Source organism: Cicer arietinum, chromosome 1 (genome assembly GCF_000331145.2).
Source record: "Cicer arietinum cultivar CDC Frontier isolate Library 1 chromosome 1, Cicar.CDCFrontier_v2.0, whole genome shotgun sequence".
NCBI lineage: Eukaryota > Viridiplantae > Streptophyta > Magnoliopsida > Fabales > Fabaceae > Cicer > Cicer arietinum.
In genome coordinates, this window is record NC_021160.2 from 32,624,460 (window position 1) to 32,678,067 (window position 53,608).

The window sequence follows — 53,608 nt, forward strand, 5'->3', positions numbered from 1 at the left end:
AACTCCACCTGGATGAGTATTAAACTTCACAAAGAGATGAGGTTTAAACTCCACATGGATGAGTATTAAACTTCACAAAGAGATGAGGTTTAAACTCCACATGGATGAGTATTAAACTTCACAAAGAGATGAGGTTTAAACTCCACATGGATGAGTATTAAACTTCACAAAGAGATGAGGTTTAAACTCCTAATGGAGGGGTCTTGGACCCCACATATTGATGGGTTTTAAACTTCACAAAGAGATGAGGTTTAAACTCCCCATGGATGGGTCTTGGACCCCACATATTGATGGGTTTTAAACTTCACAAAGAGATGAGGTTTAAACTCCACACAGATGGGTCTTGTACCCAACACTGGATGAGCTGGTGCTCCACATGATTAGATAATACTCACTTTGCATAAGTAGTATATCTCCATCATTGAATTGATTGATTATTTTCTGCATAATAAATGTGTATATTGGAATTATCTGATTATGATAGATGTGGATTATCGTTAGTTTAACTGATGAGTTTTTATTAATTATTGGAAGTAGTTGGTTATTATAGAGAAATCTTAGTAATATCATTAATAGTTCTAAAGAATATTTTTGGATGAAGGCGGGTGCCATGATCGACTTTTTCCGGTTACCGCTCCGGCTGAGAACAATACTTGTTTTAAAATTGTGTGTATTATTCACTGGGATTTAGTATCTCATTAAAGTGTTGTTTTCAGATACTGAGATCGTTGGGGATGTCGAGAGTCGAGAAGTCCTACCTCCCTTGAGAAGAGTGACTTCCTTCAATTAGGTTGGTAGATCAAGAATAAGTAAACATAGTGTCTACACCGTACCTTATTTTGGGATTAGATATTAATTGCCCAGTTTTGGATATTTTAAATATTAAAGAATTTTCAGTTGTAAGGATTTATTTTGAGATTTCATAACATTACTTCTTTCGAACAATTCATTATTTATTACAGTACCTTATTCTCTTATATAATTTTGAAAATTTTTTCCATTATTACCTCAGTTTTTATACCCACGTAACTAGGCATTACACAACATATTGTGAAGATCCTGATTCACAACCATCTCAATCATCAAAGAAGAGGCATTCTCATTTATCAAAGAAATAACTCTCTCAGTCATCTCAATCCTCGACGCATTAGAGAAATCAGAGATTCTTTGAAGATAACAAGTTTTTGTATCCAGCCCCTAGATAAATGGATGTCCATACGTGATATGAGTTATGTGATAGCGATAACATATAATATTATTCTAGTCACATTTGGTCAGATATTTTCCATGACTTTATTTCCTATGAGAGGTTCACATTCAGGATCGACAACAAATTATCGTATTTTATGTATTGGTTTTGTTGAAGCAAGTCATTAGATTTCGGTAAAATTATATTACTTTTTTAAATAATACTTCTATTTTTTGAATAGTAAAATTAAAGATGGAAGATGAATTTTGAATAAATAATATCTTCAATCTATTTTACAGTTAAAGATGAAAGATGAATTTTCAATTCAGACATTGCACCAGGTTGAAAGCAATATCGCACCGAGGAGGCAACTTCTTGGGCAATAGCATACACTTAACGTCTACATCAATGGAGGTATTTATTAGGTCATATGACACGTGTTACACAAAATGCACAACTCGTAGATGCCATGCCATTAGACGATGATTGATTTTGTATGGACTACAATATTTTAAAACTTATATAAAATACACTTGCTATTAATTCATTTTAGTTACTACTTTCGTTATATTTCATAAAAAATAAAAGTAAAGTTAATGATATAACAATAATGTAATATAATATAATATAATAAAATAAAATTAAAATAACATTAACGATGTTCATGATAAATAAAAGTAGAATTAATGATATGACAGTATTACAAAAATGTTGTTCATTCTAAATAAAAGAAAATAACTACTAACTAGTGTTATGACACGTTAAATATAAAACTCTAAAACACTAAATATACATGTCATCATTTAGATCAGCATTATATGCATCCAACCCCCACTATATAAGATCACCCACATGCTGCAAAATAGGTGGTTCTTCACTAGAAGCTTCTGCAACGGTGCAAATATTAAAAATGTGGAACTTGGGGTACACCATTTGATCGAACTAAAAGTGGATGAGATACTCTGTAGAACCACTTCAAATATCCATCTTGACACTTAGATGGATATGTAGCTAGACGTATCCTGTGATGAATTTCGGTGATATGGCTCAAATATACCATCCATTCGACATCTACATCGGATAATCTAGAAAAAAACTAGAGGTGGGGGTGGTGGAATATGTTGAATGTATCCAAATTATCTCAGACACTTCTCAGGAAAATACGTTAGTAAAGTGTTGTGTACTTGGAGGTAGCCAGTGTATAATATTATATCATTAAAGGAATGACATCCCTAGGATTCTCCCACGGTCTTCATATGACATCAGTAGGTGTCAGTGCATCAATCATCTCTCTGTACTCAAGGATTTTTTGATTGCCTTGTTTATAACTTCATCTGTTTATTTTGGCAACGCACTCAACATCAGAACCCTGATCACCTCTTTTACAAATATGTGGAAAAATATTTGTATTTCCAACATTGTTCCAAATAAAAATAAATAAATTACTGATAAACATAAAAATTAATAAATGAAAATCATTACAATTAATAATAATCATAAATATTTAATACCTGCAACAATGATATATATCCACCTAACTGTTTGGTGTCATAACATCTAGCATAAAGAACTATGAGTGCAACACTACCTCAGGCATATCTATTTGTATCTTCCAAATCTATGAATAAGAGGAGGTATTTTGCATCAATTAAAGTATGACTTTTATCCGCAAAAATAGTACTCCTTACCAAATTCAGCAGATACGCCCTAGCATCACAACCAAATTGCTCTGCTGCACACTGTCATTTGAAGACCTCGTTCAACCAACATAATATGTAGTGCGCACCCCTTGCTTTTTTTTTTCTTCTGTTTCCTCCCATATCTCTTCAGGTGGCACCCATAATAAAGTTATGGTAAGATTACATGGCATTACTCTATCTAGGTTAGGTGGTGAACTGTAGAACTCACCCCTAATATGAACGCAACAGATTGGCAACAATATCCAAAGTAATTGTCATTTCACCAAATGACATGTGAAATGACAAGGCTTCTGAGAGTCATCTTTCCATAAATGCAGAAATTAGGTTGTTGTCAATCAACTTCAGACTACCCCGTTGTAGTGGGGTTAATCTAGACAAATTCATCCACGTCTATATAATTCGCGAGAGAACTTGTGGAGTAAATTGTTGCAATTTCTTTCTATGAGCAACTATTTTCAACATTGGTCGCTTCTACATACTAATAAAATATATGACATTAAAATTAAATATAGAACAAAATAATAATTAGTTTAAATATTTTTAATGCACCTTAAATAATAATTAATTTAAATATTTTTAATGCATCATAAATAAAAATTTGGTTTTGACTTATGAAGAATTCAAGCAAGTTCAAGAAGCTAAGGCCAACCTCCTAGTTATAGCATATGTGTTGTTTAAGAGGGAAGAAGATGAAGACATTGAAACAATGTTCTCTAGATTCCAAACTCTAGTATTAGGATTAAAGGTATTTGAGAAGAGTTTTACTATTGCTGACCAAATATTACAACCATTCAAGAAGCTAAGGATCTCAATACTCTTAAATTGGAAAAATTGATTAGCTCATTGATATCACATGAAATTGAGCTTGCAAGGGATGATCCGGAGAAGAAGCAACCAACTTTGGTCTTGAAATCCAAGCAGATGAAGGTTTTGAAGGCAACAACAAAATTAGAGGATAGTGATTCAGATTATCAAAATCTGAATTCAAATGATGAAGATCAAGCATATTTGGCTCTTATGGCTCACACCAACTCTATCTCTAGATCCAACACAGACATTGATTCAGACTCTAGAAGTGAATCAGTTGATGAAGAAATTGAGATATTTTTGACTTAATGCGACTTGATTTAGTTAATATCAATAATGATTTCTTAAATAAAAATCACAAGTTGTATCTAAAATTTAAAGGACTTAGGAATGTAAATGCAAACTTAACTAAAGAATTCAATGCCTTAAAAATTTAAAGTGTTGAGATTAAATATGAGGATAGAACCTTGAAAAATACTCTTATTTCAAAATCTTTAGAAAATGTCAAATGTAATTCTGATAAATATGAAGAAGTATTCCAAGAATTTCTAACTAATAGAATGGAAAGAAGCAAGTATGCTTATATGATTTATGGAGTTAGTAGAAATTGTAAAAGAGGTCTAGGATTTGAAGAAACAATAACTAAACATAAACTTATTACTTCTGATACTTTGTGTATTATTTGCTCTAAGAAAGGTCACTCTAAATTATCTTATCCCATATTAAATACAAGAAAAGACAAGAAACCTTTCAAGACTAACATACCATAACCCAACCAAATTTGGGTACCTAAGAACAAAATTTCCTATATTGCAAATGTTCTCAGCAGCCAAGTTAAAACATCAATCATGGTACCTGGACAGTGGATACTCGTGACATATGACAAGAGAAAATTCTCTGTTTCTAGACCTAACATTGACTAAGTGAGGCACACTAACTTTTGGAGGAAAGTAGAAAGGCCAGATCATGAGGCAAGGCACAATTACTAATGTCACTTCTCCTTCTATTAAAGATGTTTTGTCTTTTAAAGGTCTTAAACATAATTTATTAAGTATTAGTCAATTAAATGATAATAATTATGATATTATATTTAATCAAAAAAACATTCAAGACAATTAGCCAAAAGGATGGATCTGGACTCTTTACAGGTCATAGGAAAAATAACACAAAAGTAAATGAAGAAAAATTAATTTGGCACAAAAGGTTAGGTCATGCAAACCTTAGATTGATCTTAAAACTAAATAAACTTCAACTAGTTAGTGATCCACCTAAGCTTAGCAACAAAATTGAAAATAACTCATTTACCCCTAAGACTTTAGTCTCTACCCCAAAAGAAGATGATAAATCATCAAACATTGAATATGACCAAGTCAAAAGAAGTTAAGATAAGTCATAAGGGAGATCTTGATAGAAATACAAGTCATCCCATCCTAAAACTGTAATCAATGGAAATGCAAACAAATCATTTGAAGACCAAATCATCACTAAACGAAACCACTTTGTTTGGTCTACTATCATCAATTGAACCTACATTTGTTGATGAAACACTGGCAGATGACTGATGGATCTTTGCAATGTAAGAAGAGTTAAATGATTTTAAAAGGAATGATGTTTGAGATCTAGTACCTAGGCCAAAGAGAAGTGGTCATAAACAAGGCAACACTTGTTGCACATGGCTATACTAAGCAAGAATGCATTGATTACACTGAGACATTTTCTTTAGTTGCTAGGTTAGAAGCTATTCGTATCCAACTCTCATTTTCTTTTTATAATAACATCACATTATTTCAAATGGATGTTAAAAGTGCGTTTCTAAATGGGTATATAAGTGAAGAATTCTATGTTAAGCAACCCCTAGATTTTGAAATTTCTGAGTTTTCAAACCATGTATTTAAACTTAGAAAATCATTGTATGGTCTAAAAACAAACACCTAGGGCATGGTATGATAGAGTAAGTAACTTCTTGTTTAAAAACAATTTTGAAAGAAGACAAGTAGACAACACCCTGTTTAGAATATCAATAGGAGATGACATTCTTATCATTCAAATTTATGTTGATGACGTTATTTTTGGATCTCCTAATGGCACTATTTGTCAAGAATTTGCTAAGTTGATGCAACTTGAATTTCAAATGAGTATGATAGAAGAGCTTAAGTTTTTCTTAGGGATACAAATTCAGCAAAGTCAAAAAGGTATATACATTCATCAAACCAAATATACAAAAGAGCTTCTCAAGGATAAATCAGACGAGAAGGTTGACTAGAAAACATATAGAGGAATTATTGGATCACTACTTATTGGATCACTACTTAATGTGTGTGTGTGCAATATTTTAGGTTGATCTAAGGGAATCTCATTTAACTGCTGTTAAGAGGATCTTTAGATACTTAAAAAGTACTACCAACCTTAGTTTGTTCTACAAGAAATCTACTAAGTACAAATTAAGTGGCTATTGTGAAGATTATGCTGGAAACAAATTTGGGAGAAAAAAACACAAGTAGAAACCGCACATTTCTTGGTGAAAACCTAATCTCATGGTCAGGTAAGATACAAAACACAATTGCAATGTCAATAGTAGAGGTCGAGTACATTTCAACAGTTGGTTGCAGTTCTCAATTTCTATGGATGAGACATCAATTGGAAGATTACAGGATTCTTGAGAATAACATTCCTATATTTTGTGACAAAACTTCTGCCATTTTCCTAACCAAGAACCCAATCCTACATTCTAGAGCCAAACACATAGAAATCAAACATCATTTTATTAGGGACTTTGTTCAAAAAGGAGTACTAAATATCCAATTTTAGACACTAAACACCAATAGGCTAACATATTGACCAAACCACTAGCTGGAGATAGATTTGACTTCGTAGGAAAAATAAACCTTACCTTTATACCTGAATGATGTTGTGCCCAACTTAGAGTACTTTATATTCATACTAGGATCAAATTTATGTTCTATTCATATTATGCTATGTTTTATGTTCTATTCATTCTATTTAAAAAATAGGGCAAATACAAAAAAAAAAAAGTTTAACTTATAAGTCTTTTTGTTTGGTGACTAAAAGGGGAGAAATATATTTGAGAACAATAATGTGGGGAGATAATGAAATAATTATTTGGACTTAAGGGGAGTCTTAAGTTAGGGGGAGTCAAGTAACAAAAGAAAAATTGTTATAAAAAATACAATTTTGTCATCATAAAAAAGGGAAGACTTTTTGAACCAAGTTGATTTTCCACTAATAGTTTTGATGTTAACAAAAGTATTTTATGAAAACAATAAATTTGGATTAATGGCTTTATTAAGTATGCAAAAATTGGAAGAAGAACATAAAAGGAAGATACCAGAGGAAGAGACTACAGGATGAGATAGAGGAACACAAAGTATATGTTTCAGCCTCTAAAGACTACTTCTAAAGAATGGCTCTGAAACTAAGTCTATAGACTGCATTTGAACCATGCCTCTAAAGCCCTTGCATGTCTCTGATGTATAGAAACTTTGCATGCCTCTTAAGGGGTCATATCAAGCCTCTAACGTTTCACTGACTCTGAAATTTCAACAAGGTGATTTGCCCAACGACACTAACTCTAAGTCATGCAATTCTGCCTATGACTATCATTTTTCAATAAACACATCATCTCACTCCAACAAGAAAGTCAATGCCTTTGATGAAAAGTCAACGACTGAAATTGAAAGAATTAAGTATGAAAAGAAGACTTAGCCGAATCAAAAACTTTTGAAGATCCAAGAACAACCTGAATCCATTCTTGCTCAAGTCAAGCAAGAGTATGAAAAAAGATTTGTGTTTTCAAAGACAATCTACAATAAAATTTTATTCAGATTTATAATTGAAGAAAATCTTTGACCAAGTTGAAAAGAAGATATGATCAAGATTTGAAGAAGATACGATCAAGATCGTATCAACAAGATTGTATCAATAGTAATTTTAGTGTTCCTTTGAACTGATGAACGTGATTTTAGCAAGCCTCTGATGAGAAATAACTTTAACATGCCCCTGAAGTTTGAAGTTATTGTTTAAGCCTACATTTGAAGCATATATTCCATTGACTCTGATGACTGCAACACGTTCCAGAGTTTTGCCTCTAACACGCAACACACTCTGAACTTGCACTAACTATAATAATGCATCAAATGTAATTTTCCCAAGCCACTAATTCTAAGTCATGTAGTTTGCCTTTTGACGGAATTGTTGAAGCAATACAACACCTGACTCCAACAATCAAGTCAATCGTTCTGAGGGAGAAAAGTCAACGACTTTGATAGAAAGTCAAAGGCTCTGATAGATTGAGCAAAATAATGAATTGAACTTAGTTGAATCAGAATTCCTAGAAGTCCAAGCTCATGCCCGAATCTATTCTCACTCCAATCAATCAAACGTATGAATGAATATTCGCATGAAGAGTTTTCTAACAAAATCCAGATTTGATACGATAGCAACATTTGAAAATATCTATTTTGGAAAGAAAAGATTGCCTAACAGTCACATTATTAAAACATATCTTTCATAATTAAAATTGAAGGAAATCTTTGTTGACCAAGGTGAATTTGAGATACGATTCCGAAACTCAACAGAAAAATCACAAACCCTAATTTCATCTAAAAATAGTGGATCAACGCTAAAGAATAAAGTAGAACAACAAACTTATAAATCCGAAGAAAAAAAAATTTAATTTAGAAAATCCTCAAGAGATCAAATTTTTCTAAGAATTCAGAGTTTAAGGTTTTAAGTTCTAACAAACCACTAGTTCAAAGTAAAATATTCTTAGTGTTGTAGTGTGGTAAAATCATTGCATCAAATATACTTAGCAAAATCAAAATCAAAATAGTTTCCAACTCATTGTAACCCAGCCAGATAATGGCTTTAGTGGGTCATAAGCAATTTGTATATATCAACCCATTTCCTGTGTTTATGCACCTCTATGAACTTGATAATGAGGCCTAACAGAGTGTTTGATACTTCACCGTCTGAGTTTGCATCGACGAACCTCTAAAACTCTTTAACTAGAATGTCCTAAACGACCTCTAATTCTAGGTTGAAATTGAAGGTGTAAACACGAGAAAGTGGGTTGAATTTTGTTTTCCTAAGTTGGGCTCTTTTGAATGATTTATTCAACAATTGGTTCGGGTTTGGTGATTTTATATAAAATAAAGGCAGTAGTAATCAAGCATAAGTAATCAGGGGCAATAGTAAAGTAAAGAGTTCATGAGTAAAGTGACACAAGCATATTTATCTTGGTTCACCACCAACTTAATAGCTACATCCAATAACTTCACTTAGAAGGATTAAACCACTAATTCAAATGCTTGATTTACATAACACCTAACCCTACAAGTTAGTCTTCTGAAAACAACCTGACGCCTATATACTTTTTGAGGCAAAGAAACACCTTGACCTTACAATTCAAGTCTTCTCCACACAACCTAAAAACCACATATTGTTGAAGGCAACTACACATTGACCCTCTAAGTCAAGTCTTCTCAACACAACCTGAAAATCACAGATTGCTTGAGAAACACTCAGGCTTAGAATAATTTAGATTTAACAAGTATGTGTTTCAACGTTTTTGTGTCTTTTTTATTTCCTCTAAAAATACAATCTACAGAATTAGTGCTGACTCTCTAGTCAATTACAAATTCGAATTTCAATTCTTTTTGTCTGATGACAAAAGAGGGAGAAAGAGATTTTGAGAACCATTTGAATTTGAACTTTTGCTATTTGAATATAATCTGATTTGTTTCATGTTTACAAGTATGTGTTTCCTGTTTTTGTGTCTTGTTTATTTCCTCTAAAAATACAATCTACAGAATTAGTGTTGACTCTCTAGTCAATTACAAATTCGAATTCCAATTCTTTTTGTCTGATGACAAAAGAGGGAGAAAGAGATTTTGAGAACCATTTGAATTTGAACTGTTGCTATTTGAATATAATCTGATTTGTTTCATGTTTACAAATTTGTGGGAGGTATAATATACAAGTGAAGAGAAAATGTTTTTGTCATCAAAAAGCCTTGTTAAAATGAAAATAAAGATTAAAAAAATACAGCCTAGATATCACTTATGTTTCTACTTCAGTTTGAAAACACTCTTAGTCATGTTATAGTTCCTTCTTACCGGTTTTCAGATTCTGAAATTGTCTTGCATGATTTTTTTATTGTAATTTGTTACATATGCATGTGTGTTTGTTGTTTTTACTTTATTTAAATAAATTGTTATAAAAAATAGAGTTTTGTCATATCATCTAAAAGAGAAAGATTGTTGGAACCATGTTGGTCCCTCGAATAATTCCTTGTATAGTTTTGATGTTAACCAAGGTATTTTACGAGAACAATTGTTTAGACTAATGGCTTCATTAAGTGTGCAACAATAAGAATAAGAAAATTTGAGGAAACGACTAGAAGAAATGACCAGAAAAAGTGACAACATGAATTGACTAGAGGAAGTACAAATCAGACGAAGCAAAATCAAACCTAGTGAACGAACGTGGTGTTGTGTGCGCACATCTACCTTTGAAGAGTTGCCTCTGAAGATTATGTGTGTCTGTCTCTAAAGATTGTGCTTGTTAGCATGCCTCTGATGAGTCTGCATGTCTGCCTTTGAAGGTCCAGTATGCCTATGAAGATTCAACGTCCCTCTAAAGTTTACGTGCTTATGATAAACAATAATTTTAGCATGCCTCTAATAAACAGTAATTTTAGCATGTCTTTGAAGTCTACTTTCAGCATGCCTCTAAAGTTCAAAGCTACTGTTCAAGCATGCATTTGAAGCATATCTCTCGATGACTCTAAAGATTGCATGTTTTTCTATAGTATTGTCTTTGATACGCAACACACTCTGACGTGGCACTAACTTTGATAATGCAATAAATGTGATTTGCCCAAGCCACTAATTCTAAGTCACGAGTGTCTGCCTTTGACTACCAAGAAGTCAAAGTATACAACATCTGACTCGAACAATCAAGTCAATGATTCTAATGGATAAAATTCAATGAATCTGATGGAAAGTCAGATGCTCTGATAGATTGCGCAAAATACTTTGGACTTAGCCATATCATTATTTCTAAAGGTCCAAGAACAAGCCTGAATTAATTCCCACTCTTATCAATCGAGTGTATAAAGAAAGATTTGCATGAAGAGTTTTCAAAAAAAAATCAAGATTTGATACGATAGCGACATTTGAAAAGATCCAATTCTTGAAAAAAAAGATTGCCTAACAATCACATTATCAAAACAAATATTTCAAAATTAAAATTGAATGAAGTCATTGTTGACATAGGTGAATTTGAGATACGATTCAGAAACTTAGCAACAAAGTTGAAACCCTAATTTTTCCTATAAATAACAATCAAAGTTGAAGAACGAAAAGCACAACAATATACATAAAACCTAACAAACTCAAATGGCTATGAGGCTCCAAAAGATTTTAACTCCAACCAATGTCAAATGTTTCTAAGTATTCAGGGTTTAAGGTTTTAAGTTCTAGCAAAGCACTCGTTCAAAGTAAAATATTCTAAGTGTTGTAGTGTTGGAAAATCATTGTATCAAATCTACTTAGTAGAAGCAAAACAAAATCAGTTTCCAACTTATTTTAACCCAACCCGATAATGGCTTTAGTGTTCCTCAAGAAATCAGTGGATCTTAGGTTGTGTTGAGAAGACTTGACTTGTAGGGTCATGTGATTAGTTTTCCTCTAACAATCTGTAGGTTTCAGGTTTTGTAGAGAATATTTGACTTGTAGGGTCAAAGTGTTGTTTGCTTCAAAAAGTTTGGAGGTTCAGCTTGTTTTGAGAAGACTGACTTGTAAAGTTAGGGGTTGTTGTAATTCAAGGTTTTGAATTAGTGGATAAATCCTTATGTGTGAAGGGAATGGATGCAACTATCAAGTTAGTGGTGAACTAGGATAAAATCAAATGTGTTATTTTTACTTCTGCTTTGTAAGTTTATTACTGCCTCAGATTAGTCTAAACAATTAAGTTACCAAACCAGTATCATTTGAAAGCTCAAGTGAAGAATTCGTAGAACAGTTAGAATCTAGACGTCAAGCTTCAATTTACTTGAGAAATTCTTATCTCCTAAACATTGATTTTCCAAACACCACCAAAATCTTAACCATGAAAGCACAACTCCAACTTAACTATGAAACTCCTAACACTTAATCGAACTCACCTCACACTCCTCGTCTATTTCTTATCCAAATTCACCCATTTATATGGAACCCATCCACACTACCTCTGGAATAGCATATTAGGTTATCAAGAATCTAAACTCTAAATTATCTTCTAATGATACATCTATTACTCCCCAACCATCTTTTCCTTCCCCCTATACCCCATAACCTAATTGAACCTCTCGTATTCCCTCTGATGTAAACCTTTTTATAGCATCTTTAACCTCTGGTTTTCCTAGCCTGAATTTTTTTTATTACTTCATTTATTATCGAAGTTAATAGGATTAGGAATAATAACTTAAATTGTTTGGATCCTATTGATTTTTCTGCTTAGTTGGATGAATGTCTCATCTTTGTAGCAAATTGGATTAGAAACAACATGGAGTATGGGAAACACTTAGGACTGCATATCACTATGGATTTTCAAAATAATACAGAGATCTTCTACCTTTGGGTTCTACATTTAAAGAAAGCATAAAAGGTAAGATTGTTAAATGCAACAATTGAAGGAACAACGAGAGAGACTACATCTTCCTATAGATCTGGTCCTTTGGAAATCCCAATGGATGTCTTATAAACACCATTGCAATTTCCTTTGATAATTCATCAGGTTGAAATACTTCTTTAGGAAGTCCCTACAACAACTAGTGCATCAAGATCTATAACTTCTGGTGTACCTAATGCTTCTATTGTGATTTCTTCTGCTCTTGTTCAATTTGTACAATTTCTCACCAAGGAATAATTTGACAAATTGGAAGCTAACACAAAGGCTTTCATTGAGAATTCAACAAAAAATTAGAACCAAATCCAAGACACCTTATATCTTATCCTTGCAAAATTAGCCAACCCTAACATAGAGGATCCCTTTATTTTTACTTGCATTTATTACTTTTGTTTAACTTTGTAACTTTTTAAACTTTGATCAGTGAGTAACAATTCAGTTTATCAATGTGCTTGTTATATTTGAATGTTTTCTTTTGCTTGTCATATTTGATAATCAGTTTTTGTCTATGCATCATTATTATGATAGTTACTTGCAATTCACCCTTGTTTTGAAAGTCTTAACATCTTTGAAAAAAATTGGTTGTTCCATTGGATTTAACATCCTAAGAGGGACAAGAATCCAAAGGCTTAACATTATAAGGAGCTGTAAAACCCTCAAGTTAACTCTTAAACTCTTACGAGTCTACGATTCTAAGTCATGAAAACGAGTCAACTCGCATGTAAACTCTATTTTCGATAAACTTTTACAAGTTTTAGGAAATTTTGATAAAATTAGTAGACCCTCGACTTTACTAGTGCTTTACGAGTTTACGATTCTATATTAATTTATCTTAAAATGTAAAATTTGGTCCAATTTTGAACAGTATTCGATTTAATTTTGTATGTGTTGCAATATATATTGGTTTTGAAAAGTAAACTTATGTTCTTTGTGTTGTTTTTAGGGACAAATATTATGTCTCGATATGAATTTTTTATTTTTCTACTATTTTATTTTGGTCTATCATAAATATTTTTCTATTTAAAAATATTTATTTATTTATTATGGAGATGAAATGTTGAATTATTATTATTTTAATGATATTATATCATCTATATATGTCATATATATGTTATTTTAATATTGGGTAAACTCTTACAAGTTTATGACTCAAGTCTACGTGTCAATTTTACATAAGCTACACAAATTCACCTAAACTCTCGAGTTTGACCAAATTGATCCAAAGGCTTAACATCCTAAGGATCTATGAATCTATTGAAAATATCATACGATGAATGCAAGTTTTTAGATACGTACCTTTCACAAGAAGAAAACTTTTCTTTGCAAGTATGTTGAGTCTTTTCTCACTCATGTGACCAAGGCACATATGCCATAAATCAAAAAAGGGTCTTCAGTTGCATTCACTTCTTCCTTGCATAGCTTCATAGGTATCCTATAGAGAGAAGATGAATTTTGCTCATTTGAAGCCACTAGAGATCCTTTGGTGATTTTACATATACCACTATCACCAAAGTAAGTGTGATAACCCTCAATATCCAAGACTTTCATCGAAATCAAATTGAGACGAATATCAGAAACATGTCTTAACATTCTTCAATTGAAGCTTACAACCGATCTCAATTTCAACACAAACATCCCACATACCAATAATTTTACATACTCATTTATCTCCCATTTTTACCATGCCAAAATCACCAACACTATAAGATGAGAAGAAATCACGCCTAAGAGTAACATGATATGAGGCACCTGAATAAATAATCCAAGTTGAATCCTAACATGCAAGGTTTATGGAATTATCATCACAAACAATGTAGACATCACTAACAGATGCAACAATTATTGTATCTCTTTGTCTTTGTCTTTGTCTTCATCTCTTTTCTTCTCTTTGTCTTCATCTCTTTTTTTTGATTGATTTTTCTTAAAGAACCTGCAATTTCTTTTATGTGGCATTTTTTCCCACAATTGTAGCATATCACTTTTTTTCTAGTCATCGACTTGCTTCTTGATTTGCTACAACTTTCAGAGTTATTGCGTCTATGGAAGTGTCTAGATTGACTTATTCCCCGTGACTTTATAACTAGTGCTTCTGACTTTGAGGAAGAACCGATCAAACCATGTTGCTTTCTTCGAGTTTCTTCATTCAACACGCTCTCTTTAACTATTGACATTTTCAACTTTCCACATGGAGCTGAATTGATCAATGTCACAACAAGGATTTCCCAATTATCATGCAATGAACTTAACAATAACAACTCTTGCAACTCAACATTTTATTTAATATATGTCGCTATTAACTGATTCATTGTATTTTGCAAAATACTCATATGCTCTGCCATTGAATCCTCATCCTTGTATTTCATATTCACCAGCTTTCGAATCAAGAATACTTTATTTTGCACATTCTTTTGTTCATCCAACTATTTTAATTTCTCCCACATTTTGTTATCATCTATTTTAATTTCAACATGTAGATATACACTCAGATCCAACCACTGTGTGATCAAGGCCACTGCTTATTTGTTCATCTTCTTCCAATCAGCGTTAGATTTATCTTTGGATTTAACAGTGTCACTCTCAATAGGATCATAAAAATCTTTACTATATAGCATATTTTCCATGGGAGTCTTCCAAAGTGTGTAATTAGAAGAGTTGAGCTTAATCATATTTGAAACTTTCTTTTCCTCCTCCATTTAAATGCACAAACCAAACCAACCGAGCCCTAGGCACCACTTTGTTGGGAAAAAACAAATATAACTATATCAATAATGCGAAATATTTTTTCCCACCTGTGCAGATAAATCACCAAATAGAAAATATAACTCCACAAAGCAACAATAGTTGACAAAAAATTAAATACAAGACAAACACAATTTTTAATGTGAAAAACTTCCCTTGAATTGAGAAAATAAAAATATGGGACTTAATCCAGTAAAACCTTCCACTATAATGATTAATAGGTACACCAGAGTCTTACTAATAATACTATGGAACATCAATCAACAATAGTCATCACCAAATGGTGGAAACCAAACAAATAAAAAAATAACAAACAATTTTTCACTAAAATGGATATTCCAAACTAATTCTCAAAGAAAGTAAAACTACTAAAAGAAAAAATTTAGTGGTAGAAACAATATACTAAAATATAGATCAAACAAAAATAGTTTACTACAAATTCGCACTTGAACCAAGCTTTTTTGTTTCCTCTCCCGATTTTCTTTTCCTTCTTCGCTACCTCCCTGTTTCTATGTGCACCACTAATACTTTCCAATTAAGGGGTTTCAAATCTTTTTTCTTCTTTTTGGTTTCTCAAGATGGGCCTAGTCCAATTAAAACACAATTTTTTTTCCTTTAGTAGTAGTAATAATAATAATAATAATAATAATAATAATAATAATAATAATAATAAAATTAGTTGTTTCACTTGGAGAATGAATCCATCCAACAAAATGTTACCTTAGTTGGGTGGCTACTAGAAATTGAACTTTTCTATTTTGTGAGCCTCAAATGTTATCTTTGTTGAGCCTACTAGCAATGTGAACTTTTTTACTCTGTGAGACTCAAATGTGAAATTTTTAAAGACTGTTTTGAGACAAAAAATTCTTGAAGATTTTAAAAGAATTCGTAGGAATATGTAGATTTAAAAAGTTGTTTATAAGATATTAAAAGACTTTTTAATGAAGTTGTAACACAAGATTTCAAAATATTTAATGAATTTATAATATTGAATGACAAAATATAATAAATATATTATAAAATTTGAATAAATAAAAACATAATTGATACGGTTTTTAAAATCTTTCAACAACAAAATAGTTTCTAATTTTATGTCCTCCTAAATAACATTTATCCACATATTTGTAGCTATAGTACTCCTCTATAAATTAGCATATTCGCGTTCCTGTTCTTGAGTTTGAACATTAGGTTCATAATTATGATCTTTGTTAATTGGTAATATCATAGACATAGGCGGAGCTTTTTGTTGGGGCATAGGATGGCCGCGACCATCCCAATGTCCCCAATAATTTTTTTTTTTTAATAAAGATAACCTAAAAACTAATTATAAAAAATATTAATAAAAAGATACAGTACATCTTTTAGTTTAAGTTTCAATTGTAAGTGTTTTAAGTTTCGTCTAGAAATATAAAAATTAAACCAATGATCTGGTAAACTAAAAAAAATATCGAAATCAATTAAATTAAATTAATTTCTTTTTTTGTTTTTTGTATCTGAGTTTAATTTGAATCGATTCAAAAAAAACTCAATCTCTATTAATTTGAGTATAATTTCACTTCAATTAAAATTGACCACCGATATCTGAATAAAATCATTAAGTGATCAATAGTGTTATCTTAAATATGTGTGGTATTTAAGGAATTTTTAATTATTTATATATTATTTTTCTCATTGTAGTTTAAAATAGTGTATACATAATTGTTTTTAAAATATAGTGTTTGAAAAAGAAAATTTACTATTTTTAGAATAAGTATCTTATTTTTTATTAATGTCAACCTGGCTGAAGATAACCAAATCAACATGCTATTCATCAGTTTGAATTTAATTTTGTGAGTAAAATTATAAATACTCAACCAAATTAATTATTATTTTTATTTAAATTTTTTTCCTCTCCTAACATACGAACCAAATCAATATGTTATTCCCATAACTCTGTCTTTCCTAAACATATGTAAATTTTCAGTCTAATTCCTCATCTTTTTACAATTGTGTTTGTAAAAATGTTTGTGTTTACATTGCAAATTTACAATGTAAAATTCTAATATACAAAAAAAATTGAAGTAGCAATGTCGATTTACATGGAATGGGGGTTTGAATGTAACACCCGAAATTTTATAATAAAATATTTTGTTAATTAAATAGAATTTTAATAATTAACTTGATGTTAAAATTATTTTATAATATGTGTTAATAAATTTTGTGATTCATTTTCGTTATATGTGTGTTTTCTACAATGTGCTAGTTTTATACATATTTGACTACATGCGTGATGTAAATAATAATGTTATATTTTTATTATTTTATATATTTTTCTAAAAAATAATAGTATATTAGTGTAAATATTTTAAAGAATAACATTTAAACGATTTTATCTGTATATGTGAGTTGATAATTAATAAGATATTTTTTTTGTATTTGAATAATATTAAATGTACATTTAATTATGTCTAAATATATCCTATTTTAATTATTTATTTTATTTGACTAATATTAAATGTACACTTAATATGTATTTTAATATTTATTTCATTTGACTAATATTTATTTTATTTGACTAATATTAAATGTACACTTAATATGTATTTTAATATTTATTTCATTTGACTAATATTTATTTTATTTGACTAATATTAAATGTACACTTAATATGTATTTTAATATTTATTTCATTTGACTAATATTTATTTTATTTGACTAATATTAAATGTACACTTAATATGTATTTTAATATTTATTTCATTTGACTAATATTTATTTTATTTGACTAATATTAAATGTCAAATAAAGATTAAAATGTATTTCATGGGTCAACTGATTGGTTTTCTGATTTATGGTAATTCTCCTTGACCGAATTTCGAATTTAGCTTTTTAGAATATCTTCTCATAATTTATTTTTAATGTTTACCCATAAATTGTCGAGTTAGATTGAATGAAGGACAAAGAGTCAATGAACAAAGGCTGCTTGCTTGTGGAATCGTATTCGTGTGTGAAAGCGTCGAAATAAGGTAAGGGGTGAGAAAACGTTTGAATTCATGAGTATAATATAATGTGAGATGAATGGGAAAACTGTATTTCCCAACGATTCATTCGGGACTCGCTACGTACGGTAGTTGCCCTTTCAGTGATAAATTAATTAATATAAAAATATGAGAATTATGAGATTAAAATATGGAATAGAAATATTTATAAGGTGTTGATTGATTTAACTTCGTTAAAAATATGGTATTTGATATTATTGTGATGTTAGATATATTTTTATTAAATGTGAGATATTTGATATTATTGTGATATTGGATGTCGAATGAATTTTATGTATATGTTTGATTAGACGTGTTTATGTGATGTAATGATAAAAAGTGAATTCATTTTGATACGTTTATGTGATTATGATGATGTATAATTAATAATAATGATGTTATAAATTTGTGACAAGCCTATGTGATGATGTATGAGATGATAGTGATGCTATAAATTTGTGATGAGTTTATGTGATGAGATATAGTTAATGATAGTGATGTTGTGAATTTGTGATGAGAATATTGAAGTAACTCCATAGTTGGTAAAATATTTGTGATTCCAATTTGTGTTTGAGATGAAGGTCTTAATAGAGTATCATAGGCCAACGAGGGGAGAAAATAAATATTGAGAATTTGTGAAGTGAAGATTATTTTGTCATCATATAGGTAGGGCCTGACAAGCCTAGTGATTCTGGAGAAGTACAACTGAATGAGCCTGATCGTGGCGGTCTACTGTCGAGCCTTAAGGCAAGATTGTTAGACCTTGGAGGTATTCGGGTGGGGAATTCCTAGGTGACTTGGAGGTAGCACTCCAAATGTCGGGAGCTACCATGCAACACATGTTTACCTCGACTGTCACGTATATGTGTCTCGGGTTGAGTTTAGGGAATCTATGAGGACATGACCTATTTGAATTGTCCGTCGACCGAGATGGTGGCATAATATCAAGCCTCCTAACCAAGTACTTCAGAGTTAGAATGGCACCACATTGTGAAGTAGAGTCTAAGCTCATGCTTAGCATTGCATTTTATTGTGACTGTTTTGTTGTGATTAATATGTATCGTGTGTGGTGATAATTTCTCTTAGATGATTTGATGTTATAGTGAAATTTATTGATTTTCCTTGAGTGATTTTGACTTTTTAATGTGATTATTTCTTGATGGAATGTTTGTGTAATAATACGGTTCTATTATGATTGTTTCCGTGTTCTTCTTGCTTGTATTATACTATCATCATGATTTCGAAACTCGCCTCCTTCGTTGTTTGTGTTTGACTGGCTTATCCATGCGTTTGCGATATCGCAGTTATTACAGGTTAATGAGTCTTGAAGTTCAAGTTTGGAGGAACCCAGCTCTGATAGGTGATACTGGGAATAAGTGTTTTAATTTGTATTTTACTTATTTAATTAGAAACAAATTTTTGTATGAAAATCTTAGAAGTACTAGTAAGTTTTTAAAATTAAATCAAGTGATTAAACTTAAATCAAGCTTATCGAGATTGCACTGTTTTAATGGAGAAAATAAGTTTAAAGTGTTCTTTTTATTTTTAAGAAACGTGATATGCTAATTAGAAATAAAAGTTTTTATTTTCTTGGAAATAGATTTTTATTTATCCGCTGCAAATTTTATAGGAACATGATATAATTTATTATATATATATATATATATATATATATATATATATATATATATATATTATTTTGGGGTTTAGGGTGTCACGTTGAATTGTAAATATATCTAGTTAAAAATTCCTGAAATAAACTCAAGTTTTAACTCAAGAATGATCTTGGTTAAGAAAAAAGAAAACGAAGAACGTTCTTGGTTTTTATTATAAAACGGAGAACGTTCTTGGTTATCTTACAAAACAAAAAATCAGTTTATGTTTTATCTTAGTTAATCAATCAAGCTTAATAAATAAAGAGATAAGATAGATAATACCACACAAAGATATATCCTGATTCACCTAACTCGGGCTACGTCCAGTCCTCACACTGTGAGATTTTCCACTAAGTGTTTAAAACAAAGAACCTTCTTGATTTTACAGCATCTAGTTTAGATCAACCTTGATCTGTTTCAATCTCTATTACTTTCCACCCAGAAAGTAAATGCAACACCTATCTAACTTTGATAGGATTTAATACAATCTAAACAAACTATAATAAAACTCTTATAGTTTGAGTTTTTACAATAAGATTGTTTTTTGATAGAATCTGAGATGTCTCAACTCTTGTATGAGATTCAATTCTTTATAAAGAAATCAGTAGTAATCACGCAATCTGATGTTGGAATTTAGAACTGCTTCTTCTTTGTGAAAATTGAGAACTTCAAGTATGTGAGTGTGAATGATTATGGGAATTGACAGCACTTGAATTTCTTACTTAATTTCTGGATATTGGCCTTCCTTTTATAGGCGTTTAGAAGCAATTAATAAGGGTAAAAAATAGCTGTTGGTAGTGCTGTGTTACTTTTGACCAAAACCAATATATGAGAATAAAAATAATCCAACCTTTGAATAATTTGAAACTGATTTGACTAAGTCTGTTACAGCCTTGCTTAATCAGTTTTGTCTTCTAGTTTAAGGGCCTTTGAAGCTTCTCACTTAATCTTTAATGCTACAGCTTTGATCTGGAGCCTTGAATCTAGCCAAAATAGTTTGGAGAAAGATTATAAGCCATTGCAGAAGTAAACAGCACACTACTGTAATTATGCAGAAAACGGAGATTGATTATCAATCTTCATCTGTCAATTTGATATTTCTGGAGATTTGATGACCAATCAGGAGTTTCTGTTTTGATCTTTCATGATGTCTTTGTAATGTCTTAACATATATCAAGGTTGATCGAGCTTTCTTGACAGTTTGATTTAAGTGGTTTCAAACTGTTTCAACTGCTCTGTTTCGAGTCCTTTTATTTTAATGATTCGAGAACCTTCTCATACTGTAATGAATCCTATTTGTTCTTTGCCATGTACTGATGATATTGGTATAAAATTCAGAGGCAAAGGCTTTGTTAAATTGGTGGAGATTATTTGGTCAAGATGTTGTGATGATCATTCTTGAAATTGGAGATCATTCTCTGTTTTTGTCCAGAATGTTCTTGTTACAATTTTGAACTGTTTTTCTTTGCTTTGCTTGATTATGTTCTTTAATTAAATTCACTCAAAAGCACAAATTAAATTAACATAACATTTTAGAATCATAATTAACTATCTTAATTAACCTTTGTTTATTTTCATCAAAACTTTAAATATAGAGTTTGTCTCAACAATCTCCCCCTTTTTGATGATGACAAACATGTTAATTTAGATTTTAATTCTGATTCTAATATCAAGTATTGAAGAGCTTAAAAGCTCCCCCTCAATTTATGCAGTAAGTAATTTATCAGAATTTTAAACTTGCATGTGATATAAACTGGTTTTCATTTATTTTTAAACAGAAATACATAATATTATATTGCCTTGAAGCATATGCATAGAATCCTAGATACAAAAAGATTCTAAAACAGATTAAAAACTAACTTAATTCTCCCCCTTTGTCACACAAAAAGGCAGGAGGAAAAATAGCAAATATGCGAGAGACAGAGAGGATCCTTCTGAAGAGGAGGAGGAACAGGATGAAGCGAAGGAGGCGCAATTTCCAATTTTGGAGCAAGTTGCTCTGTGAGCCAGGTTCTCAACAGAGTCGTCTCCTGATCATGTTGAAGTTGTCGAGCCCTGATGGTTTGTAGGGCAGTCATGATGTCGGAATTTGAAGGTTCGGTCCAACGAGGAGGGATACGAAGGTAAGTTGTTGGTTGAGTGGTGGTAGCAACAATTGTGGTGGGGGACCCGAAGATGGACGGAACGGTGCCAAAAGATGTAGCCATGGATGGTAGAGAACCAGGTAGTGTGGATGGATTCTTGATGGGCCAGCAGAGTTTGGAAAATTTAAAAATTGGCTAATGCCAAAAACTGAGGAGCTTGTTTTTTGTGGTGAAATAAAAAGTGGGGACATAGTGCTCATGTTTGGATTGGGCAGCAATGTTCCAAAATTATGAGGTGGAGAGTGAAGGATTTGAGAAAATGAGAGAATGTCTGTTGAAGGATTTTGATTTTTTGATGGAAAACGTTCTTAGGTTGATGGAGAACGTTCTTGAGCAGGATTGGGTAGTGCATCCTGTGAATGGTCAGATGATGAAGGTAGAAGGGAATGGGGACTGTGGCAGTCCTTTGTCGTGCAGATCATTTTCTTTTTAATGATGTTGGAAAGTAAGATGTTGTTGGTGTAGGCTGGGCAGAAAGTGTTTTGCGCATATGGGACAGATGTTTGGTGAAATTTTTTGAGATTTTGATTAGGGATTTTTCAGATGAGAGGGAAACTCCAAAATGCCTAAAGACTTTAGTCAATATCATTCCATAAGGAACGGTATTTTTCTTATAGTCTTTGGTAGCAGCGCAAATCATGTGTTGGATGATCACATGAGGAAGGTTGAGATACTTATAGTTGAGGAGATGATATATGAGTAAGGCGTCGTTGGCAGAGACGTACTCGTGACTCCCACAGTGAGGGATGAGAGTATGTTGGCACATGTTGTTAACAACCTTTGGGAGAGGTTTGAGGTATGTTGAAAGGTAGCGGGTGGAACCTTCTTGAAACAAATCAGAAAGGACTTCAGTCTCTTTCAGTTTTAGAGCTGAATACCACTGGTTGCCAAACGCAGATGGTCCTTCTGTTGGTAGTTGAAGAATAGAGGCCAAGATGTCTGGGGTTAGGCGGATCTCAATTCCCTTAATCGTGGATATGATAAGGGATTTATCAGAAAAGGTTTTTGCATTGTAGTAGAATGCTCGGACAACATCAGGGTAATAACACTCAGATGTTTGTAAGAATGAAGTCCAGCCAAGAGCATCAGTGTGATGCTGAACAACATTACCGTCAACAATGAGTTTGTCAAAGACAAAAACTCGACCAATTCCAATTGGGCGTTGAGCCCATTTATCTTTGAAAAGTTTGGAGTTTTTGGGGGAAAATAGAGGTAGTGTATTTGGTTTGGTATTTTTGGTAGTTGGAGATGGTTCAGATGTATCAGAAGTGGATGAAGATGAACTTTCTGGAGTGGGAGAATGTTTCTTTTTTGTTGATGATGGTGGAATACGATTTGGAGAAGTTTGTGGATTTTGAGAAGTTTCTGAATGAGAGATTTGGTGAGTGGGATACCGTTATTGATGTAGAGAATGTTCTTGTTGTGAGAGAGATGGTGGAGTAAGATCTGGAGAATGTTCTTGATTTGGGGCTGGTGAACATGTGGGAGATGGAGAATATTCTGGAGAGATGGATTTAGTGAGTTTTAGGTTTTGTTTTGGAGCAAGCATTTTTCTCGTTTGAGGATTTCAGAGTTTTCTGTGAGCAAGAAATTGGGCGATGGTCATGGTGGTTTTCGTTTTCATAGGATGGGATTTTGAATTTGATTGAGAGAAGGATGCGATTTTGTTTAGGAAGTGGGGAGGTAATCTCATTTATCAATCTCCTTTTCTGATTTGGAGGAGTTGATTGTGAGGGTTCAGAGGAGAAATAGGGTTTTGATTTTGTAGTAGGTTTGGGAGAGATGGATTTTGTTTGTGCCTTTACTTGTGTTGGAAGGGGAGTATTAGAGGAATCATCAGTCTTTGAATCTGAGATGATGAAGTAAAATGATTTTGGGTTAGAGGCTTTTGAGGTTCCAATTCCAGATTGTACCCTCATAGAACGTCTTTTGGAAATGGTTGGTTTTCTTAAATGCAGGGGAACTTGAGCAAGATTTGGCGTAGGGCATGTGTAAAGTGGTGGGAAGACAAGGGATTTGGATTGAAAACATTTGAGTTGTTTTTTGGGGAAGAAGACAGATAGTCAGAGGATGTAGAATCGGAGGAAGGGAGTGGTGGTGTTCGTCGTGGTGGTGGAGATGGTGATCGTTGAATAGAGGCAGATGATGGAGATGACGAGGATGGTGAACAGGAATAAGCATTCTTTCTTGCAGATTGTTTTGTGCGCGCCATTTTTCTTTGTTCGTAAAGAATTTGAGTGAGAGGGAGTTGGAGAAGAAGGACGGTGAGAACTGTTACTGGTTTTGGGGAAAAAGAAGTTGAAGTGGTTGAGATGTACACAAATTTCTTGATTTGATGAGAGATAGAGATAATGATTATTTTGAACCTTGGGAAGGAGGAAAGAATTTTTGGGGGCTACAGTAGCTTGTGTCAGTACTCTATTTGCAGACAAAGAGACACATGTATTAAATGCCAAGATTTCCCTTTTTGGTTTGAGAGGGAAAGTTATGACTCAGAAGAGAATGTTGGTTGACAAAACGGAGACTGATGTATGGAAAAACGGAGATTGATAAACATTCTCTGTTTTCTGCAGAAGTAGAATTTAACCAGAATTCTCTAGATTTTTTGTGATTTTCAGTTTTTCTTTAATTAAATTAAAACTATCTTCGACAAGAGGCTTTGTAAAGATGTCAGCAAGTTGATTTTGAGTATCAACAAAGATTAATTCAATATCTTTCTTATTGACATGATCACGAATGAAATGATGTTTTATTTCAATATGTTTTGATCTAGAGTGTTGTATTGGATTTTTAGACAAATTTATAGCACTTGTATTATCACAATAAATTGGAATACTGGAATAACTTACTGAGTAGTCTTGGAGTTGATTTTTAATCCATAGAACTTGTGAACAACAGTTTGCTGCTGAAAAATATTCAACCTCAGTTGTTGACAAGGCTATAGTGTTCTGTTTTCTGCAAGACCAGCTGATTAATGCTTCACCTAAAAACTGACATGCTCCACTTGTGCTTTTTCTTTCAATTTTATCTCCGGCGTAATCAACATCACAATATGCTATAAGATCAAAATGCGAACCCTTTCTATACCAAATACCAAGATTAGTGGTTCCAACAAGATATCTAAATATACGTTTTACTGCTGTTAAATGGGATTCTTTTGGTGCTGATTGAAATCGAGCGCATAATCCTACTGCGAGTACTATATCAGGCCTACTAGCAATTAGATAAAGCAAAGAGCCAATCATTTCTTGATATTCCTTTTCAGAAACAGAGTTGCCATTTTCATCTTTCTCTAAAGAAGAAGATGGATGCATGGGAGTGGTCATGATTTTTGATTCATTCATCTTGTATTTGACCAACAAATCTTTAATGTACTTTTCTTGACAAATAAAAATGTCGTTTTCTGATAGTTTAATATGCAAACCAAGAAAGTACCTTAATTCTCTCATCATGCTCATTTCAAATTCACTTTGAATAAGTTTCGAAAAACCTTCACACATTTGTTCATTTGTTGATCCGAAAATGATATCATCAACATATACTTGAACAATGAGTAAGTCATTCTCTTCTATTTTCTTAAATAATGTAGTATCATTTTTTCCTCTCAAGAATCCATTTTTTATTAAGAATGAACTTAATCGTTCATACCATGCTCTTGCTGCTTGCTTTATACCATATAGAGCTTTGGTGAGTTTGAAAACATGATTTGGTTTTGATTGATTTTCAAAACCTGGGGGCTGTTTTACATAGACTTGTTCATTTAAGAATCCATTTAAAAATGCACTTTTAACATCCATTTGAAAAAATTTAATAAGTTTATGAGATGCATATGCAAGAAGTATACGAATAGCTTCTAACCTTGCAACTGGAGCAAAGGTTTCATCATAATCTATACCTTCTTGTTGATTGTAACCTTGAGCTACTAATCTTGCTTTGTTCCTGATAACCTTACCTTCTTCATCTAGTTTGTTTCTGAAAACCCATCGTGTACTAATAATTGTTTGATCTAATGGATCAGGTACCAGGGTCCAGACTACATTTTTCCCAAACTGCAACAGTTCTTCCATCATGGCTTTTATCCAAGATTGATCAATAATGGCTTCTTTGATTGATTTTGGTTTGATCTGAGATATTATTACCATGTTGTTCTCATCATTCTTGAATGATTTTCTTGTTCTAATCCCATCAGTCGTGTCTCCAGTGATTCGGGTTTGAGGATGATCTTCAGTCGTTCTCCAGCTTTTTGGTGGAGAATGAAACAGAGATTATTTATCAATCTCTGTTTTTTGCAAACTGTTTTGCTGCTGTATTTCGATTGGAGTTTCCTCTTTCTCATCTTTTTTACTTATATCTAAGTCATCAAACTCATCAAATAGTATGTGCATACTTATTTCTACAACATTAGTTCTTAAATTAAACACTCTATATCCTTTAGAATAAGTTGAGTAACCAAGAAAGATTGCTTTATCCGATTTTGCATCAAATTTTCCAATGAGATCTTTGTTGTTTAAAATGTAACAGTAACAACCAAAGATATGAAAGTAAGAGATGTTTGGTTTTCTATTTTTCCAAATTTCATATGGGGTTTTGTTGATGATATTTCTTATGGATACATGGTTTAGAATATAGCAAGATGTGTTCACAGCTTCAGCCCAAAAATATCTTTCAACATTTGACTCTTCTAAAATGGTTCTTGCCATTTCTTGTAGTGTTCTATTTTTCCGTTCAACAACTCCATTTTGTTGTGGAGGTCTTGCACATAAAAGATTATGAGACATGTCAAGTTCATCAAAAAAGGTTTTAAAATAAGCATTTATAAATTCTCTTCCATGATCACTTCTTACAAAAATGATGTTGGATTCTTTTTTATTTTGAACTTTTTTGCAAAATATTTTAAATGCTTCAAATGCATCATCCTTTTGTTTCAAAAACAGAACCCAGGTAAATCTTGAAAAGTCATCAACAATAATAAAATTATATTTCATTCCTCCTAGACTTGTTGTTTTAACTGGCCCAAAAAGATCTATGTGAAGTAGTTCAAGAGTTATGTTTGTTGTTACAAAGTCTTTTGAATAAAAACTACTTTTGACTTGTTTTCCTTTTGCACATGCTTCACATATTTTATCTTTTTCAAAGTTAAGTTGGGGTAATCCTCTAACAAGATCTAATTTTGAGATTTTTGAAATGGTTTTCATACTGATATGCCCAGCTCTTTTATGCCATATCCATTTATCTTTATTGATTTATATAAAACATGATTCACCAGGTAGTTCTTCAAGATACAAAACATATAAATTTTTCTTTCGATTTCCAGAAAATAGAATTTCTCCAGTTTTAGTTTTTCTAATTTCACATACCTTTGGTTTGAAAATGACTTCACATCCATTGTCACATAGCTGACTTATGCTTAACAAACTGTGTTTTAAACCTTTCACATATTGAACATCAGTTATCTGAGCACAGTTTGTCTTACCAATGGTTCTGTTACATTTAATCTGAGCTTGGTTGTTATTTCCAAAAGTAACCGATCCTCCATCCTTCTTGATGAATGTTATAAAGTAGTTTTTATCTCCTGTCATGTGTCTTGAACAACCATTGTCCAAGAACCAAGGCTTTCTCTTTATATTTGGAAATCCAACCTGCATTCGATATTATTTCAGCCTTAGGTACCCACTTTGTTTTGGATCCTTGAGAGTTAGTTTTGAAATTTTCTTTCTTCTTAAGATAATATATCGTCCCTTTTTGATTGTTTTTTAAACCAACTGAATATTTACTTGTTGATTTCAAAAATGATTTAATAATCTGGGTTTTAGAAGATTTTGAACTTGGTTTGAAAACATTTGCAGATCGTTCTCCTTTTTCTGGTTTTTCTGGAGAAAGTTCAACTTTCATTCTGGAACTTTCTCCATTTTGAAAGCAGTCTAGAGAATGTTCTCTTTTTTGCAGTTTTTTCAAAACTGGTTTGACAAAATGATCTCCTCTCTTAATCACCTTTTTACTTTCAAACTTTTCATCTCTTTTTCTAAAATAGCAAGCAAATTTCAGATGTCCAAGTTTTTTACAGTATGAGCATCTAGTTTTGCATCTTTCTTCCTTTCTTTCTGGGACAAAGAAATTTTCATACCGTTTTGTTTTTTGAGTTTGATTGAAACCAAGGCCAACTTTATCAAAGATTCCTATTTGAGATCCCATAATTTTATGAAAGGCTTCAGTAGCTTTAATGAAATTTAATAAATTTGTTTTAAGAAGTTCATTTTCATTTTTAAGGCGAATGTTCTCTGTTTTCAGAGCAGAACGTTCTTGACCTTCTTCTTCTTCTTCTTCTTCTTCTTCTTCTTCTTCTTCTTCTTCTTCTTCTTCTTCTTCTTCTTCTTCTTCTTCTTCTTCTTCTTCTTCTTCTTCTTCTTCTTCTTCTTCTTCTTCTTCTTCTTCTTCTTCTTCTTCTTCTTCTTCTTCTTCTTCTTCTTCTTCTTCTTCTTCTTCTTCTTCTTCTTCTTCTTCTTCTTCTTCTTCTTCTTCTTCTTCTTCTTCTTCTTCTTCTTCTTCTTCTTCTTCTTCTTCTTCTTCTTCTTCTTCTTCTTCTTCTTCTTCTTCTTCTTCTTCTTCTTCTTCTTCTTCTTCTTCTTCTTCTTCTTCTTCTTCTTCTTCTTCTTCTTCTTCTTCTTCTTCTTCTTCTTCTTCTTCTTCTTCTTCTTCTTCTTCTTGGCTTTTGTCCACCTCTGTTTTGGGATTTTTGTTTTGAAATCCCTTTTTGAATTGATCTCATCTTCTCATCATTCTCTGTATTCTTCTGGTGAGAAAAGCAATTTCATAGTATCTTCTTGTTCGTTTTCTTCTAGTTCTTCCTCTATTTGTGCTGTGATTTTTTCTTGGAATGCTTTTAGTGCTATTGCCTTTCCCTTCTTGATTGGTTTGTCTTCTTGTAGCAGTACTTCATGTGCTCTTAATGTTCCAATTAATTCTTCTAGGGGAAGTGATTCAAGGTTCTTGGCTTGGCTTATAACTGTTACCATTGGTCTCCATATAATTGGAAGACACCTCATGATCTTACTTACTCTTTCTTTAACTGTGTAAGCTTTGCCAAGAGAACGCATTTCGTTTACTATTGTTGTGAATCTTGAGTACATTTCATCAATGGTTTCTCCTTCTTGCATTTCGAACAGTTCGAATTTCATTATGCCAATGTCTATCCTAGTTTCTTTGACATGGCTTGTTCCTTTATGATGAGTTTGCAGTGTATCCCAAACTTCTTTTAAAGTTGTGCATTCATATACTCTTTCACTTTCTTCCCTGCTTAAAGCACATGATAAGAATAACTGAGCTTTAGAATTTTGAAGTACCTTAGTTTTATCATCAGTTGTCCAGTCTGTTTCTTTCTTCATGGCAGAGTTTGAGTCATCTTGATCAACCCTTGGTATGAAGTCTCCATCTGTAATGATGCACCATATCCCTGTATCTTGAGACTTTAGAAACAAATGCATCTTATTTTCCAGAAGTAGTAATCTGATCCATCAAAGAATGGTGGTCTGTTTGAAGATCGTCCTTCAACAATGTACTTTGCTTTCGACATTCTTCTAGATCTTTTCTCTAGCACTTGCTAGGTGGTTTTGCTCTTTCTAGAGACCGAGCTCTAATGCCAATTGAAGTAGCAATGCCAATTGGTTTTTATTATAAAACGGAGAACGTTCTTGGTTAGCTTATAAAACAGAAAATTAGTTTGTGTTTTATCTTAGTTAATCAAACAAGCTTAATAAATAAAGAGATAAGATAGAGAATATTACACAAAGATATATCCTGGTTCACCCAACTCGGGCTACGTCCAGTCCTCACACTGTGAGATTTTCCACTAAGTGTTTAAAACAAAGAACCTTCTTGATTTTACAGCATCTAGTTTAGATCAACCTTGATCTGTTTCAGTCTCTATTACTTTCCACCTAGAAAGTAAATGCAACACCTATCTAACTTTGATAGGATTTAATACAATCTAAAGAAACTATAATAAAACTCTTATAGTTTGAGTTTTTACAATAAGATTTTTTTTTGATAGAATCTAAGATGTCTCAACTCGTGTTTGACATTCGATTCTTTACAAAGAAATCAGTAGTAATCACACAATCTGATGTTGGAATTTAGAACTGCTTCTTCTTTGTGAAAATTGAGAACTTCAAGTATGTGAGTGTGAATGATTATAGGAATTGACAGCACTTGAATTTCTTACTTAATTTCTAGATATTGGCCTTCCTTTCATAGGCGTTTAGAAGCAATTAATAAGGGTCAAAAAGAGCTGTTGGTAGTGCTCTGTTACTTTTGACCAAAACCAATATATGAAAATAAAAATAATCCAACCTTTGAATAATTTGAAACTGATTTGACTGAGTCTATTACAGCCTTGCTTAATCAGTTTTGTCTTCTAGTTTAAGGGCCTTTGAAGCTTCTCACTTAATCTTTGATGCTACAGCTTCGATCTGGAGCCCTAAATCTAGCCAAAATAGTTTGGAGAAAGATTATAAGCCATTGCAGAAGTAAACAGAACACTGCTGTAATTATGCAGAAAACAGAGATTGATTATCAATCTTCATCTGTCAATTTGATCTTTCTGGAGATTTGATGATCAATTTGGAGTTCCTGTTTTGATCTTTCTGGATGTCTTTGTAATGTCTTAACATATATCAAGGTTGATCAAACTTTCTTGACAATTTGATTTAAGTGGTTTCAAACTGTTTCAACTGGTCTGTTTCGAGTCCTTTTATTTTAATGATTCGAGAACCTTCTCGTACTGGGATGAATCCTATTTGTTCCTTGCCATGTACTGATGATATTGGTATAAAATTCAGAGGCAAAGGCTTTGTTAAACTGGTGGAGATTGATTGGTCAAGATGATGTGATGATCATTCTTGAAACTGGAGATCATTATCTGTTTTTGTCCATAATGTTCTTGTTACAGTTTTGAACTGTTTTTCTTTGCTTTGCTTGATTTTTTTCTTTAATTAAATTCACTCAAAAGTACAAGTTAAATTAACATAACATTTTAGAATCATAATTAATTATCTTAATTAACCTTTGTTTATTTTCATCAAAACTTTAAATATAGAGTTTGTCTCAACAAAAATATGATATTTAATTTATTAATTAAAATTTTAAATATTTGACATCCCCAAAACATGTGTTCAAGCTCCACCACTGATGAAAGATGAAAATACAACTTTGTTTTTATGTGGAAACCCCTCAAGAGATTGACATTATTAAAAGATTTAGGAACATTGATATTATTATATGTGTTTTAGGAACTTTGATATTGGTAATGTGTCGAGGAAGTATAATTCATTCTACATTTTATTTGGTAAGTGATCCATTATTTATAGCATTTTCACCAAGCAAGATGTGCATCAACTTATTAGTATCTTGCATAGTCCAAGTTTCATAATTTTCTTTATCTCTCCATTTTCCTTTGTTATTTCCTTGTTGTAAATCCCCTATATGATTAGTAATACGCCAATAATAATAATAACCATTTAATAATAAACATAACAACATCATACTACTATTAATAAATAATAATATTTTTAGTTCTTATAAAATTTTAAAATACTATTTTTAACCCTTATAATAAAATTCTCAATATTTTAGTCTCTAATTTTATTTTTATTTTTTTTAGTGTCTATTTTAAAATACAAATTGTAAAAAAATTAATATTTTTAGTCTCTAGCAAATAGTTCCTATAAAATTAAAATAATAACCTCAAACCCTAAACAATAAACTTCAAACACTAATTCCTACTAATAATAATAACCTCAAATCCTAAACCTTATTATATAACATGAGACAAAACAATTTATTTATTAAATTATAACAAGACAAAATAATTTTTTTTATTAAACAAGACAAAACATAAAAAACATATTAATTTGGAGAAATACTAACATGACAAAACATAAAGAACTCAAATCAATTTTTTTATTAAAAAAACAATATAGTAGAATTAAAAAAATCAATGATAACATACAGAACCAACCAAAATATGTCAATGTGAAAAATACATGAAGAACCAACAAATAAATAAATAAAAATATAATAAAAAAACTAACAAAATCAACATAAAAGAAATACATGAAGAACAACAAAGATATGAAGAATCAAAACATGAAAGTGACACAAAAGAAGATAAAGAAAAATAAAAATCTAATAGAGAGATTCGAAAACAGTAAAAAATAATAGCAGGATTATTGAAAGAATCTCTAAGATTTTGGTGAGATTGTTGAATGAGAGTTGTCTATTTTTGAATATTAAAAGATAATTTTTAAGTTGTAAAAAATTTCAATTGAATACCATCGAACTTTGTTGCCCTCTTTAAAAATATTAGAAATCTCAATTAAATATCTTAAGAATTATTTATAATCTTTTAAAATCTTAATAGAATACCAAATAATTTATTTTAATTCAAAATTCTTTTAAATTCTCAATTCAATACACTAATTATACATCAAATTAGACTTTAATGGAAAAGTAAACTATTGCATTTCAAAGCCACGAGTAAATTGAGTTTTTTATGTATATATCCATTTTTTTTTATTTTTTCTTTAAATGCCATACTCTCAAATTAAATTCCCTGAATGTCCTACTTTTTGGTTTCAACAGGAAGTCGTTCTTTGGGGGAAGCGACCTCCTGAAGAGAATTTTTTATTTTATTTTAATAGGAAGTCATTTTCCGGGGAAACGACCTCCAACTGGATAACAATAATTTATTATAACATTTATTTAACATTTTATTTAGTTGGAGGTCGCTTTTCTGGGAAACTACTTCCTATTGAAATACAAAAAATTCCTCTTTACGAGGTCGCTTTCCCAAAGAACGACTTCAATCAAAATGAAAAAAAATTTACGTAATTAACAATTTTTTTTTTAACTTTAGAAAAAAAATCAATCAAAATGAAAAGAAAAACTAATCGTAGGAGATGAATGCAACCAAAAAGAATATAAAACAATAACTAACCACCAAATACTTTGATGAAATAAAAGATTAAGTGAGCAATGAAAAGAACAGCATCCCACCTTTTTCCTAAACCATATTGATATTCTTAAGAGTCTGACACACATATGAAATAAGGTCTCACAAAGTATTTATATAATCATCTAACTAAATTTTAAGATTGTATCTCTTTCAGTTGAAGTGATGAACCCAAAATTAATGAGAATGTAGAGGCGCATACTTGGGGAAAAAGTAATGGCTACAGATATACAAAAAAAACTTAGGGTGGATCTAAAAATCAACACAATAAGAATATGAGACAATGAAGTAGATAACATGATGTATACCAGAAATTTCATGAATCTCTTGGTCTTCATAATTACTTTTAATATTTGAAAAAGATGAAATGAAGAGGTAGAGTGAATGGGGAAGAAAGATAATGACTGGTGGGGTGAAGTGAACGGAGAAAATCATAATATATACATTAATTACATTGGAAAAGAAATATGGAAATATAAGATGTTGATGGTTTAGGCCCCTAAATGGTTAGCAGTGTGTGAGAGATGAAATGGAACTTTGGAAAAAGTGAAAAATTGGAACTTTGGAAAGATGCAATGGGTAAACAGTAGCAATGGAGTGAATTGTTGGAGTAAGTAGGTGAAGATTTTTGCACGTGACAATAATTAAGAAACTGGTTTAGGCAGGATTTGTTACAGGTTTAGGCGCCAAATATGTAGTTTATTATTTTGCTGTAGTAAATTAAAGATTGGTAAATATACATATTATCTTTGACTAATTGGAGTTTTTATTTTTTTGTTAAGAATGTGAAGGAAATAAAGAAATGATGAAATAAATATATAATCCCTAATAGTATTAATGATTATCAGATCTACAACTTATAAATTTAATATCTTTCGCTACTAAAAGAAATCACCCGAGTTAATAAACTTTTTTGAGTTGAAAGATAACTCTCAATTAAATTTTATCTTTATAAATTAGTTTAGGGCTTGTTTTTAAAATATAAGTTAACTTATAACTTAATTTAAAATATAAAGGCTAAAACTACACATTAAGAAAAATTAATTGACAAAAAAATTTATTTCTATATTTGTTTAGAGAAAATAGAGTATATATCATGAGTATAAATTAATTTTATATTTATGATAAATTAAAGTTATTGATTTATTATTATATTTTCATAACCAGATAATAAATGACTGTGTTACAACACACATCCAATATTGTTATTTCTTTACTTTTGTGTTTCTTTTACGGTAACAATGCACCCCCAGTAATGACATTTCTATCAAAACAAAATTCACGACAACTCTATGGAAGAACATGGTGAAGCTCCTACCATCTTCAAAATTAATCTCCAAAATCTATCTTCCTAAGAAACTCTCATATAAATCACCACGTTTCACAACCCCTTTCTCTCAATACAATTGCCATCTCACTTTCCGAACCACAACCACCACTACCATCATCATGTCCATAAACCTACACTGCCACGCGTTCGCAGGCAACCCACTAATATCCAAAACACCAAACCGAGGCGATCCGTTTTCTCCCACAACTGCATTCGAAACCCTGACATCACGAATCTCTGAAATCACCTCTCACCACTCCCTTTCCCCTAATTTTAAGGTACTCCCCTTCAGAAACGGGAAGCCCCTCGCTTCTTCCTCTGGTAGCGAGTCATGGCGACTCGGTTGGATCGGTCTGAGCGAACTCGGTGGGTTAATGAGTTCTGAACTGAGCAGCCACTCGTTCGTGTATCTGGGTTCGGATGCGGAGGAAGATGCGGTTTACTGGACGATTGATGTTTCAGGGGAGAGTGGATTTGTGCCTGAAATTGGCGGCGTAAGGTTTAGCTTTGTGGAGCTGAGGACGCTTATGGTTGCTACTGATTGGATTGATTCTAAAGCCATGGGAAACTTGGCTATTGCTGGTCATGTAAGTTCCTTTTTGTTGTGTTGTTGAGAAATTATATTTTTTAGTGAAGAAACTGTTTTCTCTTTAGGGTATAATTTGTGATTGATGCTATTTTTTATCTTTTAAAGTAGGATTTGGTTGAGACAGAACATTATACATGGCTTATTTGGTGTTTTTGCAAAATAAAACAGAACTAGTTATTGGAATGACAATTGGTACATTTAGGATCTGGCTAGTGGTTCATTGTTGTCATAAATAAAATGATATAGTGGAAAATTATAATTTCTATGGCGGACAAGAATACCTGAGTTGCTCAAAACATCAACCATGATTGATGCTATTCTCTAGAAGTAGAAGTTCATGGCTCACACGGTAAAATGATTGATGCTGGTTTGACAAAAACAAGGGGAAACAGACAACTATGAGTTGAGTTTTAAGGCAGACATGTCTGTTTTTTTCTTCTTCTTGTTTTAGCAAATTAGGTCACTTTCTTAGACGTTACAACAAGGAGGACCATGAATTTATACATTTGAGACCGACACCGGTCATCATTGGAATTTTTTATGAATTCAAGTATTGACCACCCTGATAACCCTATCAAGGTGGTCCACCGTGACTGTAGAACTTCTCCTTTATTGATATATTAGATAAGGATAACCATATGAAAAATACATAACATAAAAAAACAAAACAACACCTTTTTATCTGCCTTACACAGCAATTTCGTGTAAAACTATTTGGTGGTAGTGTTAGGAGGGTTTAGAACATAATTTAATAGTAGTCAGTTGTCATCTTAGAAAGTAGAAACAATAGCCATGTTTTTTTTCAGCTTTTTAAGAAAGGAGCCCAACAACCTTATTAGTGACTGATGCTGTTTTATCTCATCCATTGGACCAACAATTATTGGCAGAAAATTTGACTTCAATTATCTCAGATTAATATCTGAAGAGCAAGTGAAGAAAACATCCAAATATGTTTATTTTAAAAATACCATCACGTAAACAAAATTTTGTTAGGATTGAATGTGATTTCAAATTTTCAATATTTATTTTTATTTTATTCACCTCAGATGCTTGGCATCAAATTACAGGAGGAGAAATTTATTTTCTACTTGCTCATGTTCACCTCCTGCTATACATTCCCATCTTTTGTTCCCAAATAAATTCTCAATGTGAGAAATAGTCGATACTTTTTACAAGCTTGGGAATTGGTTATTACTCTTTATTGTACTGTTTTGTGGATATATCATATTTCTTTGTGACAAATACTTCAATACTTATGCAAGTTTCTGCAATTATATTATTTTTCTAGTTTGTTGACCTTTATGATACTTCATTCTTTGATATCTGTTATAAGATGTTTTCATATCACAATACCAATAGGCAATGCTGCTTTACTAATTCCTGGATTTGGCCAGGCCAGAGCACTGTTAGAATGGCATAATATTTCACGTTTTTGTGGACATTGTGGAGAGAAAACAGTCCCAATGGAAGCTGGGAGGCGGAAGCAATGTTCAAATGAATCATGCAAAAAGAGGATATATCCACGAGTTGACCCGGTTTGCTATCTTCTTGTTTGAGTGTTGATTGATCAATTGAATGATTCGGTGTTTTGCTGACGACTCTGGTCAATTGATCTTATACAGGTAGTCATTATGCTGGTAATTGATCGAGAGAATGATCGTGCCCTTTTGAGCAAACAATCCAAATTTGTACCTAGAATGTGGAGCTGCTTAGCAGGTTTTATAGAGGTGTGTTCTTGACCTAATTTAAAGCCACTTCATTGTTTAGGTACTCTAACTAGAATTCCAACGGATTGGATTATATTGATTTTAAAGGGAAAAGTCATTTGATTCGATCTCTTCGGTTTCCGTATTTTTCACCCAATTAGTTTGGTTTATATTTGAGGAGCTATTAAATAAACTTAATAATACATAATGAATATAATAAAACAAATCTTATCTTAGATGCCCATGGAAGCATAGGTAAGGAGGGTTGATTAAATTAAGGGTAGTCCAATAGATATAGGTAGAGGAAGACTAATGTAAACTATTAGTCAAATCATTATAATAAATTTAGAGTTAAATGGTCTGTCTTTCGATGTGGTTCTTGACATAACAATATGGTATGATTTAATCCTTCTAGCTGACCCCACTTACTGCTCAAACTGTGCTGTTATAACATGAATCAGAGTTATTGATCTTGTTAGCTTGACAAATATAGGGAAAGCTAATTTGAATTGGTGTACTAGCTCTTTGGCTACTATAATGGCAATCATATATCTTTTACTAAGTGACAATTTTCTGTTTGAGATTGCAAAATCTCCTGATTTATATTGTGCAATTCTTAAATTTCATTTCATCCTTTTAATTGGGGAAGTCTCATGTGTTCAAGTGCTGAACAATTTTTGGTTTACCACATGCAGGAATTTGATTAAATAATAATAAATTTTATTTTATTTCTGAAAACCAAACTAAACTAATATAGACATGTATTTATTAGGTTTTGAACTGTCAAAAGTTCAAATCTTCTGTTTTGAAAGGAAAGGACATGTCACAAAAGCAGGAATTCTTTGGCTTGAGATTAGATTTTAGTACGGATGGATATTTTCATTTTTTTTTATTTGTAATCTTTTATCACTATATTTTTAAAAATTTATTCGTTTGTATCTGGGTATTTCATTTACTAGCCAGGAGAAAGCTTGGAGGAAGCTGTGAGAAGAGAAACATGGGAGGAGACTGGTATTGAAGTGGGAGAAGTTGTATATCACAGTTCTCAGCCATGGCCTGGTATAACATTTTACATAACTTTCATTTAATTTAGGTTTTATACTGTTTTTTTTTCTCCATTGTTTGTATGTGATAGAACACCTAGGCCCAATCCATGTAAGCCCATTTCTAGGAGAGTGCGGAAAGGAAGGAAGAAGAGTTAGTTAGTAACCTCCCTGATTTTAAGGGATTTTCGGTCATAAGAAAGGGGGAAGGATAATAGGAAAATCATGGAGAAAAGTTGTTAGTAACCTCCCTGATTTTAAGGGATTTTCGGTCATAAGAAAGGGGGAAGGATAATAGGAAAATCATGGAGAAAAGTTGTTAGTTTACCATTAGGAGAAGTAATTCTCTGTTTAGGAGCTTAGCTCTGGTTTAGGAGTTAAAAGAACTTTTGTTTATCAAGCTTAGCTCTGGTTTAGAAGTTCAAAGAACTCTGGTTTATCATTTCCATTTCTGTTTTCCTCAATTTTAAGAGCTTGAAGCTCATCATTTTCAGTAAATAAATTCATTTTCATTATCTTAAAATTCTGAGTCCTATCAGCATACGAAAATCTTTATTCATAAACATCTGACAGAAAATCTTATAGGATATGTGTACTATTTGAAGATGATTTTGATAACTCAGATCATGCCTTTATTAATGAATTGATGGTTTTACTTTGTAGTCTTAATTGTAAATGCAATTACATTCCAATTCCTCATTTTGCTTAATTACGTCTGGCTATTAGTAAATTTTAAAGAATTCTATTCTCCTAAATTTCACCTTACTTCAGGATCTTTTTGGGGATACCCTATTTCTTACTTTATCATAATCTAACAAGCAATTTAATCACTTGTGTGGTGTTCTGATCATATTCAAAGTAGTCTACAATTCATGAATATTGTAATATTTTGTCAGCTTTCAAAAGTAGTTAAGTGCAAGGTAGTCTAATGTACTTAAATAACACATACTTTGTGTTCTCTTATCTCATCAAAATTATAAATGTTCTCCCGTCTTTTGTATGTTAATACTTTCTTTTCTGTTGGCTTTCTAGTTGGACCAAACAGCATGCCATGTCAGCTGATGGTTGGATTCTTTGCATACGCTAAATCACTCGAAATTAATGTGGATAAGGAAGAGTTGGAAGGTATATATATATATATTGACCACCAGTGTTTTATTGAATTTACTTATTACCCAATGCATCCTTTTTTCCTTAATCTAAATGCATGGAAAATAGTGGATACTGATGAAGACTGTTTAACTGAAGACTCGTTTAAATTACAACTATGCAATGGTTTAACTTCTCAAGCATTCACATCAACCCCACTGCGCACAAGCCCGGATTCACTACAGTCACCCCCCCTCCCCCAACTGCAGTGCAGCTAGGCATATCAGAACCATCCAATTAAGATCAGACGGTCCAGATTTCAAACTCGGAATTTTAATTTGAAATACTTAAAATTTGGATAGTCCGATCTTAATTGAACAGTTCAGATATGCTGACTGCATTGCAGCCAACAGCAGCAAATCCCACTTCACACATGTAATATGCTTCAACTTGTTTCTGTAGATGCTCAGTGGCACAGTAGAGAAGATGTAAGAAAAGCTCTGACATTTGCCGAGTACAAGAAAGCCCAGAAAACTGCAGCAGCAAAGGTAGAACAAATGTGTAAGGGTGTAGAAAAAACTCACAGCTTGTCTACAGATTTCAATGTGGAAAGTGGTGAACTTGCACCAATGTTTGTTCCTGGACCCTTTGCAATAGCCCATCATCTTATTTCCTCTTGGGCATTCCCAGATCATAATATAAACGGAAGTGAATGCCATTCCAAACAACCTACTGGTTCTGCAAATTTGTAGGATTGACTGACTATTTTGTGGACAGCTTTGGATATAAGGCTTATCTATTTTATTATATTGTTATGTATCTCTTGAAGGCATACTGTAGCTATAGAAGTTTTGAATTTTTCAATTTGTAAAGATTATGTACACCAAGAATTGGAAACATTTCCATTTTAGACTAAATAAAGTCATGTTATAATAATATTATATCATATAGAGACAAATCTTAAGATTGGTTGGTTGCATTTTGTTTCTGTGGGAAACTTTCATCTTTTATCATTTTTTGGCTTTAGTACTGATCATATTGTCGTGTTACTACTGATAAGATAAAATGTTGCAATTCCTTATGGAAGGACAAGTACTATATCCATTAAGAAGATCAAAACAAATCGATAATAACAAGAAAGCATAAAAAATGCAATAACAAGAAAGCATAAAAAATGAATCGTTTTTTTTTTTTGTTCTTTTTATTATAACAAATTGAAATGACTAATACAGTATCAGAAAAATCGTATTAACAAAGAAAGAATGGTAAGAATTACAGCTCTTGACAAAGAAAGAAAATAAAAAACTAATATGTATTTGTTCATATCCTATATCCTTGAATCTAATTTGTCACCAACACATTTTGGGTTTTGTTTGGCCAAAATTTGGCGACCAATGTTTTTCCAATCAACATTACATGAGTGTGTTTCTGGGTATCTATGTCTTCCACAAAATAAATCTCCACAGCGACACTCGAATCCAAGTATTCCAACTTTTTTGTTGCAACTATTGCACCTATTTTTCTTCTTGATGGTTGTAGTGTCTGTGAGAGTAATAGAATCAATAGCTGCACAGAAATCAGTTACAGAGCTCTCCGAAACACTCTGTTTTTGAGAAGGAGATGATGAACCAAGAACAGGACCTTCCATTTCTGATGCTTTGGTGTTTTCTTCGATGCAATCTTTGTAACACTTTGAACAAAAGTTTTTGTTTTCAGCAGAACCGTAGAAACCACAACCATTACGACAACGCGTTAGATGAACCATATTGTTTCACTTCGATTGGCTTAGGGAAAAACGTAAAAGGATGTTGATATCACTTAACAAATTTAGAGAAGAAGAAAACTTTCAGAGAAGAAGAAAGGTTTCTCAAAGTGAATATGCAAAAGAAATAGTTGATTGATTTATTGAAAGCGGGTGTTTAATTTATAATGAATAATGGCACTAAGTAAGATTATAAAAAACATATCTCCTCTCATTAATAGCATATCAATTAGTCAAGAGTTCATTCAATCAAATCCAATTAATGATAGATATATCTTAATGAGCTTTTTATGATATGCTCGATACATATCTAACGGTAATATAATTTATTTTCCATTTTTTTTAGAAGTAATTTATTTCTAGTTAAATTATTATTATTTGGTAGAGTGTAAGATAGAAATCAACAAGATACCATATAATTTTTTTGGTCTCATTTATTATGATTGTAAAAATAATGTAAAATTTCAAATATATTAAAATTTTAAATTAATAATAAATAGTAAATTATAAAAATAAAAATAATGTGAAATAATAAATAAATTTAAAAAATAGTATGTAATTTCATAATAGGAGTTATTTTGTAATTTGATATAACTTAAAAAAAAATTGATAAACTAGAATATATATTAATAAAAAAAATAAAAGGAATGAAAAATAATAATTCAAGGAGCAAAAATAAACATGAGAGGAAAGAAGACAACCATCTGAATTTTTTAAAACAAAACTGGATTAAAATAAGAAGTCGTCGAAAAATATTAAATGTAAATACTAATTAATTATTAGTTATTGTTAAAAAATATTATTAGTAATATTATTCTCTTAAATTTATAGACAACCATAGAGAAGTTTACTCTGATCACTTAATTTTGCTTGTTTGTTTTTCTATCACCACTCAAAAGTCTTAAAATCAGCATACTACTAAGTAAGATCCTCAAAAACATATCTCCTCGTTAATAGAAAATTATTAGAATAGGGACTAAAATAAAAACATGTAAAGACTAAACTTTTAAAAAAATTATTTAACATGTATTTGAAAAAAGCATGTTTTCCTTAAAAAGGAAAAAGTATGTTTAACATAATTTTTCAATATAACTCAATTATTTATTTATTTTTAAAATAAAAAACAAAAAAATAATTTATTTTTTATTTTTTCCAAAATAAATGATTTGATATTTTATCAAATTTTAGAAACGTATCAACATTCAATAATATTTTAAAATAAAATTCTTTATTTACTCACATTCCAACTATTCATATTAAAATAAACTCGCCGCTTTAAAAAGAAAAGAAACAATACGTTATCTTGATCAATTCTCATTCCAATTGATTTGGAGAACACAAAAACATCGAATTGATTTGATAATAAAATTAAGTGTAAAAAAAACCAATGGTATTCTTTCAATAAATCAATCTTGTCTTTAGCAAGATTTCTAAAAATTTATTGTTATAATTGATTTTTTTTTTAAATGAAATTAATTTTCACTCTAATTTATAAACTCAAAACATATTCATTTTTTTCTTAAAAATCTCTATATTATTAAATATAAAAATAACTTATATCAAATAGACTCTTATAGTTAACTGAGATAACTTTCAAAGTAATTAGTTATTTTGTAAAATAAATATTAATTTTTAAGTAATTTAGTTTAAATATGTCTGAAAATAATATTTAATAGCACATAGTTAATTGAGCAATCCATATGATAAGATGCCTAATTTTTTTTTTGATATTGATTGACTAAATTAATAAAATGCATAGTTTTTTTATTGTTTGTGTTACTAATTGTGTATGGCATAATTTATATTCTTTTCTTAGAGTCTGTGTTTGTTATTGTTTAAGTTTCTTGTTTGTAAAATAATCATATTTTAAAATAAAATGATATTTATATTTATTTATTACAACTTTTTAGAAAATAAAAAACTTGAAAATAATTGAAGATTTGTTTTAAATGAGAACCTGTTTTTAACAACATCTCTAAAAAAAATATCTTTTACAATTGATTTCTTTTTATTTTTTAAGTAATTTTTAATTGATGACTTTTTTATAACCAATTGAGAATTTATTTGATGACGAAGATAAAAAAGATAAGTTAGGAAAAGTTATATTATGTTTTAATTTTTGATCAAATTTTTATAAGTAATATCTTAAAGTGATCATGTTAAATTATAAAATAGGATTTAATTTATATATATTGTAAAGAGTTTTTAATTACTGTTGAATAATCGTTTAACTGTTAGATTATTAAAAATATTTAATTCTTACTATAATTACTTCCGTAAATAATTGAGATGTGCTTATAATTTAAACTTTTTCTACTATAATGCATAACAATTACACTCTATAATATAATTTATTTTTAATTTTTATTTTTGAGAAGTAATTTATCTCTAGTTAAGTAAGATAGAAATCAACAAGATAACATAATTTTTTTTTGTCTCATCTATGATCTCTAAAAATGAGACATGTGATTTGGTAAATGAGTACAAGAAGGAGGTTTGTTGCACATCTAAATTTTTATATGGTTGTCCTATTATAAGATGATAAAATAAGTTAAATTGGTCAAATCTAATAAGTTTTGTAATAAGTACAAGAAGGAGGTTTGTTGCACACTTCAAATGTGGAATTTTATTATAACAAAAGGTTGCCAAAGAAAGGGGAAGATTGTTGCCTAAGAAGGGGGAAGATTGTTGCAAAATATTAGGATATTCTTGCTATTATAAAGAGGATAAATGAGAAACAGAACAAGGGGAGCCACACAATAGAAACATAATCAGAGAAGCAGAAAAAATAAGAGAAAGAGAAAATAAAGAGAAACAACTTGGAAAATTAGGAGTGTTTGGAGCGGGAGTAAAGTGTCTCAAATTTTAGATAAAAAATCATTTTATTTTTATTTCTTTTTCCTTTCATTGGTGAACACTTCTATGGTTTACTTTATTTTCTACACGTGTAACTAATTTCTAGGGTATTTGGTTAATCTTGTGATTAAGATACCTTTTTAACATGTCTTAGTTTTAAATTATTGTTTTATTTTAGATATTTGTTGTTTATCTCAATTAAATTATTCTATTGTTTTATTTATATGTTTGGGATGGCCAACATTTGCATGTCTTAACCAATCAATTGACTAGTGACCAACTACAATTAATTGGTACATCTATAGGATAATTGAGATTATGATTCTTATATAATGAAACATAGATATTAATCTTTCAACAATTCAACCTATTGATTCTTTATGCTTTCTCTTAATTATATTTTTTGTATGATCAATCAAAGAATTAATTTAGGGAAAAAATATTATATTGAATGACACATATTTGTTAATAATTTTAAAGAGAAATTGATAATTGAGAAAATAAATAAGAATTTATATAAAATAAGTGAAAACCATGACCCTAGGTTTACTTTCCATTGATTCAAAGTTGTTATATACTCTCATAATAACTTTTAGGCTACCGTTGCATTTTTGTTATTGTGAACCAACAATAATTTTCATTAGTCTAAATAATATAAAATCTTGATTAATTTGGTAGTTGTTAAATTAATCATTATGGATAATTATTATCTTATATACTACAACTTCCCAAATCCGTACACTTGCAAAATTATTATTATTTCTTCATCTTCTAATTAATCATTGTGATAAAGTTAAATTCATTTTTTATACCAAATTGTAAATAATAAATTAATTGCATTGTTTTTACGATTACTATTTATACATAGGGAGCTCGCTAAACTTTTAGAGAACTATTCAAATTTATGTTTGTATTGTAATAAAAAAAAAATGATGTAACAAAAAAAAAAAGTAACTCCATTGCATGGTTATGGTTTTTATTTCAAAGCCTTGTTGTATTTTTTTGAGTTTCTACCACAAAAGTCATAAATGAGAGAAATGTAATATAGTAAGGGATAAAGAGATGAGGTAACGCGAGTGAAAGATATAGATAAAATGGGCAATCACATTGGGAGGAGAAGCAGGAGAGAAAGGTGGAAGTGACGTGCATGTGAGAGATTGTATAAAAATGTCACATTTTTTGTTATTTTAAATTCAATAATTATGTCATATTATATTGTTAAAAGCTAAATTTATCAAACACTTTAATTTCAATTAATTAGTTTTTCAGCTATAAGTCATAAGTTATCAGCTATCAGCTAGCTATAAGTAAATGATGTAACAAAAAAAAGTAAATGAATTGCATGGTTATGGTTTTTATTTCAAAGCTTTGTTGTATTTTTTTTGGGTTTCTACCACAAAAGTCATAAATGAGAGAAATATAATATAGTAAGGGATAAAGAGATGAGGTAATGTGAGTGAAATATATACGTAAAGTGGGCAATCACATTGGGAGGAGAAGCATGGGAGAAAGGTGGAAGTAACATGCATGTGAGAGATTGGATAAAAATGTCAAATTTTTTATTATTTTAAATTTAATAATTATGTCATTTTATATTGCTAAAAGCTAAATTTATCAAACACTTTAATTTCAATTAATTAGTTTTTCAGCTATAAGTCACAAGTTATCAGCTATCAGCTAACTTTTCAGCTAGCTTATAGCTTAATTTTACCAAATGAAGCCTAAGTTGTCAAAACATCATGGAAAGTAGTTGAGGAGCAATCCAAATTTACTCTTCATATCTTCAATGCTATCACCTAGAAAACATCAGCTCCAACAATATAGTGAGTTACAAAACTCAGTAACATATAATTTAGGCTTAATTGCAGTTTTAGTTCTCATATTTTAACTGAATCACAAAATTGGTCTCACTACTTTAAAAGTCAACAATTTTTATTACTCTCTGATTTTTTTACTAAAAAATGGAGACGTGACATGCTTTAAATAATATGTCATAATACGATGATATCGAATGAATAACACTCATAAAATCAGAATAAAACACAAAGAAATCACTTTTAGCATCAACTGATTTTGCAATAGGAGTTGTTTCTTTTATATCACCACTCAAAAGTCCTAAAATATGCATGTCATGAATGACATTTGTATTAAAGTTTGACATTGAGGATCCCTTTGGCCCATCAACAATGTCAATTGTTGTATTAGAGGTTTCAACAAAAACTTCATTTTGTATTGAAGCTTCTTTTACAAACTGCAAGTCATAAACAACTACAATAGGAATGCAATTAACAATCTGCTTGTTATTTAATAAATGATTGGTCTCAACATCATCTGGATAATTACAACTTCTTTACGATGTCCCTCTAGAGAAAAAGTGTCAAATAGGTATGAATCAGAAACTTTGTGATGATTCTTAATTTTTTTTTTCTCTTGATTTCCACTAGAGAATTCTTAAATAATTATGTTGTCTCTTAACTTAATGTCGAGAATGTGATTAACAAAAAAAGAATTAAAAATACAATGAGTACTAGAATCATGACATGCTTTGCATGTACCCTCAATTTACGCACTGATCGGATCAATTGTGGTTTTTAGTGACACACTTCTTGAACATCTGCTTAAGCAACTGCAACTTTTGTAAGAGTTTGAATTTTTTTCATGGATGTGAGAGTAGTTTTATAATTTATATTTATAATTCTGAACTACATTAAAAGATTCACAAAAGAAGAAAAATCTTCATAATCAATGTAAACAAATAATACATATTATTCATGTTCCACAAGAATACAATCTCGCAACTCTCGTGCCATATCCATATCGACCAAATCCCTAGTGAAATGTCCCAAAGATTTTGAGTTAGTTGTTTCATTAAGAGATAAAGTGGTTTCAATACTTGAAGAGATCGTGAAGATGATCTTTGCCTTCCAATATTCCTGAAGCAAATTGGAAATTCTAATTCATCATTGAAAATTTGTGTTCCTTACCGAATTTGGGTTGAAATCTTTTATCCAAGAGAAAAATTGAGGAAAACTCAGCTTCATATTTCATGTTCCAATTGTTGGAATGCTTCGCACATCATTAGGAGAAGAAAAGTGAAACTCATACAATGCATTCTCTAGTGAAACAACCTGCCATGAACCAATAAATTTTCATAATTCCAAAAGTTTTTCACGTAAAATTAATAATGTGATCGAGGTAACACCTTTAGACAAAATGAGTCTACCAGTATGTTTTTTTTTTTTTGCAACTCAAAATCTAGTTAATATTTGTATTAAAAAATATAAGAGTAGTTAAAACTCTAATAAAATCTATACTATATATCTATACTATATATAAAAGGAATATCAAATTTTTGTTTTGCTTTTTTTCCTTCAAATTTTATTATTCATGTAAACTATTTTATTTACAATTTTATCTTTCTTTATTTAATTAATATTGAATTTTTGTTTCTAATTTACATTCCTTTGTATAAAAGGATAGTACTAAATATTGGTGTAATATTTTTTCATCCACTAAATATTAAAAATATTTATTTATTTAAAATTTTATCATTTCATACTAATTAAAGAACTTAATATTTTGTTATGGTTGAACTCAACATTTCGAACTGAATAAGTGTTGACTTCACTTGACTCTAATGTCTTCGTTTTCTCCGACATCTTTATTTTTTCTGATGTCTTTGTTTCGTCTGACATCTTCACTTCCTCTGATATTCTCCTTTGATATCGTTTTCTCTATTTTCTTGTTTTATTTACTACACACTTAAAAAAATCATTAGTGCAATAAATTGTTCTCACAAGATATCTTTGTGATCATCAAAACGTGATGAATGAATTGTGCTTAGAACCAATCTGGTTCAAACCGTTTGTGCTAGAACTTTGAATGTAGTGGTTCTATCTTTTGGGGTTGTACTTTTGAGACATTGATGTAGACTTTTAATATTGTTAAGCTTTAAGCTAGAGAATGTATTGAATGACTTGTTATATTATAACATATTTACATTATAAGTTATTTTCTACATAAATAGTTTGTCGTATTACATTTTAGAAATAAAGTCGTGTTTAAAGAAGTGTTTAAAAGGAATTTGAATAACTTATTTTTTTTTGCTGATGACTCGATTTTATTTTTCAGGGCCAATCATAAGGAAGTTACCAATGTAACACCCTAAACCCAAATTCAAATAAAAAGTAAAATGCATTAGTTTTTAAAGAGATTCGCAGCGGTTCCAAAATAGAGTATAATTTTTTTTTTCAAACTATAAGGTTCAAGATGTCACATTCACCCTTACACAAAATGCTTGCATAAAAATTTTCAATAAAAAAATCCTTTAATATTGAATATAGTTGAGGTTTATTAAATAAATATTTCTGACATAGAAACAAGTTCTAAACTCAGAGAAAATTAATTTCTATCTTCGAATAAAAGATAAAAATAACACAATTCATCGATCATATTTACAAAAATCAAAATTAGTTCATAACTCAATAAAATACGAAAAATTACTCCCACCCAGTATCACCTATTCAGAGCGTGGATCACCAATCGATAACTTGAAATAACTGCACTCTCGTAAGCGCCAAACACAAACAGCAAGGGGTGAGTATCGAAATTATGTAACAATATAAGATTAACGAGGAGAACACGCAATTAGTCAAATCAACACAAACAGGAGAAACACTCAAGATCATAATATCAAAGATTAATCTAAATCAATCACAATAGAGCAGTCACAAGGATGAAATGCTATGCATATCCTATACTCTATACTTCTTCATCATTTGGTACCATTCTACTCTGAAGTATTTGGTTAGGAGGCCTGATACTATGCCACTACAAGAGTGGACGGACAATTCATGAATGATCAAATCCTCATATATCACCTCAACTCAAGCCGAGACACATATACGCGACGGTCGGAGCACTCTTGTGTTGCGCGGTAGCTCCCGGCCTTAGGGAATAACCCACTAATCCACTTAGGAATTCCCCACCAGAGGTACCCCTAAGGTCTATCAGTCTTATCTTACAGTTCGACTGTAGCCCTCCACGTTCAGGCTCATTCAGTTGTACTTCTCTGAATCACTAGTGGGGTACGAGGAGGAATGGTAGAAAGGAAACAAATTGGTTCCAGTAGGAAAAGATGACTGTTCCCAAACATAAAGGTACCTTACTCGGGAAACAAGAATGGAGTCTTGTGTGTTGCTTATATGTAGCAGGTGTGGTGCTTATGAGGAAACAAAAATTCATCTCGCGTGTTGTTGTCCAAGCTGATGCAAATAGTGCAGTTTCAGCTACAACTGTGCAATGGGGCAATCAAACATTTAGCGAGAGCTTCCATTTGTTATGCTAGTCCCCAAGTAAACATGGTAATTGAACGTTTTCTCTTTAATGACATATAAATAGTTTTCCTCTCAAAATACAAAATAACTTTGAATAATTATCACTTGTTATAGTAAATTAATAGTAACAATAGTAATTAGAGAATAAATTTAAAAATAAAAAATAAAAAAAGGTTCAACTAGTGGTTTTGAATTGAATAAAAGGGATTTAATCCCGTAAATGTATAAGAAGGAATAGTAACTGAGGAGGGTTAGAGTAGAGCAGCCGCGCAACAAGAGAAAAGAACAGAATTTGTTTCGAAGACTGTTAAGAATTTTTTTATCGGTTTTTGTCCTAATTTTGGTAAGTTATGTTCATTCATTGAGTTAGTTATTTTATCCTTTTTTTCAAAATTTGAACAATTTCAATTACTCTATATAATCTTCAACTTTTTCATTGTTCTTCTTCACGGTAAATCTGATTAAGTGAAACCAACACTAAAAATGACGTGTGAATAATGACTATATTAATCACCGATTAATTTTCTAGTTTAGGTAAGTTTCTTTGATTAAATTTCGAAATTAACATTTTTAGAGTGTATTCTCCTATTTTATTTGTTACGTATAACCATAAACTACCGAGTTGTATAGATTGAAGAACGTCAAAATAATGTAAGGGGGAGAGAACGTATGAATTTAGAGTATATTATAATGTGAGAAGAACATAAATGTCGTATTTTTCAACAATTTATCGGGATTTGATACCCACAACGACAACCCTATTTAGTAATAATTGAATAATATGACCAATTGAAACTTGTATGATTAAAATAAGGAATATAAACTTTTATAAGGTGTAAATAAAGTTTAAGTTTTTTATGTTTTATGTGTTGAAAGTATTAATTTTTATGATATGTAAGGAAATTTGAATTTCTATGGGGGCATATGGTGAAAGTTTTAATTTTTAAGATATATGTGGATAAAGTTTTTATTTTTATATTATATGTAGGTGATGAAAGTTTTGATTTTTATGATATTTTTATGAATATATGATTTTCATGACATGTTTGTGATAGTTGCTTATGAGTATATGATGAAAGTTTGAATTTTCATGGAATGTATGGTGAAAGTTTTGATTTTTGCTAAAGTTGTTAATTAATATACGATCTTCATGATATGTGAGGTGAAAACTTTAATTTTTATGATAATTGTTTAAGAATATATGATTTTCATGATAAGAACATGTGATGTATAAGTGATTTTTGAATGAGGTGATAAATTTGTATAAATGATTTTTGAACTATATGACATGATCTTAGTGGATTATGTATTAATATTTGATTTTGATAAGACATCATCATTCATGACATGTGCATCTTCGTGAAAGTTGTCTTTGTGACAAATTTATTTTGCAATTGGTATAATGATTTTCTATATAGAAGTTGTCTTTGTGGTAGATTTATTTTTTCCATTGATATGAATAATTTTTTGTGTGGAAATTATCTTTGTGACAGATATTATATCTAGATCATATAATATTGGTGAGGGTCTAACTAGTGATGATCAAAATCGCACATTTGCAATACTTGAAAAATAAAAAATACATTTAAAATCAATAGTCTAAAATTGGCTTAAAATTCATCTTTTAAAATCTCAAATTTCATTTTCTTGAATTTTTCTGAGGGACCCTTCTCTTGAAATCTTAATATAACGCTTTAATTTTTTTTTTGTTTTATATTTATAATGGATTTTTTTAGAAAATAATCATTTCTACTTTTAAATTATTATTATTTTATATCTAAAATCCATTGTTAAGAAACACATATTTTATTTAAAAAAAGTTTAATTGTAATTTTAATTTCCTATTTTTACCAATTCATAAAATAGGTCTCTCAATTTTAAATCTCACAATTTTGGTATTTTATTATGATTTTTTAACTAAAAAATGGCGATGTGTCATGTTTTAAATAACAATTGAAGTAAAATGGTTAACACTCATAAAATTGCAATAAAATCATCTAAAAAAAATAATTTTCAACTTTAGAAAATTTTCATTTTGTAATTTAATGATTTAATTGCAGTTTTAATCCTCATATTTTAACCAATTCAAGAAATTAGTTATCTAATTTTGTTTTTTTTTTTTCCCAATTTTTGTCTTTCGTCAAAATTTTTTACCGATAATTGATAACATGTCATATTAATGATGTCTTAAATAAGAAGATGATGCGAAACCTTCCATATAGATAAATACTATTATTTCATTATTCTAATTTATAAAAACCCATTACAACTTTTTTTTTAAACATTTTATTATTAAGGACATATGAATAATTAATACATCTAAATGATTTTAAATTATAAAATTGTATGACACATCATTTTAAAATATATAAAAACATAATTGTTTTGTTCAAAAATTTGAAGGAGAAATTAAAATAAGGAATCTAATTTTATGAATTGGTAAAAATAGATGACAAAGACTGTAATTAAGTCAATTACAAGAAACTCTATAAAAAATAAAGGTAAAAAAAATTGATGACAGAGTCATATTTAATTAATTTTTAAAATGGACCGACTAAAATCCCACAAGACATAATTAGAGAGATCAAAATCAGGTATATTCAATCTAATGTAATTAAGTTTAATTTTTATATAAATATTTGTAAAAGAGAAAAGATGATGTACACTTTTATTGAAAAATAATTTTATAGTGACATCTAACAAAATTCATGTATAGTAAAATATTGCACTTTCATTATATGTCAGTATAAAATTATTCTACACTGAAAGTACATATTTAATAGGATATGTAAAATCCATGTCAATCATAAAAGTTGATTGAAATTTTTCATATAAATGAAACTTAAAAATGAACAATATTTTCACAAGTACTCTTTCATGCGGAGACAGAAGAAAAGAGCAAGGGAGCTTTCACGGTTTAATTACCAACCGAATCATATAGTTGGCAATATTTTAAAGAGTGTAGCCATAAATGTTTGTTGGAAAGAAAATGAAGTTCCTATCACATGGTTTAAAAAAGGAATCATGGTAGGAATGCAATCCCATCTCTATTCCTTTGATGGGACACAAAGCAAAACAATTAATTACTTTCATCAAAATTAAAGAGATTTCTAGAATCCAAATTCAGACTAGTAGATATATTAAGCAAAATTCTCATAGTGGCCAAAAAAGGGACCACCTAACAAAATATGAATGGTGGGAAAAAAAAAACACAACCTCTCATGAAACTCAATACCTCCAAGTGGAAAAGGAAAAGATAAATAACATTTATATGTGATGTAATTTATATTCCTTTATTAGAATGTTGTTAACTCTTGTTTTTTTTGTTGGGTTTCGTATTTTCTAAGAAATAAAAGTGTTGCCATCAAACATTTATATATATATGTTGTTACTTTTATATTTGGGAAGCTTGAAACTGAGTCATGAACCAATTTCAAGCTATACCTATGGTTGCCTATAGGTGCTCTTTACATGGCTAAAATCTCCCTCATGATACCACAAATTGTCAAAAAGGTGACAATTTGTTTTTAATGGTTTTCTAAGTTGTAACGGTAACTCTTGTTATAAATGAATACACTTCATTTTCATTATTAATAATTTTTATTTATTGTTTTTTATGGTAGATAGAAGGTTGAAAACTGAATTGAATTGAATTATTTTGGTCCATTAATTAAATCAAAGATAAAAGGAAATGGGGTTTGTATAAATGAGTCCATTTGCACTCTTTTTCAATTCATCAAAAAGCAATTTCATATTTTTGTGAGATATGAAAGTTGCAGAAATGGGAGTTCCTTGCAGCCCAAAGCAGAGAACTTCTTGCAATGTTGTTTTGGACTGAAGGGAGCTCCTAGTTCTTCGCTTTCATCATATTTATGTTTCATCTCTTTCAATTCAAAGGTTTTAAATTTCTTCTTGTGTTTTCTTATGTTACTGTGTGAATTTTAAGTTCTCGTTCAATTCCTTCTAAATATATCTGCCTAATGAAACTCTCTATTTGTTCTTTCATTTTATGCAGGTGATGATTAGGTTCACCTTTAGATTTGTATATTATTTTTTATTTAATTTTTTTTTGGGTGCGTTTTTGCTTTCCTTATTTTGCTAGATGTATATTTACTTAGGCTATTGCTAACCTTATGGTCACATAATTTAAACCATCTACATCTACAAGTGAAAATTCACACACAATGTACCATGTTAAAGCTATTTTGTGTACAATACCATTACTGAACTAGTTATTGTTGTATAAGAATATTATAATACTAATGGTGTTTCAAACTCAACCCAGTTGGTCATTGATTCATTACGGTGAAAACTACCGATTACTTATAAACATAGTTTTAGATCTTATCTGCTCTATCAAATTTGGATAGGATTTGATGTCTTTTTAAAATTTAAGCTATGTCTTAATTCTTACAAAAGAAGTTTTAAAGGTGACAACTTTCAATCATTTATAAATTAATTATGTAAATTTTCATATAACTATATTCTAACCATTTATCTGACTAATATACGCTAAATTACACTTTTGTTTATTTAATTTTTTAAAAAAAATTTACTTTAATATTTTTGTTCCATTTTCATCTTTTTAGTTATAAATTTTACACACTAAAATCATTCAAAATTTTCTGTGTTTTATATTTGATTTGAAACTTACATACATTAGATATTTTTATTGCTTAAGTTATAAATATTTAGTCCGGTTAATGTAAAAATGTTAATCGCTCCTAAAAGGAGACTAATTTATCTAACATTTGTAATATAATAAAACATTATTTAATGTTTATAACTTGTTGAACGACCAAAACGAATCATATAGTTAAAGTTCTTTCATGAACCAATTAATTAAATTATTATATCTAGTTTTTGCTCTCTTAAACTATTATATCTATTTTTTTCTTTCTCTCACTTTATATTATTATATATACTTATTATCTCTGTCACTATTACACTCTT

At 30.5% G+C, this 53,608-nt stretch overlaps 2 protein-coding genes and 1 long non-coding RNA gene across 3 annotated transcripts; 2 read left to right on the forward strand and 1 right to left on the reverse strand.

Moving 5' to 3' along the window:
* The first annotated feature begins 34,173 nt into the window (after window positions 1–34,173).
* Window positions 34,174–39,680, forward strand: LOC101498115 (nudix hydrolase 19, chloroplastic). The gene is made up of 6 exons (XM_004488470.4): window positions 34,174–34,861; window positions 36,258–36,398; window positions 36,486–36,590; window positions 37,529–37,628; window positions 38,645–38,737; window positions 39,164–39,680. The coding sequence occupies exons 1-6, from the start codon at window positions 34,247–34,249 to the stop codon at window positions 39,451–39,453; spliced, it is 1,344 nt and encodes a 447-aa protein (XP_004488527.1). The 5' UTR covers window positions 34,174–34,246; the 3' UTR covers window positions 39,454–39,680.
* Window positions 39,681–40,028: 348 nt separating this feature from the next.
* On the reverse strand, window positions 40,029–40,466 carry LOC101503783 (putative zinc finger A20 and AN1 domain-containing stress-associated protein 8). Its single transcript, XM_004488484.3, has one exon. The coding sequence runs from the start codon at window positions 40,464–40,466 to the stop codon at window positions 40,029–40,031; it is 438 nt and encodes a 145-aa protein (XP_004488541.1).
* An 11,409-nt stretch (window positions 40,467–51,875) lies between these two features.
* Window positions 51,876–52,935, forward strand: LOC113784834 (uncharacterized). Its single transcript, XR_012162053.1, has 2 exons — window positions 51,876–52,168; window positions 52,671–52,935. It is a non-coding gene; the product is annotated as an uncharacterized lncRNA (long non-coding RNA).
* The last annotated feature ends 673 nt before the right edge of the window (window positions 52,936–53,608 follow it).

What these genes read in the sequence shown, in the direction of transcription:
- LOC101503783 (XM_004488484.3), bottom strand. Translation starts at nt 40,466, where the DNA reads ATGGTTCATCTAACGCGTTGTCGTAATGGTTGTGGTTTCTACGGTTCT.
- LOC101498115 (XM_004488470.4), top strand. Translation starts at nt 34,247, where the DNA reads ATGGTGAAGCTCCTACCATCTTCAAAATTAATCTCCAAAATCTATCTT. An exon ending in ACTTGGCTATTGCTGGTCAT is followed by an intron (nt 34,862 to 36,257) that starts GTAAGTTCCTTT and finishes GGATTTGGCCAG; the next exon opens with GCCAGAGCACTGTTAGAATG. An exon ending in TATATCCACGAGTTGACCCG is followed by an intron (nt 36,399 to 36,485) that starts GTTTGCTATCTT and finishes GATCTTATACAG; the next exon opens with GTAGTCATTATGCTGGTAAT.